The following is a 72089-nucleotide window of genomic DNA, read 5'->3' on the forward strand; positions in this document are numbered from 1 at the left end:
CCGTCCTGACGATTGTTCAAGATATCGTCATCATGTGTCTGCAATGGATCAAAGGAAATAACAACATCGTTCCAAACTCATTTACATTTACTGAAATAAATTGATGTCATGGACTTTGTTTCACTCAGTGAAAGTAGTGTTGCTCTTGACTATAGTAGGGCCCAACTTGAAATCAGGTAACTACCTCTCTTACTCGTCTAGCTATACACCATAAGTTGACTTTCGACTGTCCAAATGGAACCCACATAAAATGGGAGTCATCTCTGACCCTTGTTCACCCCGGTGATGCATGAAAATTCAAAGAAGAGCTACTTGGTTGCAACTACCCTCTCAGTGAGTTTTTCCTTCTTAAATTGAAGCCAACTTCATTTTCTTTCAATTAAAGCTAAACTCAACAATTCGATTATGCGTCAAAACATTCTCATTCAATCTTCACATTATCCCCTATCAAGAAGAAACTAGTTGGCTGAGTTTTCTCCTCATTGTAACATTCTTAGTGGATGGTCCTTCAACTTAGTATATGTGTTTCTTTTTAAAAAAGCACAATACAAAGAAACACAATACACACATTTTATATATTCCTTCCATTCTTTCTTGTTGTATGAAATTTCATCTCTATAGTCAATCGAATAATTGTGATTTCATTTTGGTTGCAGCCTAAAACATGGGGTTATGAATTCCAATTCCATGTTTAGGTCCCCAGGAAAAGTTTCTCAGCTCTATAGTGTTTCCAAATATCAACAACTTCTCCTTAGAAGGTTTCCAAATTAATTACAACTTGGTGTTCAGATTACAAAAGATTTTAGATTACAACTTGATGTTCATGTCCAGGAGCTCGTAAATGTAGTGGAATCCCCACACATAGAGGAAATGGCCATATTTGAAAAACTATTGTATGTTGCAAGAATCATAGAGAAAAATGTACTGTGTAGCAGTAGGAGGGCCATTTGGTGTTCACAAGGAGACATTTCCTTTAGACGAAATGTGGTGGCCCACTCGATATTTGCAATAGAATTGGGTCTGGTTACCTAGTGAACACAAACAAACTATCATGGAATCCATACTAGCAATAGGAATAAGATGCCCTTGCTTTTCATCACTCGACTAACTTTTTTGAGAATCAATATGGAATTTTTTTTGTCAATCCTTTCAAGATTATAATAAATATTTGGATGATGTAGAGGATTTAAAGCTTTGCAACCTGGTTATTGTTAAATGAATTTCTCCAATATTTGAACATTACCAGTGAGCTCATGAGTTACATGAACACCCCAGTTCAACAAAAAAATGTTGTAAATACAGATGCCAATGGGTAATTTACATCTATGTACAATGTATTGAATAATTGAGGAAATCATGCCACATGTAAAAGATTGGGACATGAGCCTAATAGGAGGTCCACCCAACCTCATATACCCCCGACTTGAAGCAGTCAGATGGTCAACAACCTAATAAAGAAAATTTGTTGACCTGGAGCATTCCGACGATCAACAACCTAATAAAGAAAATTTGTTGAGCAGACTGGCCGACTCCAACTAGTAGGAGGTCGGACCCTAGGCTCATTGATAACATTAGGAGCAGGTAACAAAACTGACTCCCAATCACTAGTGGACCCTGCAAAAACGTTTAGAGGTTTGTTGTCGAAACAGGAAGTGGAGTGATGCTGCATTTGGTCTTAGACTGCCTGATGGTACAAGGCTCCAAGCAAGACAGTCAGGGTTCAATGTCTACACAATAACTTGTATGCACATATCACAGGCTCCAAACTTAATAGTTACAAGAATTTATACACAAGTTGCTTACACGAGTCTTCATTTAGTTAATATGGGAGCATCCATCCCCTCTCATCCATATAGTTGGTGGCATATCACAATAGATTGGGGTCAGACTTGGGTCAATGTCGGGGTTTCAGGACCTTATACTATTTGTGGATTGGTCACACATGAGAACACTATTGGTATTCCTATAGGTCGAGGTCGGAATTGAAATAAGTTTGTACTTATTTTTTGGTGTCAATTTTAAATGAGAAAGTATGTTTCACATGCAATGAGGATTGACAAAATGAATTTAATCACAATAAGACCCCAACTTTTATTTAAATATATGATTCCAATATTTATTACTTCCTTATATTGTTTTTTTTTTAAGGTAAAAAAATTTCAAATTTAATTAGATTTGAAATCTTTATATAGAATACATAAAATTTATAAGTTTTGAAAAAAAAAATATTAAAGTTATAAAATATTAGATTTTATAAAATTTATGAACCATTATTTTTTATTTTAATTTCATTTCACAAGTAATGGCATTGGTATTTGGTAGTCTACTCTCAAATTATTTGTAATATTACTCAAATAAATATTAAAAAAAAATATCTAGAAGAATTTTTCCTTATATACATTTCAATGTACTTTTTGCATAAGCTTTGATATACTTTTGTTGTTATCTAAAATCAATTATTTTAAAGCTATGGACACTTTCAAAATAAAAAATATAATCGAAATTTTAAATATATAAATTTTCAATGAATTTTTTTTTTTTCAAATAATGATATGTTCACATATATCATTTCAACTAAATAAACTAGATGCACACAATTCATGTATGCAAATAAGATGTGATATGCCACCATGTGGCTCTTGTTATTTTATATTCATTTTAAATTATTATTAATGAGACTGGAAATAATAGTTTATTTTGAAACATAAAATAATTCATTAAAAAAAAAAAAAAAAAAAAACCAAGTCAATCACAATCATGGAAATAAATTTGAAAGGTAAACAACAATATCTACAACATCTACCAACAATTGTATGGGAAATACTACATGCAATATCATACAACTTGCATGCTCCATGATTGCCATGTTCATCCTTTTTGATTATATGGTTATATGTAGGATTGAAATGTTTGATATAGTATGTTTTTTTTCTCCCAAGTGACCATTTCCTCATGCTTTCTTCAATTTTCCTTGCACATACTTTTCTATTTCCCCTTTGTTATTTGGACATTCCCTTATACTAATACCCCACTTATTTATCCATTTGACATTTTGTTTCATCCATGCACTCTTCTTTCTATCTAATTTATTTCTAGCTACCATTTTTGGCCAACGCGTCTCCATGTTATCTAATCTTCTTAGATAACTTAATAACCGAAGCATAGTTGATGCTTCAATGAGGAAATCCCTCACTTCTGCCAAGACAATCTCATATGGATTAGTTGATTTAATCTTGAGGCTATTTGTGATTAAATGTTTGTAGTCTCTCTATCTATCTTCACTTTATCACTGAAGTGTTGCTACCCCATACTTCACATCCATATAGTAACATTAAAACCACTAGAAGCTCAAAAAGAGTATTCTTAGTCTTCTAAATCCCATACTTTAGCTCTCATCCATCTATTTTGCAATGAGTATTGAGCTCTCCAACCCCTTTGTATCATTTTTTCTCTACATGTTTCCCAACTGAGTTTGTTGTGGACATTAAGGTCGTGGTACTTATATTCATTGACAACCTATAAGGGGTTGTCTTCAAAAACAAATTCCCTATGAACCTTGTTTCTCTTCTGGGTAAAAATCATGACCTTACTTTTGTTGGTGTTCACTTGCATTCCCAACTCATGACAAAATGACTCTAGAGATTTTAAGTGTTCTTTCAAATATTGTGTTGTTTTTTCCATTAAAATAAGATCATCATCATAAAGAAGCAAATTTATAAGATAATTGGTCAAGCGAACCCCCTCACCACGGAACTTGTCTATCCACTCCTCTAATTTGTCAATGTATATCCTAAATAAGGCGGGGGATAATGGGCATCTTGCTTGACCCCAATATCACTTCCAAAACACTCTAAAAGTATTTTCTTGGTTAAAATTTTGGCCCATACTTTCTCATACGACATATGGATAGAAACCCCGTATTGTTTTGGAATTTCCAATTCTTCTATTCTACTCCACAATTTTCTTCTAGGAACTTGATAGGATTTTTTCTCATCATAGGGAATTTTGACCATAAAATATGTTTAAAAATTTTACATAATCACTTCTCATGATGTGTTTTGATGATTTTTTTTGGAAAACATCATTAGTACCTATCATAAGTTTCTGAAAAGCACTGCCACCTAGGGACATTCCATCTGGGTTGGGGGCTTGTCCTAGTGTCACCGATTCACAATTCCTAAATGTTCATTTATCTTTTATAAAAGGGAAGCATGTTCCTTAGTTTTGCATAGTTTTCTATTACAAAATTTTCTATTAATATATATTTTAGTACATTAAATTGTGAAGGACCCCCTATTGCAAAGGGAGCATTGAGTGCTAGGTAGCTTACGATCCCTTCATAGAATAAACATTATGAGGTGAGTGTTCTTATTGTGGAAGTGTATAAAGGGTGGGTGATGATATATACATGATTTAAATAGAAATATAGAGTGACAACAATATATTGTGTGTGGATTGTTGTTATAGACATTTTTGTGCCTTACAGCTCTAAGCATGAAATGTCCATAAACCAAGGGCTCCTAAGTCCCTAAAAGTGTTTTTCTAACTCCTAAAGGAACAAGGTCAACAAATTACAGCTTCTCCCGGAAGTTCTCCACCAGAAACTGCTCAGAGTTAGTCAAATCAGGATCATTTCAGCTGCTCCACTAGCCAAGTGCGTTGCATAACACCTAAGTCCACTAGCTAGGTGCGTTGCAACGCACCTAAATGCACTACCAGGGTGTGTTGAGCGGGAAATGACAAGTGGCAGAGTCATTCCACGAGGTGGAGAGACAATGGAAACTTCCAGAATCTTCTCCAATGACACTTGCCTCACTGAATTCGACCAAGGATGAGTAAGAGGCTCTCAGTCTCCAAGTGGAAGCAAGAACTGATAGAGAGAAGCCACTAATCAATTCATGAGCTGACTCATCCTCCTTGCATACATCTATACATGGATCCCTCATCCCAGAGATCCAGAGGCTGGAATTTTGCACATTGTAAGGAATTGCTATTGGTTTTGAGATACATATCAGAGAATTGGGTGATCTATGCTTTGTTGGGGTTGAAGAAGGGATTTCTTTGCTGGGAGGTTGATGCTGGGTCAGGAATCATTGGTTGTAACTCCTCCTAGATCTTCTTGTATATCAATAAAACTATTTGAGTTTCTTCTCCATGCTTGTGTTTCATTGATGCTTGTACATTTGTATGGTTAACTTAAATCTGATCCTAAGTTATTTATGAATATAAACCCATGTCTTTGTATAGTTTCTTTCTTCTGTGATCTTACAGGCACTTGGTGAAGCTGGGCAAGTGAGAGAGCAAGTAGCTGGAAGCTGTAAAAGAGGAGAGAGATTGGATCGAAGGACTAGCGCAAGACACAGGTTGGTTCATCCAATTCCTCTTTGTTTATAGTTCATAAAGAAGAATACAAAAGTAGTTTTCTCTGTTTGTTTCTAAGGTAGCTGTCACACCTTAGTGGGATAGAGTAGATCTGAATGGACACTTTTCCCGATAAAAAAATGGCGACTCCACTGGGGATCGTGTCTAGTTAGTTTGTTTGTGTTTCTCTTATTGTTTATTTCATAAGCTTAGAAGCAGCAATCGAACTGCATTTTCCATTAACAAATGCAAAGTAGACATCTATTGCTTCAATCCATTCACTGGATTTGTTTATGATTTGAACAGCTGATTCATAAACTAACTGATTACCCTTGTGATAGCTCTTAGAACCATCCTTAGATCTACCTCTGATTGTGCATTACTGATTGCTTTTACTCGGCCAAAAACCATAGATTAAACTGCAAACCGTGACCCAGAACCCGGATAGAATTCTCGTTTCTGCCCCAGCGCAGGCTCTGTGAAGAGGTTCTGCATTTCAACGCACTTCCCGAGAGGGCTACCTGCGCTGCAATGCAGTTTCTCTATGTAACAGGTGCGATGATCAGCCTAGCCTTGTGCAGCTGAGGTTCTTTGCTTCATTTTTCCAGTTTTGTCTCTGATTTTTGCAGCCTCTAATCAGTATTTCACTGTTTCAAACCCCTTTTCCTTACTGATATTCTGCCTCAGTTGTACAAAAGAAACTGTAGATGTTTTTATGTGTTTGTTGCGTCGTTTACAGTTTTCCATTGCAAAAGTAGAATAGTCGTGCTGTCATCCTTTGATTTAGATCTGTCGCAAGTGTCGATTTTGATCATAGGAGAAAGTTTATTTGATGTTGATAGTCGATTATGCTTTTACTTTTGTCTTTTGGTTTGAATTTGTGACTTTCTAGTGTCGAAACGAGTATTTATTTCAAAATCATAAAGTGTCGTAATCGTCTCTACCTTTTGATTTCGAAAAGAAGCTTGTTTGTGTTTGTCACTTGAAAGCAAATTCAGATTTGTACAACAACTTTCTTTTTAGGCATCAATATTAAGAAAGTGAAAAGCAAAACACATGCATGTGCATTTGCATATTGGCAGTCTGTTTGGCTTGATTTAGGAAAGTGCATTTACAGTGTGCTCTTTGCTCTTTGCGAAAAGATTGTGTCTTTCTTTTCCCCTAGTAGCTAGGATTTTCATTGCTGAAAAGAGATAAAAAATTTGTTTATCATCTTTAGATTGCATTTTAGGAATTACATCTACATCTCGTGGTGATCCAAAAAGGCAAACTTCATAAGAAAGATCAACTTAAAATAAATCCAATGAACTTAACAATGCTTTGGAACTTAACGCACAACATTTAGAGGTCTAGGCTAGAGACGTATTCCGGCGTCGTAAAGCTTGGTAACTGTTGTCCTCACTGATGGTTGGGTGATTCCTCCACTTTGAGATGATAAGTGCCAGTACGGACTTGTGCTCCCACGTACCGTCGAGTATATATTGGGAGACCCCTATAGGCTTAAATCCTTTTATCCATTGGAAGCCGTGTCGGCCGCCCTACTGATCACAATGCACCGAACACAACATTCGGGAAGATTGACTGCCATACCGTAAAAGGTATTCTGCAGTTTTGCGATTGGTTTGGTACTCCCTCTACCTAGACCTCCAGAGCAGTCCCTTTCGTTCCTTTTCATACTCCTTAACGGAAAAGGTCCATCTGAGCACTTGTCACTTCAGGCTCATTAAAAATCGAAGAAGACTAGAGTCATCTTTTGTTTTTTCTCAACTCTTAAAAACTGAAAAAACAAGTTGTGTCAAAGCGTGTTAAAATTTATTTTAAACGGAATATTCATACCCTTTTCCTACATTGATCTTGGGTTGAGAAAATGGAGCCTACCAACCAAGGAATTCCCCTTGGTGGAAATCCTAGTCCCTTCTCCTCTTGGGGAGATGTTGGTGCGCCCCATATGGCCACATTGTCACTTCCAGGACTGACAATTGGCTTGCCAGTATGGCTCTTCTCAACCAATGTCGTTTAGAACACCACCATTCCTGAACAATCGAATCAACAATTAGACGAGTCCAGAGTTGCCCACCAGCCTTCTACTTCCTCTAATTCTTCCTCTCCTCCTTCCTCTTCGCTTGATGGAACTGGTAAAGCTAAAAGCCAAGTTCCTAAGGAGAATAAAGAAAAGAAGAAGAAAGAGAAAAAGAAGAAGGAGCCAAAGGCGAATGGGGGAAACGAGTGTCGTCTAACGAAAATCCACACACTGCACCGACCAGGCCTAAATCGCCATGTGTCATTTGCAAAGGAGACCACTTTCACAGAGATTGTCCTTGCATCCCCCAGATACTAAGGGACTAGTCTCCTCGTTTGCACAATCCGGTGTCATCAAACTCTGGTGATCATGTTGAAAGCACACCGTCAGCTAGTGAAAGTGAAGCCCCAGGACAAAAAGGGAAATCTAGATTTCTTTGTAAACTGTGCGAAGGAAATCATGCCCTCCACCATTGTCCCTTCTTAGATGAAGCTAAAAGAGTTTTGGATGATCGTCCGGTTTCACCGTTACGACTTCCTCCTGGATATAAAAAACTCTTGCCGAGTCCATCACTAGTTGAGAATCCAGCTGGCCCGCTCAGGTGGTCGGCTGAAGCGCCTATCATTGAAGATAAACCAACTGAATCCATACCAGACGAAAGTCAAAAGGTCAAGGTGGTAGTTGACCCGGTCTTGCCTTCAGAGGTTTTATCTTCGGATGATACAGTCACTGAAGAGAACAAGGATGACACCGTCCAAATTCTCTTCATCAACACAGACTCCGACGAACATGGGGGCAATCTACCCATTCCTTTACCGCAGGAAGGAAGTTCGTTAGAGCCATACCCGGCCGTCTACTCGGTCCCACCTCCAAGAAACCTAGTTGTCTCCTTCGACTGGAATCAACTAGGCAAACCCCATTTACCAGCAAGCATACCATTCCGAATTATCGTTCAAATATATAGAATGGTCATGGCTGGTACCATCATAGATGAGGGGGCTTCTGTGAGTATCCTTTCCTCTACTGCTTGGAAAGCGCTTGGCTCGCCATCGCTTTTGCCTGAGATGAGAAATCTGACAGGCTTTGATAAAGGAACCAGTCGACCTTTAAGGATCCTTCCCGATGTGCCCATAACATTGAGAGGGAAGACAGTTCACATGAACGTAATGGTAGTTCAAGGACCCTTGGATTATAACCTACTCCTTGGACGAGACTATATTTATTGCATGGGAGCCATCGTCTCCTCACTCTTTAGAGTAATGTGTTTTCCGCACGAAGGAAGAGTGGTCAAGCTCGTGGACAAACTTTCATTTCCTGGATCAGGCATAGCAAATAGTCATATACCATCCCTAAATGGTCTTTTCACACAAGAAATGTCTCAATCCCCAGTCCGTCCTCCCGATAAGCGCGAGTAATTTGGAGGGATATGACTGAAACCCAAGGGGCATGTGTCCTAGTCTGCTTCGGCAGGAAAACTTCGGGTATAGGGTAGGTTTCCGCGGGAGAATATGACTAGTCTGTACCCCGTCCATCAGTGGAAGAGGGGTTATTCTGGAATAAGATTCTCTTTTCAAAGTTATGTGAGTTGGCGGGCATTGTCACTCACCTTTGTTTATTTCAAGCAACATCGCCGAAGAAGTGTTTTGTTTACGCCGTAAATAGAACAATCTTTGGGTAACTTGTAAGAGGTAGGCCTCTCCCGATAGAACAAGTGTTTTGTCTGCAAATTGAGAGGTAACCTTGAAACTCTGTTTTATACCTGGGGGCATGCAAACCTTTTGGAGTGCAAGCAAAGAGAAATTATTTATCTTTTTTTTGGATTAGTCGTTTCCTAACTTGCATAAAGAAAGGATGTGAGGCAACACTCGAAAGATTGCCGTTTATATGAGACATTCTTATCATATGACTAGATTAATCGAGCAGTTTTAGCACATAGTTCAAGCTCGTTTAAAAATAAACATAAGACATGAGCAAATGTTTCCACCCGCGTTTAAGCTCGTTAAAAAATGAACTATTCCCCGGTAAATAACCACCATGAATGAAGCATTTCAGCCATTAAAGCCTTGGTCGTGTTCGCACCGTCACCTCCACTTTTCCATTGGCCGATCATTCACCTCCATTTGATTGTTTACCCATTTTTAGGAACAGCTACGAAGAGTGATTTCACTAGCCATCCTTGTAACACTACCGTGATTGGAAAATTCCAAACCTTACCTGGAATCAGCTGCTACCCATTTTATCACTCGTTCCTCAAAAGATGAGTCTTCTTTAAGCTCTTTTCAATTGACTCGTAAAATATGAAAAGATTGCCGAGTTTTGGCCTTCCAGCTCGTTAAAGCGACAGGAAGTGCTATCCCTCCTCTAGATTTTAATCTTTTTGGACCTGAGGGATTATTGCACAAAAAGATCGAGCGCTTGTTTTGTTCGGCTCGTTAAAGCGATCGAAAATTCATCCCTTTTGTATTATTTTATACTTTTTCGGACTTAAGGGATTAGATGACGAAAAAGGAATTTTGGAGTTACCTTTATGTACCTTTTCAGACTCTCTAAAAATGAAAAGGACCGAGTTATCTTTGTCGTTAGAATCGTAAAAATATTAATAGCGACAAACTTGTCTTTAGACGAGAACGAGTTTCACTATCGCTAGACTCGTTAAAACATAGTGATGGGTTTGCCCGAAGGGAAAATTATAGAACAAGCATATGTTATCCTCCTCAAGCTTGACAAAAATAAAGAGGTACTGGTCAGCAATGACTGGGGAAAAATTGGGAAGAAAACTCAAAGAATCTTTATTGGTAGCAAGTCGCTCTTGAACATGACACTTCCACTTCGTGCCCGAGTTGGGTTGGGTTGTTTCATTCACCGGTCACATCGCCATGGTCTCGCCATACCATCCGCATTTGGAGTTAATGCTACCAATCCATCACATAAGTGTCGCCGACATGTTCAAGAGAAGTCATCTAGAAAGGCCACCTGTGTCCCGCCCACTACCATACATTATACTCCATTCTTTCATGACCGCCACCCTGAACCATATATCATCAGATCATTTTCACCTCCATCAAAATCATTTGCTCCGTTCCATGTCATTGATGTGGGATTCATTAAGGCCCTCCTATGACGGATCACTTCTTGTCGACATCAGCTCATTATCCAAGAAGTTGATCTAGGAACACCCCGTTCAATACTTTGAAGCTTGCATGCCTCAATGGCAAGTTTCTCACTTCCGGCAACAGGTATACATCAATGACCTTCGACCGAAAGATTTTGCGTGGTGTTCGACGCCAAGTCCTTTATTCACACCACGTGAATTGTACTGCAGTACCTTGAGGGTCATTATCATTATCAGTGATTCCTCTCGCGCTTGTTAACAGTTTACATCATTGACTGGTAATCAAGCGATGTCTTTCCATGTTCGACTTCAAAACATTTCTCACATGGATCGACTTGTACTTCGAGTGAATATTGGACGAGACTGAAGACCCCGGATCTAGTTTCATCCATCCAGGCTGCGATATATATTCAGGAAAATAAAGACATTGAAGTGTACAGCATTTCAGTACAGATAATCATCCTACCAAAAGGATGATGGCTCTATCAAAATCATCAGTCTACCATCAGACAATTGTTTGTCCTATGTACATGAAAATAAATTTATAAAGCTAAGCATGGGAATGCTCGCCTCAGCTAGATCATGAAAGCAGTATGAAGATAATGTATTGTATTGTATCTTATTATAGGTCTCCTCCCAGCATTGAAAGAACTTCGGATCCTCCTAATAAAGCATTTCACCCGATAAACGGCCTCATACTTTAGGGGGCAACTGTTATAGACATTTTTGTGCCTTACAGCTCTAAGCATGAAATGTCCATAAACCAAGGGCTCCTAAGTCCCTAAAAGTGTTGTTCTAACTCCTAAAGGAACAAGGTCAACAAATTACAGCTTCTCCCATAAGTTCTCCACCAGAAACTGCTCAGAGTTAGTCAAATCAGGATCATTTCAGCTACTCCACTAGCCAAGTGCGTCGCATAGCACCTAAGTCCACTAGCTAGGTGCGTTGCAACGCACCTAAATGCACTACCAGGGTGCGTTGAGCGGGAAATGACAAGTGGCAGAGTCATTCCATGAGGTGGAGAGACAATAGAAACTTCCAGAATCTTCTCCAATGACACTTGCCTCACTGAATTCGACCAAGGATGAGTAAGAGGCTCTCAGTCTCCAAGTGGAAGCAATAACTGACAGAGAGAAGCCACTAATCAATTCATGAGCTGACTCATCCTCCTTGCATACATCTATATATGGATCCCTCATCCCAGAGATCCAGAGGCTGGAATTTTGCACATTGTAAGGAATTGCTGTTGGTTTTGAGATACATATCAGAGAATTGGGTGATCTATGCTTTGTTGGGGTTGAAGAAGGGATTTCTTTGCTGGGAGGTTGATGCTGGGTCAGGAATCATCAGTTGTAACTCCTCCTGGATCTTCTTGTATATCAATAAAACTATTTGAGTTTCTTCTCCATGCTTGTGTTTCATTGATGCTTGTACATTTGTATGGTTAACTTAAAACTGATCCTAAGTTATTTATGAATATAAACCCATGTCTTTGTATAGTTTCTTTCTTCTGTGATCTTACAGGTACTTGGTGAAGCTGGGCAAGTGAGAGAGCAAGTAGCTGGAAGCTGTAAAAGAGGAGAGAGATTGGATCGAAGGACTAGCGCAAGACACATGTTGGTTCATCCAATTCCTCTTTGTTTATAGTTCATAAAGAAGAATACAAAAGTAGTTTTCTCTGTTTGTTTCTAAGGTAGCTGTCACACCTTAGTGGGATAGACTAGATCTGAATGGACACTTTTCTCGATAACAACTGTGGTGAATATACATTGAGTATATCCCATAACCCATGAAATGAAACAAGCTAGTCTGGAGTAAATTAATCATTGGAGTGTGGCAATGAGTGTAATGTTATCAGTGGCCTCATTTTTCTAATTCTTTGTGGCTTGTCCTCTTGCTCAGGTATTTGTGTGTATATTATTCACCTTATTTTCTTGTTGTGTATGTATGGAAAAAAATGGGATTAGTATATAGTTATAAGCTTATTATGCATTTATCTACAGAACTTGCCTATAGGTATTTGGTTGTTTTCATAATTTAGCAATATAGGTTTTTATGTTGGGGTTGCTTTGTTTCTTTTATTTTGGGTTTTAGTGGGATTTTTATGTTTGTTTAGTAGGTTTTGGGAAGCAAAAGCTATATAGTAATAACATGAGAAATGATACCAACTTGGAAGTTGAGGAAGTGAGTTTTTTTTTGGGAAACAATTCATCTACACCAACTCCTTCGACAAGCACATGGACCACTTGGTGTATGGCTAAGAACAATTTCAATTACAACATATTGTAGGTGGCAATGGACTATCCTTGTGGTCTCAGAGGCATAGTTTGACTTTGATAATGTGTAGGTCTGTGCTTCCCACACCTTCAACAACTACTACATTAAGAATGGGATGTTACCTGACACTTGTGACTACAATGGGAGTACAACTATTACTACCCTTAATCCAAGTGAGTTTTAAATATATTTAAGCATCTTAACATGAATATATGTTTATGACTATAAAAATATGTGTTTTTATTAATTTAGTATTGCAAGGACCTCCCTTTAAGTTGTAAGCTCTAGAAAACCATTTTCCTCTTACCCAAAAAGGTGCAACTTATTTTTATAAGTTCTTTTTTATTCTTTGTTTTTCTTAAGAAGCCTCTGCTACAAATTTCTCACCTCTCTTAATCAACATATCTTGCACAAATTTTCCCAAGTATCTTCATGAATCCATGTCCAAATTACTTTCAAATTTCTATTAATATATCCTTTTTATTTTTGTTTCATTGCATTAAAAATCAATTGCGCTAGAAAATTTTAATCATAACGATCATAAATGTAAGTGGAAATAAATAAAGACCAGTTACATGAAAGGTTTGAAAACAAGGTTTTACATTTTTTATAAGTCTCTCTAATACTTATGTTTGATCCACTAGCAGTAGAATTAGATGCCACTACCCTTGTTTTCAAGAGTTTGACTTATTACTCAATAATGGTATTTCATCATAAAGTTCAATTTCCTAAATTCCTAGATACTATAATAGTGAAGCTACTATGGTGAGTTTGGTTGGTTTGTTCACACATGGTGGTGGTGGTATTTGCTCACCAAGTTGAATTTCCCATATATTGAAATACTAAGGCCGGTATGGTCATTCAAGAACACTTGGATTTTGACTTGTTAGCTAACATGAAATGGTGGTATATTTTCTAACCAAGTTTAGTTTTAGTGGATGGTGAAATGATAAGGTTGTTATAGTCATTTAGGACCATTCTGAGTTTGATTGGTTCATCCAATGGTGGTATTTCTTCATCGAGTTCAATTTGCTAGATAATGAAATAGTGATGTTGTTACGGTCATTTTAGGCCACTAAGGAGTTCAACTAGTTAGCATACAACCAATGGTGGTGGTTGTATTTCCTCACCATGTTAAATTTCCTAGATAGAGAAGTAATGGACCCGAAAGTGGCTATGTCATAATTTTTTTTTTGCTAAACTTCATTTCACTTTTTATTAAAATCTTGGTGCTTGAGGGTCATTAAAACGAATCCCTATTTAAAATAAAATAAATCGTGTGAAAATTCGCTTGCATAGGCATGTGTTTGTATTTTGTAAATGCACAGTGGGTGCTAAAAATAATATTTCTTGTCAAAATTCACATCCATAGGCATATGTTTGTCTCTTCTAAATGGGTAGTGGGCACCATATATAATTACTAAGTACTGAGATTTTGAAACAAGTACATAGATGGAGCATAGATGGAGCACAAAGTTTGATGAAGACTGGACTAGAGCTTGCCAACATGATGTTAGAAAATACTAAAGCGGGGGGGGGGGGTGAATCGGTATTCCTTAGCAATTAGCACTTTTAAATCTTTTCAGAGCATTAGTTAATCTTCAATTATTATTAACGTTTATGCAGTAATAACAGTAAATAAAAGAACCCAAGAGGCACAAATATTTTAGGTGGAAAACCCCCTATGATTCAAAACCACCGAACGCTTTTCTAATAAATTCTTTAATATTTAGCCCCAACTAAAAATGAAAGCAACAACTTCCTAGAATTCTAGAAAAGCATTCTTCTCCAGCTCCCACTGGATGGACACTCCAACACTCGAGATCCTTCAGTAGTCAACTGAACGGATGCCCCAACACCCAATGAGCTACAAATCACCCTAGCACCACCCTACCACCCTATAAAAAAAATGAAGAAGAATGGACTCCCGTACCAAGGAAAATTGTCCACGTTACAATGATATAGAATGATGTAGAAGAAGAAGATACACGAGACCATAACCCCAACTATGACACAACCACCTAATGATGATCCTAGACCTCCTAACACTGCCTCTTCAACTCTTGGCAGATAGACACTTGTACAACTTTTACAATGATGCTTTTAAAATGACTCTATACAATGATACTTTTACAATGATTGTATGCAGTGCTTCCCACTTTAAAACTTCATGTGGTGAACTTCTTGCTATTGTTCTACACCTTGATTGTTGTTCTTATCATGCTACCCTTTCTCACTCTTCAGAACATTAGATTATGCATTGAGTCTTCTCTTGATAAATATATAATACTTGGAAAAAGTCTTCAAAGAAATACCCATGACATGATAATAGCAAAACTTACCTCATCTTGCAGAACATATGTTAGTGCTAAACAAAAATAATAAATTAGAATACAAAGAAACTAATGCAATTAAGAGATGAACATGCATATACAGAAGATACTTACATGTATCTTATTGTTACTACAACATTTTGCTGCACCTTACTCTTTGCTGCCCTACAAAGTCTGGTCCTTCGCACCCCTTGACAACACTTGATATAGTTTTTCTTGCCTTCTAGGAGCACGAACTTTAATCTGATGTATCTCTGCGATTTTAGATCCTCAACACATGATATTTGTTCTTGTAGAATCCCTATGAGTCTTATTTCCAATGCCATAGGTTTGACCCGATTTGGACTCTTCAAGGAAAATTTATGCCCAATCTCTCACAATGACCTAATTATGGACTAGTTCAGTAGAGCAAATTGGTACGACGTACCACGTGTCAATGTTTCCTCCTTCAGCTTTGAAATTGATACAAAGAATGCTACAATCCATGCACTATCCACCACTTTTTACATAATTCCAATCCTCTTATTTGAGAGAGAGTTATGACGATTTTCCCAAGGTCACTTCTTTGAGATGAAATTGGGTAGCCCGCCAAAACCCTAACTTCCACAGATCATATCTCTGAAAATATCGGAAACCAAGATCTGAAATTTTGTCACAACGTTCATCAGTATTGTGAATCAAATAGGTTTTAATTTCATAATCTAAGACTTCTCAAAAATGAAGTTATAGCAAAAATTCCATGATCACGACTTTTGGAGGATATCTGAGATTTCTTTTTATAGAGTTGAGAGGGGCTTCTATAGAGAATGTTGGAAAAAATGATCAATTATTGACTATTTAATGACCAAAACCAATTATGAGTTCCATGCCACAACCCCATAGGGTTTTATCCCACTAACTGGGGTTACTAACTTCAAAAATGAATATCTCTCAAATCATAAAGAATTACTTGGCGTGTCATATATCAACGAAAATATCTCGATGAGTAGAATCCATATAGAAGATCCTTGACTTAAAATAGAGTAAGTTGTTAAGTCAAAATTCCCTTGCAAGATCAGGGTAGCCCCCAGTGCTACTTGGGTTGACATCAATAACAACCTCAGATCATCTTTAGATCAACAATCTCCCCCTTTGGCTTTAATGGCAAGACAAGTACTCCCCCTGCGATTAGGGCACCTCTTCCTACTGCCTTCTCTCCCCCTTTGACATCAATGGAAAAGGTTAAATCCCCTTGACACAACCACCCTGCAAAACTTTACACACTTCCATTCCCCCTTTATTTTATGAATAAGGAAAATCTAATGAGAACATGGGAGAATAACAAGCTTTTGGTGGAGATATTGAAATGCTTCATGAGGTAAAGGTTTAGTGAAGATATCAGCGATATTTTCTTTTGTACCAAAATTTTCAAGCTTGATATTGTTTTCGGCGACCTGCTCTCTAACGAAAAGATATTTAATGGGAATGTGCTTCATTTTGGAATCCATCATAGGATTCTTGGAGATACTAATGGCACTGGTGTTATTGCAAAATATGGGAATAGGCTCATCAAACTTGACCTGAAGATATTGAAAAGTTTTCTTCATCCAGAGAAATTGAGTATAAGAAGTTGTTGTCGCGATATATTATACTTCTGTTGTGAATAACAAGATTGAGGATTGCTTTTTTTCTCAACCATGATACGTGACAACCACCTAGATAGAATGCTGCTCCACTAGTACTCTTATGACCATCAATGCTTCCTACCCAATCTACATCTGTAAAGGCTTGAATAATGAGATTGTTGCCCTTGGGATACCACAAGCCATATTCTATTGTGCCCTTTAGATATAGAAGAAATCTTTTGTCGGCAATAATATGTGATTATTTTGGTGCTTTTTGGAATCTGGCTACTTGTTCAACTGCTTGCATAACATCTAGCCGGGACACTGTTACATATAGAAGACTACCAATCATAGATCTGTACAACCTCTGATCCACATCCTTAGATGAGTCATTTATGCTCAATTTGCAACCTGTTATCGTCGAATTAAGGATGCATCTGCAATCTTCCATTTTGAATTTCTTGAGCATTTCTTTGATGTACTTGGCTTGACATATAAATATTCCTTTCTCTTGCCGAGATATTTGAAGCCCTAATAAGTATGTTAACTCACCAAGTAAAGACATCTCAAACTCACTTTTAATCTTTGTAGCAAAGTTCTTACTTATTCGATCATCATTGCTACCAAATATTATGTCATCCACATATACATCAACAATTATTAAATTATATTTATCTATTTGTATGTAAAGATTGCTACCAGCAATACCTTTCATGAACCCTTGTTGATGTAGGTATCCGTCAAGATGAGAATACCATGCTATTGGAGCCTGCTTGAGACCATACAGAGCCTTCTTTAACATGCAAACATAGTCTTCCTTTTCTAATAGTAGAAAACCGTCAGGTTGTCCGATGTAAACTTCTTCTTCTAATTCTCCATTCAGGAATGTTGAATTAACATCCATTTGGTAGACTTTTATTTTTCTTGAACATGCATAGGTGAGAAACATCCGGATGGCTTCCATTCTGCAACTGGTGCAAATGTTTCATCCAAATCAATTCCTCCCACTTGTGCATATCCTTTGCAGACTAATCTTGTCTTATTCCTGGTAACCTATAATCCTTCAACTCTTTTTCTCCCCGTGAACCTTTAATGAAAATACCATCTTGTTCAAACTACCTTCCTGTCAACCGTAGACTTGTGCCATATACTGTTGCATATACTCCTCTTGTACCAACGTTAAGGAGTCAACAAGCCAGATTGTTCAAAATAGTGAGTCACCTAGTGGGTCATCTTGACTTGAGTCATTATTTGAATCAACTACTAATTCCTCATGACCATTTGCTTTTACGAATCCTGAAAGCATAACTACTGAAACCTTGTTATATTCTTTGTCTTCTTGCACCTGTTTCCTTTTCCAGACCTTCTTATTCCTGCAATCTCGGGACATGTTCCCATAGTTATGACACTTGAATCATTCAATGTTGTCCATAGGTGATTCCATCCAATAGATGCAAACACGAGCGCTATGGCCATAGTTATGGAATTTGAAACATTCAATATTTGGCCCATCTAGCGCGTATTCTCTTATGACAAAATCATCGTGGAATCTGTCTCGTGATCCTGCAAAATTGCTTCTAGGGTTTTGCAGATAATGATTGTACCTATTGTTAGCGCTTGAAATTTCACCTCAGGCTGAAAAAGGTAAACTCCAAGGCAACATCAAACCACTTAGCCTCGTAGCTAGCCCTACGGGGCAGGAGAGGGCTCTCTCCGGTCTATCTCGGCAAAGATCTTCAACGGGCAGAGATAACCAATAAAGAACATTGATTTTAGGCTAGTAAACTGATAAAAAGGTTTGATTTGGGATTTTTAGGGTTTTGGTGGAAAATCGGGAAAAGGCAATTTTGGGTGCGGGGATTGGACACAGTTTTTGCAGGGGGTTCTTTGGGGCAAGGTAGGAGACTGTATTGATGCCTTTGAATTAAGTGAATGGATAGAAATGACCGGTGAGGAGCTAAAGAGAGCAAGAAACCTTCAAGAGTTCTCTTTAGACAGATGAAAACATAAATATTAAGGAAACTTAAAAGCAGAGCATGACAATCATGAATTCTACTTTAACACTTCATTTGCCTATTTGCAGAAGGAAAAGTAAGAATATGATTCACATAAAAAACTTACAAGTACAAAGAGAAACACACCATCAATACATGTAACCACAGGAATCCCAAAAAGGACTGCAAAACCCTGGTCTTTCTTCCTTTGCCAAAATTGCAGAGATACAATGAGTAATACAATAGAAGCTTTCTCCCTCAAGATTCCAACCCTGAAAATGACCAAGAAAGTACATAATATAGGAAATCTAATATATTTCCTTGCCTCTAGGGGTCGATCTCACTATCCTAGGAGCTGTTTCAACCAATTCTAAACTGAGCACTGAAAACTAGGCAGTCAAAACAACTTGCCTCTATAAGTTAGGAAACCAATTCATTCATTAAATTTTTGCCTATCTCATGAATGAATATTATAGAAGAGATAAATAAGTGTCAAAATATCATAAAATTACATCATTTACAACAAGGAAGATCAAAATCTACTCCAAAAAGTCAAATCCAGTCAAAACTACGTTTTGCTGAGCTGTAGGTGAATTTCTGTGAAAATTGCCCAACACGTCGCGCCCTGATCCTGAACGCGTCGCGCGCCTTTGGAGCTGCTTTTGAGGCACTTCCAGGTGTCCAAATGAGGAAAAAGTGGGCTTGTTGGACAGTTCTGGATGTCGACTTTCCAAACCAAGTGGAATTTCTGAATTTGGTGGCCATTTGCCCCTCCAAAATTGCAATCTCCCAAGACTGCTTCCTGTGTGTCAAAAAGGTGGCAGAAAGTCATTTTTTGCTTGTTTTTTGACTTTCTGGGGGCCCAAAACTTGGTGAAATTTCTTGGCAATTGCTGAGCAAGTGTATCTTTGCATGAAAATTCCAAAAATGCTGAGTTTTCTTGAAAAGGAGTTTCCCATCGAAAGGGTCGCGCACGGCGCGCGACGTGTTGGTGAAGAAAACCTGTGTTTGGCACAAAAAATTCACAATTGACAAAATTTTCTCCAAATTTCTTGAAATTTGGGCTGGGAGTCCCCAATCAAGTACCATGCTCAGTCAAAGAGGCTTTGGCCAAAATTTGGAGTGGATCGGGCCTTTTCCGTCATTTTAGTGCCTTGGCCAACCTCCTTGGATCTGGCGATAATTTTTAACATTTCTTTAAAACCATGACACCTGTGCAAAAAGTGAAGGAGGTTTTTCTTCCTTGGCCTGTTGTGGACAAAAAAATCTCTCAGTTTTCCCAAATTCATTTTTGATTGCTCAGAAACATCATGTGAGTAAAACCTATCCCGATGTGTGAAACAAGGGATTTTGTCGAAATGAAGCGAAATGAAGCGGATAAGAGGCTTCTAAATTCTTTGGGAAATTTTTGGAAGTAGGGAGGGATGTTAGGGAGCAGGGGAAAGTGGAATCACGGAGATCGAGTGAGGGGAAGGGGTCCAAAAGGGCAAAACACAGGCCAAACCTAGAAAATTGCCAGGTTGTAGCTAGAAACTAGGGTTTGTGCAAAAATGAGGAATTTGGGGGATCTCAGTGATCGAAAGTGTTTGATAAGGTACATGAAGGATAGGGGAAGGTGTATGAACATCTGGATAGAAGTTTTGCCGATGATTTGACCGTCCAAGAGAAATTGCCTTCAAAACCCTAGGAGAGGGAAATGACCTTACCTAGGCGCAACTGAAGCATGAACAAGGTGTAAAATGACTCATTAGACACTGAGATGATAATGACAACCCTATGAATGATGATAGACTCAGCTGAATAGTGACATAGATTGGCATTTGGGCAACTTTGAAAAGAGTGAGAGCAAACCCTAGACCTAATGCCTAGTGACCAAATTTTGCTTGAAGACTCACTGAGATGACAAAATTTGACCTTGACACTTCAAAATCAATTTGTAAGAGCACGTTTGATCACTGGAGGAAGGCTGGAAAGACTGACACTAACACCTATCAAAAACTTCACAATCCCTAGCCATATGTCCATAGTTAGCACATAAAAAGCAATAACCATTAAATAAACGAACATACCTGGAAGATTTTTCATTCTTCTTTGGAGGCGATGTTGTAGTTTCTTGTGGTCCTTTGTTCTTGATTTCTTTGGTCTTGTTCTTTGGAGTTGCAACATTCTTCTTTGGCTTTTCACTTTGATCAACTTCCTTCTTAGAATCATCCTGCGAAGCTGTGGAGCTTGTACTTTCATCAACTGGAGCTTTACCATCTTTAATTGCCTTTATTTTCACTTCTTCATCTGTCTTATCTTGTAAGTATTCTTTTTGTGATCCCTTGAGTTTGTTGATCTAATCATGAGTTGCATCAAGTTCTTCTTTCTTTTGAGCAAGATCTTCTTGAAACCATGTTTTCAATATCTTCCTTCTTTTTTTGCCTCCTTAACCTATAGCTTGAGAAGAGTGGTCTTCTCTACTTCTCTGTTGAGAACCTGTATCTGTTCCTTTTGCTTCTCATTTTCAATCTTGAGGCTACTTATTTCTATTGAAGATGTTTCTAATTCCTTTTTCTTTTGGTCAATGACAGACATGTATCTTTGATCAGATTCCTTCCTTTCAATTTCTGCTTCCTTGCATCTGTTGTGTGATCCTACTAATCTCTGAAAATGATGTGTGGAGTTCTTGTTGCTTCTGTTGGAAGTCTCTCTTGAGGTCTCATGTCGTTGTATTATTGATTTCTTCCAACTTCTTTTGAAGTGACTCTTCAATACATTTGTGTTCTTCATCTTCAATTTTGAGACCTTGAACTTGTTCTTCAAGAGTATGAATCTTCTTAGCCTTGAGATCTTTTATAAGCTTGATTGCCTCCTTAGAAAATTCTTCTATGGTCAACCCTTCTTCATCATACTTAGAAGGATCCAAGTTTTCAATAACATCTTGACCTGATTGCTTTGTTGAATAGATATTATGAAGCTTTTCCCAAAAAGCTTTAGCTGTTGAACATTGACCAACTTTTGTTTTCACAGAATTTGGCAAAACATCCAAAATTACATTCATGGCCATTGAATTGTACCTTTTAGCTTCGTTAGTAGATGTGTCTCCAGAAACAATTGATTCCCATACTCCATGTGCCTGCAAAGATACTTCCATCCTATATTCCCATATCCAGTAATTATTTGCATCAAGATTAGGGGTTGGTACACAATACTCACTTTCTTGAGACTTTGTTGTACTTGTACCTTCCTTTGAAATCCTTGTAACTAGCTTCTTTGACTTTCCCATCTCTATGCTTTGAAAACTGACTTCCAGGAGTTAAGCTATTACTGAAGGAACCAACCTCTGAAACCGATTGTTGGAAAATATTGAGAGTGGGGTGAATTAGTATTCCTTAGCAATTATCACTTTTAAATATTTATAGAGTATTAGTTAATCTTCAATTATTATTAATGTTTATGCAGTAATAACAATAAATAAAAGAACCGAGGAGGCACAAATATTTTAGGTGGAAAACCCCCTTCGGGTCAAAAACCACCGAACAATTTTCTAATAAATTCTTTAATCTTTAGACACAACTTCCTAGAATTCTATAAAAGCATTCTTCTCCATCTCCCACTAGATGGACGCTCCAACGCCCGAGATTCTTCAGTAGTCAACTGAATGGATGCCCCAACACCCAATGAGATACAACTCACCCTTGCACCACCCTACCACCCTAAAGTTTTCATTGGCTTGAACCTATTGGTGACTTGATGCACCAGCCTAGCACCACCCTATCACCCTATAGAAGAATAAAATAAGAATGGATTCCTGTACCAATGGAAAATGGTGCACTTTACAATGATATAGAATGATGTAGAAGAAGAAGATACACTAGACCATAACCCCAACTATGACACAACCACCTAATGATGATCCTAGACCTCCCGACACTGCCTCTTCAACTCTTGGTAGATAGACACTTGTACAACTTTTACAATGATTCTTTTACAATGACTCTGCACAATGATACTTTTACAATAATTGTATGCAGTGCTTCCCACTTGAAGACTTCATGTGGTGAAATTTTTGTTGTTGTTCTACACCTTGATTGATATTATTTTCATTCTACCCTTTCTAACTCTTCAGAACATTATATTATCCATTGAGTCTTCTCTTGATGAATAGATAATACCTGCAAAATGTCTTCAAAGAAATACCCATGACATGATAATAGCAAAACTTACCTCATCCTGCAGAACATGTGTCAGTGCTAAAAAAAAACAACAAATTAGAATACAAATAAAATAATGCAATTAAGAGATGAACATGCATATACAGAAGATACTTGCCTGTATCTTACCTCTACTGCATCATTTTGCTACACCTTGCTCTTTGCTGCCCTAGAAAGTCTGGTCCTTTGCACCCCTCGACAACACTTGATCTAGTTTTTCTTGCCTTCTAGGAGCAAGATATTTTCTCTGATGTATCTCTACGATTTCAGATCCCTGACATGTGATCTTTAGTCTTATAAAAGCCCTCTAAGTCTTCTTTCCAATGCCATAGGTCTGACTCGATTTGGACTCTTCAAGGCAAAGTTATGCCCAATCTCTCACAATGACCTAATTATGGACTAGTTTAGTAGAGCAAACTTTTATGATGTACCACATGTCACTGTTTCCTCCTCTGTCTCTGAAATTGATACCAATAAAAATAATTTTTGTGCACTATTCGCCACTTTTTACAGAATTCCAATCCTCTTCTCTGAGAGAGAGTTATGACGATTTTCCCAAGGTCACTTCTTTTAAATGAAATTCGGCAGCCTGCAAAAACCCTAACTTCCACAGATCATATCGCCGAACATATAGCGAACCAAGATCTACAATTTGGTGATGATGTTCATTAGGATTTCAAATCAAATGGGTTTTAATTTCAGAATCTAAGACTTCACAGAAATAAAGCTATAGCGAAAATTCCATGGTCACTACGTTTGGAGGATATATGAGATTTCTTTTTATAGAGTTGAGAGGGGCTTATATAGAGAATGTTGGAGGGATTTTAGGAGCTTAAAAAATTATTAATTATTGACTATTCAATGACCAAAACCAATTATGAGTGCCATGCCACAACCCCATATGGTTTTAGCCCACTAACCGGGGTTACTAACTTCAAACATGAATATCTCTCAAACCGTGAAGAATTACTTGGCATTCCATATATCAACGGAAACATCTCGATGAGTAGAATACATCTAGAAGATATTTGACTCAAAATAGAGTAAGTTGTATAGACAAAATTCCCTTGCAAGATCAGGGTAGCCCCTGGTTCTGCTTGGGTTGACATCAATAACAACCTCACATCATCTTTAGATCAACACATGATGGGATGGTCACATGATGGTGTTGGGAGATATTTTATTTTTTTTATAAGAAATTATAGATATTTTCATTAGGATGTGAGTTCTGTTTTTAAAATAAGTTAGAGAAAATATTTTCTAATTTAAATGTAATTCCATTTTCCCATATTTTATGATGAGGGGAAACATATCATCATTTGTGATGCTTGGTTATCCCATGTAGCATTCTTTTTAGAGAGGATGAGTGTTTGAGAAGAAGTGTGTATGAAACAGAGGAGAAGTGCAGTGGAAGAAGAGAGGAGAAGCTCCTACTCTAGGAGAAGATGCAAAGGATGAGAGGCCGAGGCTGCACATGCCCACGTTGTAAATTTGGCCAGTTTAATGTATGTTTGGATTTGATTAATGAAAAAATTGTTTAATGCCTCTATAAATGTTTATTTCTATGTTTGTATAACGTTAACTTGATTTATTGAGGGTTGCACTTGTTGCATCAATTTACAGTAAGAATCTAAATGTTTCATGGTTGTGTGCCTTTATGTCAAAGAGATTCTTTGGTTTAAGTTCAATCTTTGGGATGGACATGTTATCCATGTACATATGAAGTTGTAACTTCATATTGTGGTTGCAGTTGTTGTTGATGTGTTTAGGATACATTGCTGGTTTGAATATCGATGTGTGTTATTGTTGTTGGTACATGGTAGCACCACATATGCATTGTAGATGCTATGTGTTGCTGGTATATAATTTTGAGACGTTGTAATTCATGGAATCGATTGATATTATACCCTCTGACTTTAATTGTCATGTGCATTAGTCATGAAACCTTGGGTATTGTGTTGTAGTTATGTCCAAACTGGTGGAGAATTCCCTTTATTTTTTGACTTAGTGGTTGTATGAGAATTACAATGACTAAGTGCTATTAGAGTAGAAACATAGTACCTTGTGTTAATGCCTCTTTGACTATTTCTATTGGTGGAGTGTATGGTGAGATTGCCCGTTTACCTTTGTGGGATTCCTATTGTAATGTATGTAAAAGGATCTTTGTTGATGCCTAGAATCGTGGCTGTGTGTTTTTGTTGGTAAATAATATGTTGTTGCAACAAAAAATTCGAGGACCCTATTTTGAATGTTGTTAAGGCCATTTCAGATATGTTATGTCTGGTTAGTTTGAGTGAGAGTGTAATTTGGGCAAAGAAAGGTGTATGAACTTGTCCCTTGTGTCAAGGACCCATTCAAGCTAGTGTAGAAGTGATTAGGAACCAAATTGATTAGTTTCAATTTCCTGTAATACGAAAAGAGAGAGTTTCTACAAAAATATTTTGTAGCACCTACAATATATTTTCAACGTTGCAAAAATATTTTGTAGCGCCTACAACAAGGCATTTTCAAGGTTAAGTATGACATTTCTAGAGGCTGTTTCAACCTTCCTACTGTGCCATGTGATAATTGAACCCCATTTATGTTGGGTTAGGTCAGAAAAAGGATTAGAAAGGGAGAGTCTCTCTCTCATGGAACTTGTGAAGCTAAATCAAGAATCTCTTTTGATTGCATACATTTAGTTAATTTTTGAATTTCCAGAATTGTTTTAAAGTAGAGCGGTTGTTGTTTGTGTTGGAGTATCCTAGGTTATGGGTAGTTGGGGAAACCCGACCTTTCCCCATCAACTGGTAATAGAGCTCAGGTATGCTTTTGAAGAATTTTAGAGCCACAGAAAGCTTTCAACTTTACAGCTCTTGGAAAAAGATATAAGAAGCTCTTGGAGGAAGTAGAGTTTACAACAACTTGAGGTAAGTCTCCATTGAATTGAGATTTGTTGAGTGTGAGGTGTTGTGCAGACATAGTGGAGATTATCTACCTTGAAGTAGAACTGATTTCTCTCTGGTGATGCAGTCATAATAGTAGAGATTAGATAGAGGAGATGCTTGCATGTTTGAAGGCAGCTTGACAATGAAAAGAGGTTGAAGGAAAAATAACCTTACAACTATAAGTGAGTAGATTGTAGGGAAGTGAAGAGATGATATGCCCTTAAGAAAGAATAAGTGCATTGGTTGGAGAGTAATTGGTTCAACAAGCAATGGAAGATGAGATCTTTTTATAGATATTATAAAATTGAATGTAATGTTTTGGTCATTAAAATAATTGTGTTTGTAGGACTGAAGTGGTAGCAGTTGCCATAGAAATTAAGCTGTGTCAAAGGAGAAGGAGAAAGAAAATCACTTGGATGAAGAAACAATGACGAAATCCAACAACAAAACTAAGAAGAGTGAGAGGTTAAAGATGCAACAACCAACAACTTTGAAAGTTGAGGAGCGAGCGTGCTCAATAAGAGGGTCTATTGTAGAGAACCTAGAGAAGAGAACATACCAAGAGGATGACTTGGTATGAGTGAAAAGTAGAAGACTTGTTACAGAGGAAGGAAGGGCTTGTTGCAACTCACTAGTAGATAAGGAGAGTTCATAAGAAGAAGAGACGAAGCTGACTGTTATTGGTCATAGTAGGGGTTCAAAGGAAAGTCACAAGAAAAAGAAGAAAAAGTGCCAAAGTAGTGAGGTGAGAAGGAGATGGTTGAGTTAGGGAAGAACTCAATCACGTGGAATAGTTTCTAAAAGAAATTCAAGATGACCAGAGTTATGACCGAAAAGAATGGTGTTGAATAGGGAGGCCCACAACAACAGAGAGATGAAAACAATAACGAGAATTCTGCAGCAGCAATTGTGTGAATATTGAACAAGGGGGTAATGGTATTTTTTTTCAGTTAATTGTGGAATAGTTGTTTATTACAAGTAGCAATGATGAATGTTGGTAGTTGAGGATAATGGAAATGAGTATTGTGGTAGAAAGTGAGGAAGAACAATAAATTTCTCAAAGGAAGAGGGTGAGTCAATTGCATACAGAATCCAGAAGAACAAAGAGTGGTCAGATGAAGATTCCAGAGGAAGGAGTTAGCAGAAATACTGAGAGAATACTAGGCTTGGAGGAGCTTGGTATGATATTTAAAAATAGGTTGTTGGAGTTAGCTTATTGCAGTGGCTTGTGTGCAATTCAGTGTGAGTAGCAAGAAGCTTATTGAAGAAGGAAATTTGTGACTACTGAGAGTCATAATAATGCCTCATAGAGAATCCATGTTGGATCAAGTTAGGACAAACTTGATGGAGAAGTAACTGAAGTCAAATTATAGTTAGAGAAGATGAGAGGACTGCTACAAAAAGATGAGGAAGACCAGGATTACAAATGAAGTTTCTGGAAGAGAGAAAAATGGAATTTGTTGCAGGTGAAGATGAGATATAGATCAAATGCTTAGTTTGAGGAAATATCGGGGGAGTTGAGTTGCAGTCATGGAAGAGCAACCTAAGGGTGATGAACACATGTGTGGATGAAAATGAAAATGACATTATAGTGGATGAAGCAAATGAATATTTGATGAGTAGCCTAGAGACAATAAATTTCATCCAAGCACTGAGTTAGAGAATGAAATTGACAAAAAGAAAGCAAGAAGGTATAGCTGGTTGCATGAAGAGGTAACCTATGATGATGAGGAAGTTTTGATCAATGTATTGGCAAGTTTGAAAAGTTTGGCAACAAGTAAAGTTCAATGTTCGCAGTAGAAGCCGTAAAAGAAGGTGCAAGTTGAGTTAAGGATCTGGTAAGGTAATTTTTTCATTGTGAAGGTGACAATGGAGGAAGATGAGTAGATTTGTAGCAGCCTAGAGCAAGGAGCGCTCGCAGGGTTCCAGAGAAGAGAACCAAAAAGATGCCAAAATCCAAAACTCAGGAGAAATTTTGGTGAGGTATTGTGTAGCAAGGTGGAGGATTGTTACTATAGAGGCCTGTTGCAAATCTCAAGTTGAAGTTGTTAGAGAAGACCAGATTCATGTGACCAGGAGGTCATATATTTTTGTACCTTGGTAGTTTGATGCAGGTGCATATATGGAGTGCAAAGTTTGATGAAGATTGGAGCATAGATTGCGAACATGATGGGATGGTAATATGATGATGATAGGAGAGATTTTAAATGTTCTCTAAGAATTATAGATATTTGCATTAGGATGTGAGTTTTATTTTTAGAATAAGTTGGAGGGAATATGTCCTAATGTAAACGTAATTCCAGTGTCCCATATTTTATTAAAAAGGGAAACAAATGATATTTCGTTTCTCTTGGTTATCCCACGTAGCTTTGTTTTTAGAGAGGATGAGTGTTTAAGAAGAAGTGTGTGTTCAATAGAGGAGAAGTGTAGTGTAAGAAGAGAGGAGAATATCTAGTGCTAGGAGAAGAGGCAAAGGAACAGAGGCCTGGGCTACACATGCCCACATTGTAAATTTGGCAAGTTTAATGTATGTCTGGATTTGATTAATGAAAAACTTGCTTAATACCTTTGTACATGTTTATTTGTCTGTTTGTATAATGTTAACTTTATTTGTTGAAGGATGCATTTGTTGAGTCAATTTACAATAAGAATTTGAATTTTCATGGCTGTATTCCTTTCCGTCAAAGCAATGCTTTGCTTTAAGTGCAATCTGGGGGTTGGACATTCTATCCTTGTGAATATGAATTTGTAACTTCATATTGTGGTTGTAGTTATTGTTGACGTGTTTGGGATATGATGTTGGTCTAAATATCAATGTGTGTTATTATTGTTGGTACATGGTAACACCACGTACATGCTGTAGATGATATGTGTTGTCGGTATATAGTTTTGAGATTCCGTAATCCATGGAGTCGATTGATATTATACCCTATGACTTTAACTTTTGTGTGTCTTAGTCATGCAACCTTGAGTATTGTGTTGTAGTTGTGTTCAAACCCGCAGGGAAATTCCCTTTATGTTTTGTTGTAGTGGTTGTATGATATTTACATCGACTAAGTGTTGTTAGAGTAGAAACATAATACCTTGTGTTAATGCCTCTTTGATTATTTCGATTGGTGGAGTGAATGGTGAGATTTCCCATTTACCTTTGTGGGATTCCTATTGTAAAGTTCATAGAAGTATGTTTGTTTGTGCTTGGAATAGTTGATGCATGTTTCTGTTGGTAATTAATGTGTTGTTGCAACAAAAATCTAGAGGAACCTATTTTCAATGTTGTTAAGACCATTTCATATTTGCTATGTCTGGTTAGTTTTATTGAGAGTGTAATTTGGGCAAAGAAAGGTGTATGAACTCATCCCTTGTGTCAAGTACCCATTCAAACCCTTGTAGAAATGATTAGGAAACAAACTGAGCAGTTTTGGCTTCCTCTAATATGAAAAGACAGAGTTTTGGGCCGCTATGAAAATATTTTGTAGTGCCTACAATATTTTTTCAGCACAGCAAAAATATTTTGCAACGCCTACAACAAGGAGTTTTCAAGGTTGTGTATGCGGTTTTGAGAGGCTTTTTCAACCTGCCTATTGTGTCATTTGATAAGTGAACCCCATGTAAGATGGGTGAGGTCAAAAAAGGGATTAGAAGGGGAGAGATTATCTTTCATGGAACCTGTGAAGTTAAATCCATACTCTCTTTTAACTGTGTATGTTTAACTAATTTCTGAATTTCTAGAATTGGCTTAAAGAAGAGCTATGGGTGTTTGGATTATCCTGGGTTATGGGAAGCTAGGGAAACCCAACCTTTCTTCATCAAGTGGTATCAGAGCTCAGCCATGTTTTAAGAGAATGTCAGAGGCACATAAATCTTCCATTTTTACAACTCTTGGAGAAAGATACATGAATCTATTGGAGGAAGCAAAGTTTATAACAACTTGAGGTAAGTCTCTATTAAATTGAGATTTTCCGAGTGTGAGGTGTTGTGCTGACATAACAGGGAGTATCTACCGTGAAGTAGAACCAATTTCTCTTTGGTGATGCAGTCAAAATAACAAATATTGAATAGTGGATATGCTTGCATGTTTGAAGGCAAATTGACAATGAAAAGGGGTTGAGGGAAAAATAAACTTACAATAGTAAGAGAGTTGATTGTAGGGAAGTGAAGAGTTGATATGTTGTTGAGAAAGAATAAGTGCATTGGGTTGAGACAAATTGTTTTAACAAGTAGTGGAAGATGAGATGTTGTTATAGATCTTATAAAATTGAATGTGATGTTTTGGTCATTAAAAGAATTGTGTTTGTAGGACTTAATTGGTATAAGTTGCCATAGAAAGTAAGCTATGTCAAAGGAGGAGGAGCAATAAAAGCACTTGGATGAAGAAACTGTTATGAAACCTAACAAAAAAACTAAGAAGAGTGAGCAGTTAAAAATTCAACAACCAACAAATTTGATAGTTGGGGAAAAAGCATGTTCAAGAAGAGATTCTACTATAAATAACTTAGAGAAGAGAAGAAACCAAGAGGATGACTTTGTATGGGTGACAAGTAGTAGAATTTTTATAGAGAAAAGAAGGGTTTGTTGCAACTCACTAGTAGACAAGGAGAGTTAACAAGAGGAAGAGATGAAGATAAATGTTATTGGTCATAACAGGGGTTCAGAGGAAAGTCACAAGAAAAAGAAGAAAAAGTGCCAAAGCAGTGAAGTGAGAAGGAGATGGTTGAGTTAGGGCAGAACTCAATCATGTGGAATATTTTTTATAAGAAAATCAAGATGACCAGAGTTATGAGCAAAAACAATGGTGTTGAACAGGGAGACCTACAATAGCAAAGGGATAACAACAGTAAGGAGAATTATGTAGCAATGCTAGTGTGAATATTGAACAAGGGGGTAATGGTCTTTTGTTTTCAGCTAATTGTGGATTAATTGATGATTACAGGTAGCAACGATGAATGTTTGCAGTTGAGGATGATGGCAATGAACCTTGTGGTAGAAAGTGAGGAAGAACAACAAAGTTCTTAGAGGAAGAAGGTGAGCCAATTGCATGCAGAATCCAGAAGAGTAGAGAGTGCTCAGATGGAGATTCTAGAGGAAGGAATAAACAAAATATCATGAGAAGACTAGGATTGTAAGCGCTTGGTATGGCATTTACAAACAGGAAGATGGAGTTAGCTTGTTGCAATGGCTTGTGTCTAGTTCACATTGAGGAAGAAGAAGCTCATGGAAGAAGGAAATTTGTGAATACTAAGAGTCATAGTAAAGGTTTAGAGAGAATAAAAAGTGGATTAAGTCAGGAAAAACTTGGTGGAGAAGTAGCTGAAGTCAAATTACAACTAGATATTATGATAGGACTGCTACATAAAGATGAGGAATACCAAGGTTACAAATAATGTCTCTCGAAGAGAGTAAAATGGAATTTGTTGTAGGTGAAGTTGAGACATAGCTCAAATTTTCAGTTGGAGGAATGATCAAGGGATTTGAGTTGCATCCATGGAAGAACAACCTACGGGTGATGAACACATGTGTGTGGATGATAATGAAGATGTTGTTATAGTGGATGAAGTATATGAATATTTGATGAGTAGCTTGGAGACAGTAAATTTCAGCCAAGGATTGAGTTAGAGGATGAAATTAACAAAAGGAGAGAAACAAGGTATAGTGGGTTGCATGAAGAGACAACCTATGATGCTGAGGAAGTTTTGAGCAATATATTGACAAGTTTGAACAATTCAACCACAAGTAAAGTTCAAAGTTCGCAGCAGAAGCGGTAAAAGAAGGTAGAATTTGAGTTAAGGATCTGGTAAGAGTTTAGTTTCACTGTGTAGGTGACAGTGGAGGAAGGTGAATAGATTTGCAGCAACCTAGAGAAATGAGTGCTCGCAGGGTTCCAAAGAAGCGAACCAAGAATATGCCAAAAGCCCAAACTCAGGAGAAAGTTTTGTGAGGTATCGTGTAGTAAGGTGGAGGCTTGATACTGCAAAGGTACATTGCAAATCATGATTTGAAGTTGTTCGAGAAGAACAGATGCATATGACAAAGAGGTCATAAATTTTTGTACCTTGGGAGTCTAATGCAGGTGCATAGATGGAGCACAAAGTTCGATGAAGATTGGACCAGAGCTTGCCAACATGATGGGATGGTCACATGATGATGCTGGGAGAGATTTTAAATGTTTTGTAAGAAATTATAGATATTTGCATTAGGATGTGAGTTTTGTTTTTAGAATAAGTTGGAGGAAATATTTCTTAATGTAAATTTAATTTTAGTTTCCCATATTTTGTGAGAAGGGGAAACGAATCATCACTTGTGACTCTTAGTTATTCTATGTATCTTTAATTTTAGAGAGGATGAACGTTTGAGAAGAAGTGTGTGTGAAACAAAGGAGAAGTGCAGTGGAAGAAGAGAAGAAGCTCCAACTATAGGAGAAGAGGTAGAGGATGAGAGGCCTGGGTTGCACATGCCCACATTGTAAATTTGGCTAGTTTAATGTATTTCTGGATTTTATTAGTGAACAATTTGTTTAATGACTTTGGACATGTTTATTTCTCTATTTGTATAATGTTAACTTGATTTGTTGAGGGTTGCACTTATTGAGTCAATTTATAGTAAGCATTTGAATGTGTCATGGTTGTATGCCTTTATGTCAAAGTGATGCTTTGGTTGAAGTCCAATCTGGGGGCTGGACATTTTATTCCTGTGCATATGAAGTTGTAACTTCATATTGTGGATCTAGTTGTTGTTGACGTGTTTATGATATTCTACTGGTCTAAATATCAATGTGTGTAGTTGTTTCTGGTACATGGTAGCACCACATACTCATTATATATGCTATGTGTTTCTGGTATACAGTTTTGAGACCCTATAATTCATGGAATTGATTGATATTATACCCTGTAACTTTAACTGTTGTGTACATTTGTCGTGTAACCTTGGGTATTGTGTTGTATTTATGTCCAAACCCATGGGGGAATGCCTTTTATGTTATAACGTAGTGGTTGTATGAGATTTACAACGACTAAGTGTTGTTAGAGTAGAAACATAGTACCCTGTGTTAATGCCTCTTTCTTTGTTTTTATTGATGGAGTGTATGGTGAGATTGCCCATTTACCTTTATGGGATTCCTATTGTAAAGTGCGTAGAAGCATATGTGTTTGTTCCTGGAATAGTGGTTGCATGTTTCTGCTGGTAATTAATGTGTTATTGCAACAGAAAACTAGAGGACCCTGTTTTGAATGTTGTCAGGACTATTTCGTATTTTTTTTCTCTGGTTAGTTTGCGTGAGAGTGTAATATAGGTAAAGAAAGGTGTATGAACGTGTCCCTTATTCCAAGGACCCATTAAAACCTATGTAGAAGTGATTAGGAACCAAATTGAGTAGTATCGGTTTCCCAGAATATGAAAAGGCAGAGTTTGGGGGCACTACAAAAATATTTTGCAATGCCTACAAGATTTTTTCAGCGTTGCAATTTTTTTTTGCAATGCCTATAACAAGGAGTTTTTAGGGCTACGTATGAGTTTATAAGAGTTTGTTTTGGCCTCCCTATTATGTTATTTGATAAGTGAACCCCATGCAATTTGGGTGAGGTCAGAAAAAGGATTAGAAGGGGAGAGACTCTCTCACATGGTACTTGTAAAGCTAAATCTAGACTCTCTTTTGATTGTGTATGCTTAATTAATTTTTGAATTTCCAGAATTGGTTTAAAATAGAGTTTTGGGTGTTTGTGCTAGAGTATCCTAGGCTATGGGCAACTGAGGAAACCTAACCTATCCCCATCAGATTTAGATTTTTAATTTTGACTAAGTTTTTTTTTTTATTATTTTAATTAATTTGGTTTAGTTAGAGTTTGGCATTGTTAAATTAGGAATATGTTTGGTTTACATCAATGTCAGGTGAGAGTGCTACACAAATGTTTTTTAGTTTTTATTTAAGGCTTTTGCAATGACATTGAGTATGAATCCTATACCTTGTGTGAAATCAATGTGCTCTAATAAGTTTTTGAAAATTCGGTATGAAAATTTTAATTTTTCATCTCAAATATAAAATACACAATATTAAAAATTGGGTATGAATTTTTTTTTCCCTCAAATAAAAAATACATAATACTAAGGTAAATACATAATGGATAGAAAAGGATCATAATTGATTCTGACATAATTTAAGTTGAATTGATAAATGGTAATTAGAAGTAGTACTTTATTATAATAGTATTCTTTTGAAAATGGTTTTCTTTTTAAAAGATTTGTTTATTTGTGTGAATTTTTCTTTTAATAAGCTAAGTAAAAAGGTTTTGTTCATTTGTGAGATGTTTTCTTTTACTAAGATAAATTTAATCTAGGCTTAGATAAATTTTAAGTTTGGATGGAAGAATTAAAGAAGATTGTCTCCTTTAAACATGTTTTTCTTTTATTTCTACGAACTATATATTTATTCATTTATTTTTGGTTTTATGTTGAGCCTAGGCAAGGTGTTGAAGCGCAAAATTGTCTCTTTTTTACCACCGTCTTACACTCCGTCCTCCTTATTTTTTACTCTAGTAACATTAATTGAGCATCAGTCTACAAGGTTCTTGGAAATAACAGGTACTTAACATCTTTTATTTCATATGTTTCATTGTTATTTATTATATAACTTAATATTTGTATGAGCTACTAAATTGCACCAATTCTAAAGCTAATGACTAATTCTCTAACAAAGTCAAAGGTTTGATAGGTTCTAAAACTGCAGCCAAGGAACAAGACATATGAGAAGGTGGCTAATATTTGGCACAAAAATGTTTTCCTATCTTCATGGTTTGGATCGATGATGAGAACACCACATAGGCCCAGTCAACGCAGAAGTCAATCGATGAAGAAGGTGCCAGAGGTGAACTAGGCGAGCAAGGAAATTAATTGAAGCATATATTTAGCCTCATGATTTGCTTCTTCGATAGCAAATCATGAGGAAATCACGAGATCTTATCTTTCTATGATATTTTTAGTCTATGTCGATTAGGATAGGCTCATAAATCGCTAAATAGATATTTGATGGAGATTATAAATCTACCTCTTGGCATGACAAAGATAATCTTGCATATTGTTTGAAAAAATTAATTTTACAAGCTATAAAACTCTGCTTTATTTTATGTCCTTGCTGTGTGTTGCTTCTATGCATATATAGTCCTTTGAAGAGTCTTGTTTTTGCCTACATCTTGCAGGAGGCCCCCCTAGAGTTGTAAGGTTTTATTGTTTACAATTAGCATTTTGATTCTGCATTTTATATTGTGTTTAATTCATCTATCTAATTGTCCAATTTGATTTCTAGTGAATTCTTTTGACAATGATTACATATTATGTTCTATTTAACCATTTTGTTGTAGGATAAATGAGTGAAGTTGAGATCTCTTTGTAGGTTTTAACCCTGTACAAAAATTACCTGCATACGTCTTCTAAAACATAGAAAATAAACAATGCGAGAGCATAACACATAAAACACATATACAGAAAGATTTTCCCTTGGATCCCAAAACCGGGACCACCATTGATTTTTCATTATGTTCCTTTAAACATTACAATACATATTTATACATGCCGAAGCATCCAATACCATGGACCGAAAACCATCGCGTCCAAAACCATGGACCGAAAACCATCGCATCCAAAACCATGTGCGAAAATCATGCACAAAACCACAGGTAGGTCCACCCAACCTAATATAGGGTCCAAAACCATAGAATAGGGTTACCTGCACCCCTAAAACCCCCTGTGACTCCTCCCACTATGTAATCGACGCAACAAAGTGGGGGCTCTGCCCCCCTTCTAACTCCCCGATTAACTATGTGGGCTAGTTGTGGAAAGAATATAACATAACCTAACATTCTCCCACTTGTTTTTTTCTTTGCACTGGGGGCCACAAGAGAGCTTCGTCATTTGTCCAGCCCTGTAATGCCCATTATTTCTCTACACCAAGAGAACTTCTCAGAGCTCAAAGATTTTTTCAATGCATCTTTAGTATTCTTCAAAGTGTCCACCTTTACCAGCAACAACTTTTTGTCTTCTATAATATGCCTCACAAAGTGATACTGAACATCAATGTGCTTTGTCTTTGAATGATATGTAGGGTTCTTTGCCAAGAAAATTGCACTTTAGCTGTCACAGTCTAGCCTTATAGCTCCCTGTACTAACCCCATACTTGAACACAATCTCTGCAACCAAACTAATTCCTTGCTTGCATGAGTGGCTGCCATGTATTCTGCCTCTATAGTTGATAGTGCCACTACAGATTGTTTCTTACTCATCCAACTGACTACACCTCCAAATAGGTTAAACACATACCCACTTGTATATCTTCTCTGATCCAGATCTCCAGCCCAGTCTGCATCAACAAAGCCACGAATATACAACACTCTATCCAATCCTAGTCTTCCTTGGTAGCACAAACCAAAATCATTAGTTCCACGCAAATACCTGAAAACCCGCTTCACTGCTATCCAGTGCTCCTTCCCTGGTTTTGACATAACCCTACTCAATAGTCCCATTACATGTGCAATGGCTAGTACAGTATATACCATCGCATACATCAAGCTACTGACTACACTTGCATATGGAATATGGGACATTTCCTCTTCCTCTTCTTGTGTATTGGGACACTGTTCAACAGATAACTTTACACCTACAGGAATAGAAACCTTCACCGGTTTACTATCCTGCATATTAAGCCTCTGCAATATTGTCTCGACATACTTCCTCTGGTTTAACCAGAGCTTCCTCTTTGTCTAATCTCTTTTAATTTCCATGCCCAAAATATAGTTTGCAGCACCAAGAACTTTCATGTCAAATTTGGAGGACAAATGGGTCTTCAAATCTTGGATAATTTCTTTGTCATTTCCAACTGACAACATATCATCCACATACAAGACTAGATAAATAACACGGTCACCAATTAATTTAAAATAAACACAATGATCTACTTTGCTTTTAGTGAAGCCAATTCCCCATATAAATGTATCAAATTTCTGATACCACATCCTTGGTGACTGTTTTAACCCATACAAAGACTTCCTTAACTTACATACCAGTTCTTTCTTACCCTTCACTGCAAAGCCTTTAGGTTGCTTCATGTAGATATCTTCTTCCAGATCCACATGAAGAAGTGCTATCTTCACATCCATCTGTTCTACCTCAAAATCAAAAGCAGCAGCAACAGATAAAAGTAATCTAATAGAAGCTACCTTGGCAACATGAGAAAAAATATCACCAAAATCAATTCTTGGCACCTGGGAATAACCTTTTTCTACCAACTGAGCTTTGTATTTCTCCACCTTTCCTTCTGCATTTGTCTTCTTCTTGAACACTCATTTGCTGCCAATGGGTTTCCTTCCAGCCAGAAACTCCACTAGATCCCAAGCCTCATTTTTGTGCAAAGATGCCATTTCATCAACCATGGCCTCTTTCCAGAGTTTTCCATCCTCTGAATCTACTACTTTCTTCACAGTTCTGGGATCATCATCAGTAATAGATAAAGAAAATTTTGAATAGAAAGCAGATGGACTATACCTTTCTGTCTGCCTTCTTTCTCGAACTGATCTTCTCACACCCAGAGTTTGTGGCTCTTCATCTTCTGATTCCTCCTCTGTTGTAGAGTCTGATTCTTCCTCCTTTAGCTCAAACTCTATCTTCTCAGGTTCCTTTGGTTGGACTTCATCTTTAATAACATCTTTTACCTCTCTGAACACCATATCTCAGCTGTAAAAAACCTTCCTTGTTACTAGGTTCTAAAGCTTATAACTCTTTAAACCATCCTTATACCCAATAAAGATGCACTTTCAGATTTACTATCCAACTTGGTTCGTTTCTCCTTTGGAACGTGTACATATGCATCACATCCAAATATGCTCAGATGTGAAAGAGAGGGTTTCTTACCAGTTGTTGTGGGGGAAAGTATCCAACTCGGAATGACCCTAACCCACTCTAAGGGTGACAGTTCCTTAGCAACAGCTGAAAGCAAAGCTATCTAAAGTTTCTTCTTTATGACATGCAAGAGATAAAAGGAAGAGATCCACTTACCGATGTCTTGTGCAAATGGTCGATCCAAGCTTCTCTATTTGCCGCTTGCTCCCAGCTCCAAGTCTTTTCACGGGCCCAGCTACACGAGATCCTGCAAACAAGACAAAGAAAGGAAACTACAAGAAGCATGCATTCATAACTGATTCAAGGATTAGCATAAATCAAAGACGCAAGTAAGAGAATACACCATTGAAACACATGCGAATAGAAGAACCTCAAATGCTTTATTAATATATGGAAGTAAGGTTCAGGCGGTGATACAACCATGAGAGGTCCAATCCAGCATCACCTTCCCGACGGAGAGAAATCTCTTCTTCACCTCCCTCAAGCAATCACCCAATGCTCACAACTGTAAACCAACAACAATTCTTTGCACAAAATTTCGCCCTCTCAGATCCCATGGGATGAGATCCTTATATAGAGTTTTGGAGTGAAGATAAGTTAGCTTGATGTGTGACTTGTTGTCCTCTTCAACTCCAGTTGTTCTTCAGTTCTTCACTTGGAGTTTTTGTCTTCCACTTGGAGTTTTAGAAGCTCTTAACTCATCATTAGGCGAATCTTATGATCAAGTGTCTTTTTGGAAGCTTCCTGGGCACTGGCACATTGAGAAAAAGATTCCTCCACATGTCCAAGTACGCCCAACGCAGGTAGCCTTTGTTGCACTTGCTATGCAGCGCAGGTAGCCCTTGTTGCACTTGCTATGTAGCGCAGGTAGCCTTTGGAGCAGCTGCTTTGATCCAAAATTGACCTGTTTTTGAGTGTTTTTCAGTGGAGAACTGATTTGCAGTGCTGTGGTTTGCTGACCTTGTTCCTCTAAGGGTAAGAACAACATGTTTAGGGACTTTGGATCCCTTAGATTATTGACATTTCATGCTCTATGCTGTAAGGCACAAAAATGTCTATAACAGTTGCCCCCTAAAGTATGAGGTCGTTTATCGGGTGAAATGCTTTATTAGGAGGATCCGAAGTTCATTCAATCGTCGGGAGGTGACCTGTAACAAAATACAATACAATACATTATCTTTTCATGCTTTCTTTTCATGATCTAGCTGATGCAGGCATTTCCCATGCTCAGCTTTATAAATACATTTGCTGTACATAAACAGACGATCGTCTGATAATAGACTGATAATTCTCTGCTTTCAATTATCATCCTTTCAGTAGGATGATCATCTGCTGCACATGTCTATGTTTTTATCTCCTGAATATATATCGCAGCCCGGATGGATGAAACTAGATCCGGGGTCTTCAAACTTGTCCGATCTTCACTCTAGTACAAGTCGATCCATGTGAGAATTTCTTGAAGTCGAACATGGAAAGACATCGCTTGATTACCAGTCAATAATGTAAACTGTTAACAAGCGCGAGAGGAATCACCGATAATGATGATGACCCTCAAGGTACTGCAGCACAATTCACGTGGTGTGAATATAGGATCTGACGTCGAACACCACGCAAAGTCTCCTGGTCAAAGGTCATTAATGTATACCTATCGCTGGGAGTGAGAAACTTGCCATTGAGGCATGCAAGCTTCAAAGTACTGAGGGGGTGTTCCTAGATCAACTTCTTGGATAATGAGCTGATGTCGACAAGAAGTGATCCGTCAAAGGAGGGCCTTAATGAATCCCACATCAGTGACACGGAACAGAGCTAGTGATGATGGTGAAAACGATCTGTGAAATATGATTCAGGGTGGCGGTCATGGAAGGATGAAAGATGATGTACGGTAGTGGATGGGACCCGGTTGACACTTTCTGAATGACATCTTTTGAACATATAACAACACTGATGTGATGGATCGGTAGCATTAACCCATGTATGGATGGTATGGCGAGACCATGGTGAAGGGACCGGTGAATGATAATAACCCAACCCGATATTTACGGAGGCAAAAGTGTCATGTTCAAGAGCGACTTGCTACCATTAAGCTTTGAGGTTCTTCCCAATTTTCCCCAGTCATTTCTGACCAGTACCTCTTTATTTTTGTCAAGCTTGAGGAGGATAACATATGCTTGTTCTATAACCTGCCCTTCGGGCAAGCCCATCGCTATGTTTTAACGAGCCTAGCGATAGGGAAACTCGTTCTCGTCTAAAGACAAGTTTGTCGCTATCTAATATTTTTAACGAGCCCAGCGACAAAGACAACTCGGTCCTTTTCATTTTTAGAGAGTCTGAAAAGGGTACATAAAGTGGACTCCAGGGGTCCTTTTTCGTCATTTAATCCCTTAAGTCCGAAAAAGTATAAAACAATACAGAAGGGATGAATGTTCGATATCTTTATCGAGCCGAACTAGACAAGCGCTCGATCTTTTTGTGCAATAATCCCTCAGGTCCAAAAAGATTAAAATCTAGAGGAGGGATAGCTCTTCCGGTCCTTTTAACGAGCTGGAAGGCCAAAACTCGGCAAACTTTTCATTTTTTACGAGTCAGTGAAAAGAGCTCAAAGAAGACTCGTATTTTGAGGAACGAGTGATAAACAGGGATAGCAGCAGATTCCAGGCACAGGTTGGAATTTTCCAATCACGGCAGTATTACAAGGATGGCTAGGTGGGATCACTCTTCGCAGCTGTTCCTCAAAATAGGTAAACAATCAAGTGGATGTGAATGATCGGCCAAATGAAAAGTGGAGGTGACGGTGCACAAACACGACCAAGGCTTTTATCGCTGATGAATTTACGGTCTCAAATGGTCATTTACCGGTTCATTTTTTCTGGATGAGCTTGAACACTGGGGGAAGCCTGCTCACAAGCTTATGTTTATTTTTTAACGAGCATGAATTTCCGCATTAAAACTGCTCGGATCTTGCGTTTATTTTTTAACGAGCATGAACTTTGCCAAAACTGCTCGTTTTTACCAGTCATAAAGTAGTAAGGTCTCATGGAAGATTCCTATTTTTTAAGGAGCTTCATCTCCCTACGCTTTGCTCCATATCCTCTCTTCATGCAAGCTGGGTATCGGCCTATCCTATGGGTTAGAGGGGTTAGTCCTACCTAAAACTAAAAGCCGCCCGCGCTTGCATTCCAAGAGGTTTGCATGCCCCCAGGTGTAAGTCTAATTTCAAGGCCGCCCCTACTTTTTCCATCAAAACCTTTGTTTTCAACAGGTGAGGCTTACCTCTTTCAGGTTACCCAAAGATTGTTCTGCTAATTCTTTCAAACAGAAACTTTCTTCGGCGATGTCTATCATTAGGTTACACAAAGATGGTTACAATTTGTTGCAGCAATTGAATCCCTTTCTTTGGAGGCTTCCCCTACTTATCCTCTAAAACATTTGTTTTAATGGGTGAGGCTTGCCTTTAATCCAAAGATGGTTACTACTTGCTGCCGCAAACAGATCCCCTTCTTTGGCAGAGCCTACTTATTTAGACAAAGGTGAATGACGACGCTCCGCCACACACTTAAATTTAACAAAAGAATCTTTTTCCAGAACAACCCCATTCCTAACAGCCCCTTCTTCCGCATGAGATCTCTTCTCGGCTCTTCTATTTTACGAAGAAGAAGGAGGGGACGGGGTATGGACTAGTCATATTCTCCCGCGGAAATTCTACTCTACACCCAAGGTTTTTTCTGCCTCCAGAGCAGACCAGGATGCATGCCCCCTGGGTTCCGGCCTTCCTTTCCCGAATTACTCGCACTCATCAGGAAGAAGAACCGGAGGTAGAGACCTTTCTTGATCAAATAGACCATTGAGGATAGGTACGTGACTACTTGCGATGCGTGATCCCGGAAGTGAAAGTTGGTCTACGAGCTTGACCATCCTTCCTTCGTATGGAAAACACATTATTCGAAAGAGCGAGGAGACTATTTCTTCCATGCAATATATGTAGTCTCGTCCAAGGAGTAGGTTATAATCCAAGGGTCCTTGGATGACCATCAAATTCATCTTGACAGCCTTCCCTTTCAGTGTAATAGGCACATTAGGTAGAATCCCTAATGGTCGACTGGTTCCTTTGTCAAAACCCGAGAGATGCCTTGTCTCGGGCAAAAGCGCCGGGCAACCCAGTGCTTTCCAAGCAATAGAGGACAGGATACTCACAGATGCCCCTTCATCAATGATAGTTCCAGCCATCACCATTTTGTATATTTGGACTATAATTCTAAATGGTATACTGGCTGGTAACCGGGGTCTGCCTGGTTGGTTCCAATCAAAGGACACAACTAGGTTGCTTGGTGGTGGGACCGAATATACGGCCGGATATGATCCTGACGACGCTCCTTCCTGCGATAAAGGAGTGGGCACATTACCCTGATGTTCATCAGAATCGGTGTTGATGAAGAGAACTTGGACGGTGTCATCCTTACTCTCTTCGGTGAGGGTGTCAACTGAAGATGAATCCTCAGTGACTGTGGTATTTGAAGATGAAACTTCTGAAGGGAGAACCGGGTCAACTGCCGTTTCGACCTTTGGACTTTCGTCCGGTCCGGATTCAGTAGGTTCACTTTCAGCGACTGACACTTCAGCTGGCCCTGTGAGCGGGGCAGTTGTATTTTCGACCAACGAAGGACTTGGCGCGAGTTTTTGGTATCCAGGAGGAAGTAGCAACGATGCAATCCGTTGATCTTCCAAAACTCTCTTTGCTTCGTCTAAAAAGGGACAACGGCGAAGAGTGTGATTGCCTTCACACAGTTCGCAGGGAGATCTCATTCCCCTTCGTCGTCTAGGACCTTCACTTTCGTTGGTCAACGGTAAGCATTCGACCTGGTTGTCAGAGGTTGACGCTTCCGAACTGTGCAAACGAGGGGACCAGTCCCTTAGTATCCGGGGAATACTGGGACAATCACGGTGGAGGTGGTCTCCTCTACATATGACACATGGCGATTTGGGCCCGGTCCATGCTGTGTGTGGGTTTTCGTTAGATACCTTTTGCTTGCCCCCAGGCGCCTTTGGCTCCTTCTGCTTCTTTTCTTTCTTCTTCTTTTCCTTCTTCTTTTCTATGGGAGCTCCGCTTTTGGTGGCTTGACCTTTCGAAGAAGAAGGATCAGAGGAAGGTTTATAAGAAGTGGAAGGCTGGAGGGTAGGGCTAGACTGGTCTAACTGTTGACTCGACTGTTCAGGAACCGTGGTGGTCTGAACTACAGCGGTTGAGAATAGCCAAACTGGCAGGCCAATTGTCAGTCCTGGAAGCGACAATGTGGCTATGTGGGGCGCACCAGCTTCTCCCCAAGAGGAGAAAGGGCTAGGGGTCCCACCATGTGGAATCCCTTGGTTGGTGCGTTCCATGTTCTCAACCTAAAGATTAACGTAGGAATAAAGGGGTGATTATGTTCCGTTTAGAATGAATTTTATATGACGACGCTTTTAGACACAACTTGCTTTTTCACTTTTTAAGAGTCGAGAAAAAGCTAAAGATGACTCTAGTCTCCTTCGATGTATTAACGAGCCCGAAGTGACAAATGCTCGGATGGACTTTTTCAGTTATAGAGTTTGAAAAAGGCCAAAAGAAACTACTCTGGAGTTCTAGGCAGAGGGTGTGCCAAACCTTTCGCGAAACCACAGAATACGTTTTACGGTACGAGTGGTCGATCTTCGTGAATGCTGTGTTCACTGCATCGCGATCAGTAGGGCAGCCGACACGGCTTCCTATGGATAAAGGCTTTGTTCCTATAGGGGTCCCCCAATATACGCGACGGTACGCGGGGGCACAAGTCCGTATTAGTGCTATCGTCCCTCAGGAGGAATCACCCACCTTCGTAGAGATCGACAGTCACTATGTTTAACGACGCCGGTTCACGTCTCTACCTAGACCTCTACTGTGTTTCGTTATGTTTCAAAGCGTTGTTAGATAAATTCAGTTCTTTTTAGGTTGATCTTGCTTAGCAGTTTGCATTTATGGATCACCACGTGATGTATGATACAACTCCTAAATGCAGTCTAAGAATGATAAGCAAGCTTTTTCAATTCTTTCAACTTATGAAAACCTTAACTACTGAAGGAAAAGAAAGACATCATCTTTTCAAACAGATCATAGAGCACACACTGATGCACTTTTCCTAAATCGACATGCAAAATGTCAAAATGCACATGCACAATGCAAGTATTTCTTTTCTTCTTCCTTAATGTTGATGTATTACAAAAATAAAGCTGTTGTATAATTTCGAATTCAACTTCAAGCGAAAGCAAACAAGTGTTGTCCAATAATCAAAAGAGCACCTTAAGATTCACTCGTTTCAACACAAGAAATACTGAAATTCGAACCATATAACGAAAGCAAATGCTCAAGCAGCTATGAACAGCAATAAACTAGCTCTTAGAATCACAACGACACTTTCTCACAGGTGTAGATCCAAGAGGTCATAGCAAGACTAGTTCACTTTCACTATGGGAAACTGTGAATGACAACAAGAAATACAATAAGAACAATCACGGTTTCTTCATACAACTGAGGCAGAATGAAGGCAAAGAGAAATGGTTTCAGCTGGGTATACAGGTTGACAACAGGCTGCAAAACAATACTGAAAACTGGGCAACAGACAGTGGGGAACCCCAGTTGCACAAGGCAAAACTGGATCAGCGCAGGTGCTGCACTGTCAATCTGAGATGCAGCGCAGGTAGCCCCTTCGGGACCTGCGTTGCAGTGCAGGTAGCCTTTGTTGCAGCTGCACTGAAGAGACAACTCTCGTCTCTCTCAGATTCCGGCTCATAGTTTGCTCAAAAATCAATGGTTTTTGGCCAAATCAGAGGCTGTCAGTCAAGTATACACTAGAGGATGATTAAAGGAAGATGAACACTATCACAAAGAGCTAAAAAGAGTCCTTGTGGATCAGATCTTCAAATCATAAACATGCCCAGCACTGGGCTAGAGTAGCTGCCCTCTACTTTGCATTCGAAGGACTCGAATGCAGTTCGATTCGGTACTCTCTTTGTTCAAGAAATGAATAGCAAGAAACACAAGCTACCAACAAGACACGATCCCCAGCGGAGTCGCCAGTCTATTGTGGGGGAAAGTATCCAACTCGGAATGACCCTAACCCACTCTAAGGGTGACAGTTCCTTAGCAACAGCTGAAAGCAAAGCTATCTAAAGTTTCTTCTTTATGACATGCAAGAGATAAAAGGAAGAGATCCACTTACCGATGTCTTGCGCAAATGGTCGATCCAAGCTTCTCTATTTGCTGCTTGCTCCCAGCTCCAAGTCTTTTCACGGGCCCAGCTACACGAGATCCTGCAAACAAGACAAAGAAAGGAAACTACAAGAAGCATGCATTCATAACTGATTCAAGGATTAGCATAAATCAAAGATGCAAGTAAGACAATACACCATTGAAACACATGCGAATAGAAGAACCTCAAATGCTTTATTAATATATGGAAGTAAGGTTCAGGCGGTGATACAACCATGAGAGGTCCAATCCAGCATCACCTTCCCGACGGAGAGAAATCTCTTCTTCACCTCCCTCAAGCAATCACCCAATGCTCACAACTGTAAACCAACAGCAATTCTTTGCACAAAATTCCGCCCTCTCAGATCCCATGGGATGAGATCCTTATATAGAGTTTTGGAGTGAAGATAAGTCAGCTTGATGTGTGACTTGTTGTCCTCTTCAACTCCAGTTGTTCTTCAGTTCTTCACTTGGAGTTTCTGTCTTCCACTTGGAGTTTTAGAAGCTCTTAACTCATCATTAGGCGAATCTTATGATCAAGTGTCTTTTTGGAAGCTTCCTGGGCACTGGCACATTGAGAAAAAGATTCCTCCACATGTCCAAGTACGCCCAACGCAGGTAGCCTTTGTTGCACTTGCTATGCAGCGCAGGTAGCCCTTGTTGCACTTGCTATGCAGCGCAGGTAGCCTTTGGAGTAGCTGCTTTGATCCAAAATTGACCTGTTTTTGAGTGTTTTTCAGTGGAGAACTGATTTGCAGTGCTGTGGTTTGCTGACCTTGTTCCTCTAAGGGTAAGAACAACATGTTTAGGGACTTCGGATCCCTTAGATTATTGACATTTCATGCTCTATGCTGTAAGGCACAAAAATGTCTATAACACCAGTCCATACCTCTTGTGGAGTCTTATCCTCCAACACTGATGAAGGTGATATGTTGACCAGGTAACATGCTGTCTCCACCGCCTCTGCCCAAAATTCATGTCCTAACCCAACACCACTGAGCATGCTTCTTTCCCTTTCCATCAACATCTTGTTCATTCTTTCTGCAACTCTATTTTTCTTAGGTGTGTATGGAGTAGTCTTCTGCTATGCTATACCACACTTCTTACAGAATTATTCAAATTCCTTACTGCAAAACTCTCCACCGTTATCTGTCCTCAACACCATTATCTTATTCTCTATCTAGTTTTCCACTAGAACCTTAAATTCTTTAAACCTGTCAAAGACTTTAGATTTCTTCTTAGGGAAATATATCCATGTATTCCTTGAGAAGTCATCTATAAAGGATACATAGTGCACAAACTTACCCAGTAATGGAACCTTCACAGGTCCAAACACATCACTGTGCACAAGCTCTAATATCTATTTCGCCCTCTTACCACTAGAGGGGAAACTCACCCGATTCTGCTTCCCATATACACAACTTTCACAGAAATCAAAATCGAGAGAGCTATTACTCATACCTTCTACCATACCTTTACCATGAAGTATTTGAAGGCCCTTATCTCCAATATGTCCAAGTCTTTGATGCCACAGCATGGTCTTCTCTCTAGAGACCACTAGATTTTCTACTCCACTTTCAAGAACCACAGAACTATCACACCCATCAACAACAGTGCTACCTTGTAGCGTTGTTACAGGGAAAAGTGTCTATGCAGAACTGCTAATCCCACTAAGGCGGGTAGCTACCTTAGAAACAAACAAAGTAAAACTACTTTCGTTTTCCTTTATGAAAGATAGATGAGAGAAGAATAAAGGAGACCAACCTCTGTCTTGCGCTTGGTTCCTTGTTCGATTCCTCTCTCTTCTGATAGTCCTTTGCTACTTGCTTTCTTGTATACCCAGCTTCACAGAGTACCTATAGAATCAAAGCAGCATAGCACTATACGAGAACATGAATCTATTATCATAAACAATCTAGGATCAGATGTAAATTGACCATACAAATGCACAAAACATAAATTACACAAGAGTATGGAGGAAAACTTGAATAGCTTTATTGATAATCAAGAAAGAGCCAAGAGAGTTACAACCAGTTGTTCTGACCCAACATCATCCTCTCAGCAAGTAAGCCCTTATTCACCTCATGCAAAGCTTAGATCACCCAACACTATGATGTTGCCTCAAGAAACCAACAACAATTCCTTACAAGATGCAAAATTCTAGCCTCTGGATCTTTGGGATGAGGGATCCATATATAGATGTCTGCAAGGGAGATGAGTTAGCTTGTGATTTGATTAGTGTCTTCCCTCTGATATTTCTTTCTTCCACTTGGAGATTGATGATCTCTTACTCATCCCTGGTCGAATTCAGAGAGGCAAGTGTCACAGGAGAAGTTTCTGGAAGATTCCATGCTTCTCAACCTCGCGGATTGACACTGCCATTTGTCTTTTCTCGCCCATCGCACCCTATAGAAGGGCTTTTTGAAATGAAACACACCCACTGTGTGTATTTAGGTGAGATGCAATGCACTTTGCCTATGGAGTAGGTGAAATGATCCAGTTTTGACCAGTTCTGAGTAGTTTTTCATGGAGAACTTCTAGGAGAAGCTGTAATCATTTGACCTTGTTCCTTTAGGGGTGGGAACAACAATTTTAGGGACTTAGGAGCCCTTGGTTTATGGACATTTTATGCTTGGGGTTGCTGTGCCCAAAAATGTCTATAACAGTTGCCCCCTAAAGCATGAGGTCGTTAATCTTTTTTGATGTTGGGTGAAATGCTTTATCATGAGGATTCAAAGTTCTTTCAAGCTGGAAGGAGACCTGTAATAAGATACAATACAATACATTATCTTCATAATATTTTCATGATCTAGTTGAGGCAGACATTCCCATGCTCAGCTTTATAAATTCATTTTCATGTACATAGGACAGACAATCGTCTGAGTGTAGACTGATGATTATGGAGGAGCCATCATCCCATAGATTGGATGATTATTTGTGCAGCAATGATGTACATTTGATGTCTTTATTTTCCTGAATATATATCGCAGCTTGGATGGATGAAACTAGATCCAGGGTCTTCAATCTCGTTCGATCTTCACTCAAAGTACAAGTTGATCCATGTGAGAGATGTTCTGGAGTCGAACATGGAAAGACAACGCCTGATTACCAGCCAATGATGTAAGTTTTCAACAGACGCGAGAGGAATCACTGATAATGATAATGATCCTCAAGGTACTACAGTACAATTCACGTGGTGTGAATAAGGGACTTGTCGTCAACACCACGCAAAATCTTTCGGTCGAAGGCCATTGGCGTAAACCTGTCGCCGGAAGTGAGAAACTTGCCATTGAGGCATGCAAGCTTCAAAGTACTGAAATGGGTGTTCCTAGATCGACTTCTTGGATAATGAGATGATGTCGGAAGGAAGTGATCCATCATAGGAGGGCCTTAATGAATCCCACATCAATGACACAGAACGGAGCAAATGATTTTAATGGAGATGAAAACGATCTGGTGATATAAGGTTCAGGGTGGCGGTCATGAAAGAATGGAGTGTAAATGTATTACAGTGGGTGAGACACAGGTGAATTCTCAGAGTGACTTCTCTTGAACATACCGGCGACACTGACATGATGGATTGGTAGCATTAACCCCAAATGTGGATGGTGTGATGTGACCATGGTGATGTGACCGGTGAATGAAACAACCCAACCCGACTTGGATGCGGAGTGAAAGTGTCATGTTCAAGAGCGACTTGCTACCAACAAAGTTTCCTCAAGTTTTCTTCCCAATTTTTCCCCAGTCATTGCTGACCAGTACCTCTTTATCTTTGTCAAGCTTGAGGAGGATAACATATGCTTGTTCTATAATTTTCCCTTCGGGCAAACCCATCACTATGTTTTAACGAGTCTAGCAATAGTGAAACTCGTTCTCGTCTAAAGACAAGTTTGTCGCTATTGATATTTTTAAAGAGTCTAACGACAAAGATAACTCGGTCCTTTTCATTTTTAGAGAGTTTGAAAAGGGACGTAAAGGAAACTCCAAAAATCCTTTTTCGTCATCTAATCCCTTAAGTCCGAAAAAGTATAAAACAATACAGAAGGGATGAATTTTTGATACTTTTAACGAGCCAAACAAAACAAGCACTCGATCTTTTTGTGTGATAATCCCTCAGGTCCAAAAAGATTAAAATCTAAAGGAGGGATAGCACTTCCGGTCCCTTTAATGAGTTGGAGAGGCTAATGGCTCGGTAATATTTTCATATTTTACGTGTCAGTTGAAAAGAGCTTAAAGGAGACTCGTCTTTGAGGAACGAGTGATAAATTTGGGTAGTAGTTGATTCTAGGTAAGGCTTGGAATTTCCCAATCACGACAGTGTTACAAGGATGGCTAACAAGATCACTCTTCGCAGCTGTTCCTCAAAAGGGGTAAACAATCAAATGGAGGTGAATGATCGGCCAATACAGAGTGGAGGTGATGATGCGAACACGACCAAGGCTTTAAAGGCTGAAGTACTACATTCACGACGGTTATTTACCGGAAATTGGTTCATTTTTTAGTGAGCTTAAACACTGGGGGAAACATTTGCTCATTGCTTATGTTTATTTTTTAACGAGCATGAAGTTCGCGTTAAAACTGCTCGATTAATCCAGACGTATAATAAGAATGTCTCATATATAAAAACGACAAATTTTCAAATCTTTGCCCCACATGCTTTCTTTATGCAAGTTAGGAAATGACCAATCCTACGAGTTTAAAGGGTTAGAGGACCTACAAATTTAAAAAAATAAATGGTCGCTCTTCGCTTGCACGCTAAAAGGTTTGCATGCCCCCAGGTATAAATAGAGTTTCAAGGTCACCTCTTTTAGGTTACCAAAGATTGTTCTATCTGCACCGCAAACAAAACACTTCTTCGGCGATGCCTACCAGAAGAGACAAAGGTGAATGGTGCAGACGCCTCCACCCACATAAATTTGACAAGGGAATCTTATTCCAGTCTAACTCCCTTTTCCAATCACGTACGGGAGTGTTAGACTAGTCATATATCTCTCGCGGAAACCTACCCTATACCTGAAGTTTTCCTGTCGAAGCAGACCAGGGTGCATGCCCCCTGGGTTTTAGTCATGTCCCCCAAATCACTCGTGCTCATCAGGTGGACGGACTGGGGGTTGATGATACATTTCTTGCGTGAAAATACCATTCAGGGATGGTATATGACTATTTGCCATGTGTGAACCAGGAAATGAAAGTTGGTCTACGAGCTTGACCACTCTTCCTTCATGCGGAAAACACATTACTCTAAAGAGTGATGAGACAATGGCTCCCATGCAATAAATATAGTCTCGTCCAAGGAGTAGATTATAATCTAGGGGTCCTTGGACTACCATTACGTTCATTTGAACAGTTTTCCCTCTCAATGTTACGGGCACATTGGGAAGGATCCCTAACGGTTGACTGGTTCCTTTGTCAAAGCCTGTTAGATTTCTCATCTCAGGAAAAAGCGATGGCGAACCAAGTGCTTTCCAAGCAGTGGAGGAAAGGATATTCACAAAAGCCCCTTCATCTATGATGGTACCGGCCATAACCATTCTATATACTTGAGCAATGATTCGGAATGGTACACTAGCTGGTAAACGGGGTTTGCCTAGCTGATTCCAGTCGAAGGAAACAACTAGGTTGCTTGGAGGTGGGATCGAATAGACGGCTGGGTACGACTCTGACGAACTTCCTTCCTGCAGTAAAGGAATGGGTAAATTGCCCCCATGTTCATTGGAGTCTGTGTTTACGAAAAGAATTTGGACGGTGTCATCCTTGTTCTCTTCGGTGACTGTATCATCTGAAGATGGAACCTCTGAAGGCAAGACCAGGTCAACTGCCACCTCGAACTTTTGACTTTCGTCTGGTATGGGTTCAGATGGTTTGTCTTCAATGATAGATGCTTCGGCCGACCACCTGGGCGAGTCAGCCGGATTCTCAACTAGTGACGGACTCGGCAAGAGTTTCTTATATCCAGGAGGAAGTCGTAACGGTGAAACTGGACGATCATCTAAAACTCTTTTAGCCTCATCTAAGAAGGGACAACAGTGGACGTCATGATCGCCTTCACATAGTTTACAAGGAAATTTGCTTTTTCCTTTTTGTCCAGGGGCTTCACTTTCACTAGTCGACGGTGTGTTTTCAACATGATCATCAGAGGTTGACGACACCGGGTTGTGCAAACGAGGAGACCAGTCCCTTAAGATCTGTGGGATGCAAGGACAATCTCTATGATAGTGGTCTCCTTTGCAAATGACACATGGTGATTTAGGCCTGGTCGGTGCAGTGTGTGGGTTTTCGCTAGACGACGCTTGGTTGCCCCTTTTTGCCTTTGGCTCCTTCTTCTTCTTCTCTTTCTTCTTCTTTTCCTTCTTCTTCTCAGGTACTTGATTTTTGGCTTTACCAGCCTCATCAAGTGAAGAGGAAGGAGGAGAGCAAGAATTGGACGAAGTAGAAGGTTGGGGGTAACTCTGGAATTGTCTAGTTGCTGACTTGATTGTGCAGGAATTTCGGTGTTCTGAACGACGGAGGTTGAGAAAAGCCATACGAGCAAGCCAATTGTCAATCCTGGAAGGGACAATATGGCCATATGGGGTGCACCAACATCTCCCCAAGAGGAGAAGGGACTAGGATTTCCTCCAAGGGGAACTCGGTTGGTGGACTCCATTTTCTCAACCTAAGACCAACGTAGGAAAGGTGATTATTATTCCGTTTAAAATAAATTTTAGACGCTTTGACACAACTTGTTTTTTCAATTTTTAAGAGTCAAGAAAAAAAAAAGATGACTCTAGTCGCCTTCAATTTTTAATGAGCTTTAAGTGACAAGTGCTCAGATGGACCTTTTCCATTAAGGAGTCTGAAAAGGAACGAAAGGGACTGCTCTGGAAATCTAGACAGAGGGATTACCAAACCAATCGTAAAACTGCATAATACTTTTTACGGTACGGCAGTCAATCTTTCCGAATGCTGTGTTCAGTGCATTGCGATCGATAGGGCGGCAGACACGGCTTCCTATGGATAAAGGATTAAGCCTACTGTGGTCTCCCAAAATATACTCAACGGTACGTGGGATTACAAGTCCGTACTGGCACTTATCGTCTCAAAGTGGAGGAATCACCCAACCAACAGTGAGAACAACAGTTACCAGGCTTTATGACACCGGAATACGTCTCTAGCCTAGACTTCTAGATGTTGTGCGTTAGGTTCCAAAGCGTTGTTAGATTCATTAAATTTATTTTATAGTTGATCTTGCTTAAGAAATTTGCCTTTCAGGTTCACCACGTGATGTAGATGTACAATTCCTAAAATGCAATCTAAGATGATAAATAGTCGTTTTATCTTCTTTGTGCAATGAAAATCCTAGCTACTAAGGAAAGAGAGACAGTATTCTTTCAGCAAAGAGCATAGAGCACACACTATATGCACTGTCCTAAATCAAACCAATCAAACCGTCTAAATGTAAACGCACATGCATGTATTTTTTTTCAGCCTTCTTAATATGTGAATGATAAAAAGAAAGCTAATGCGCAAATCTGAATTATTCTTCAAAGCGACAATTACTAACAAGTTTCTTTTCAAAATCAAAATGAAGGCAATGACAACACTTTGCGATTTGGAAATGAAAACTTGCTTTCGACACTAGAAAAAACTACTAATCCAGATCAAATACAATAGTAACATGGTAATTGACTATCAAGAGCAATCAGACTCTCTTCTATGACTGAAAACGACACTTGTGACACTTTCAAATCAAGAAACGACAGTACAATTACGTTACTTCCTTGTAAAGGAGAACTAAAAATGACTCAACAAATACATAAAACATTTACAATTCTTTGCACAATGGAGGCAGAATAACAGCAAGGAAAGGGGTTTCAAACTGAGGTGTACTGACTACAGGCAGCAAAACTCCTGAATAGATCTAAAAAGAGTGAACAAAGAAACCAAAATTTAGGAACAATGCCTAGTCTGATCAGCGCACCTGTAACACAGTGAATTTGAAATGTAGCGCACCTACTACACTCGGGAAGTGCGCTGAATTTGAGATTCACAAAACAGACAGTGCGCTGGACCAAGGACGAGACTTTGATTGGGTTCCAGGTCACAGTGTGCAGCTCAGTTCAGGGATTTTGGCCGAGCAAGTGGTAATCAGTAAATCAATCACAGGGGTAGATCCAAGGAGGTTACTAGAGCCACCACAAGGGCAATTAGAGAGTTTGTAAATCAGTTGTTTAATTCATAAACAAAACCCGGAGATTGACTGAAGCGACATTTATCTACTTTGCATTTGCATAGCAAATGTAGTTCGAAGGCTACCTGGCTCAACTTCAAGCTCCGTCTTAAGTTTATAAAGTAAACAAATGTAGATAAACAAACAACCTAGCCATTCCCCAGTGGAGTTGCCATTTTGTTACAGGGAAAAGTGTCTATGCAGAACTGCTAATCCCACTAAGGCGGGTAGCTACCTTAGAAACAAACAAAGTAAACCTACTTTCGTTTTCCTTTATGAAAGATAGATGAGAGAAGAATAAAGGAGACCAACCTCTATCTTGCGCTTGGTTCCTTGTTCAATTCCTTTCTCTTCTGATAGTCCTTTGCTACTTGCTTTCTTGTATACCCAGCTTCACAAAGTACCTATAGAATCAAAGCAGCATAGCACTATACGAGAACATGGATCTATTATCATAAACAATCTAGGATCAGATGTAAATTGACCATACAAATGCACAAAACATAAATTACGCAAGAGTATGGAGGAAAACTTGAATAGCTTTTTTGATAATCAAGAAAGAGCCAAGAGAGTTACAACCAGTTGTTCTGACCCAGCATCATCCTCTCAGCAAGTAAGCCCTTATTCACCTCATGCAAAGCTTAGATCACCCAACACTATGATGTTGCCTCAAGAAACCAACAACAATTCCTTACAAGATGCAAAATTCCAGCCTCTGGATCTCTGGGATGAGGGATCCATATATAGATGTCTGCAAGGGAGATGAGTAAGCTTGTGATTTGATTAGTGTCTTCCCTCTAATAGTTCTTGCTTCCATTTGGAGATTGATGATCTCTTACTCATCCCTGGTCGAATTCATAGAGGCAAGTGTCACAGGAGAAGTTTATGGAAGATTCCATGCTTCTCCACCTCGCGGATTGACACTGCCATTTGTCTCTTCTCGCCCATCGCACCCCATAGAAGGGATTTTTGAAATGCAATGCACCCACTGTGTGTATTTAGGTGAGATACAATGCACTTTGCCTATGGAGCAGGTGAAATGATCCAGTTTTGACCAGTTCTGAGTAGTTTTTCATGGAGAACTTCTGGGAGAAGCTGTAATCAGTTGACCTTGTTCCTTTAGGGGTGGGAACAACACTTTTAGGGACTTAGGAGCGCTTGGTTTATGGACATTTTATGCTTGGGGTTGCAGTGCCAAAAAATGTCTATAAAAAGCGTGTACATAGTTTAAATTCAATCTCCCCACATCAATACCAGTGCCCCTTGAACCATCTTGTAGGTATCCTTCTCAAACACTGTTTTTACCTACATCATCCAGCTTGCTTATAGAAATCATATTTCTGGCTAATGCAGGAATACGGAGAACACTTGGAAGTGTTCTAAACCTTCCACCTTGCAACTTTAACTTTACTTTTCCATGACCAATGATTCTAGCCTTCCTGTCATCCCCCAAGAAGACATCACCACCATCATATTTCTCATACTCGCAGAACCACTCTCTATGGGGAGTGAAGTGAAAGGATGCACCTGAGTCAATCAACCATGCCTCGTGATCTACATGTGTACCTGAAGAAGCCAAGTACACATCCCCACCTTTACCTGTGGTGGTTTTCACCTCTGTAGAAGGAGCATGATCAGATCCTTTTCCTTTAGCAAGAGATTTAGATTTACAGTCCCTCTTGTAGTGCCCTTCCTTTCTGCATTTCTAGAACACCACCTTTACAGGTTTTCCTAGAGATTTAGAATTCCCTCTAGATTTAGACCTCCAACTCGATGACTTATTTTTGTTTATGTTCTGGGACCGTCCTCGTAAAAACAAGGCATTACCATTCTGTCTCTCCATATTTTTCTGTCTCATTTCCTCCATCAGCAAGGATGAGACTATTTCATCAAACTGCAAGGCAGTTGCATTGCTACCTATTACAATAACTAGACTATCCCATGAATATGGTAGAGAACACAGCAAAATGATGCACTTATCTTCATCTGAAAGTTTAATATCAATAGATAATAACTGACTTACCACAGTATTAAATGCATTTAGATGCTCTATCACCGAGTCTCCATCTTTCATCCTCAGGTTATACAACTTTTTTCGTAGGAACAATTTATTCACCAGAGACTTAGATTGGTATAAAGTCCCTAACTTGTCCCACAAATCCTTCATCGTAGCTTCCCATAATACATTTAGCAATACTGAATCTGAGATAGACAATCATATTGTGCTCTTTGCCTTCCGGTCCAACTTCTTCCATTCTTCATCGGACACTCCCGTTGGTTTAGTACTTGGATCTACCATGATCCACTAATCTTTATCCACCAATAGATCCTCCATCTTGAGTTTCCATAACTCAAAACTCTAACCATTAAATTTCTCGATCACTATCTTTCCACTACTCGCCATCTTCTTTCACCACTAGAATTGATCCTGCAGATCTCCCACTGAATAGGGTCTACCAAAGGCTCGAGCAAAACCCCTCAGTAGTAAAGGAATCCCCTTGAAGCCAAAACAACTCTGATACGAAATGTAGGTTTTAATCCTGTACAGAAATTACCTGCATACAAATTCTAAAACACAGAAAATAAACAATGTGAAAGCATAACACATATCCACAGAGATTTTCCTCCGGATCCCAAAACCGAGACTACCAGCTTGATTTTTCATTATGTTCCTTTCAATGTTACAATACATATTTATACATGCCGAAGCATCCAATACCATGGACCAAAAACCATCGCGTCCAAAACCATGGACCAAAAACCATCACGTTCAAAACCATGTGTGAAAATCATGCACAAAACCATAGGTAGGTCCGCCCAACCTAATATAGGGTCCAAAACCAAAATTTTCCAAGGCATTGCCCCAGACCCCATAGACTGGGGTTACCTACACCCCTCAAACCCCTTGTGACTCCCCTTGCAACGCAATCGACACAACGAAGAGGGGGCTTCATCCCACTTCTAACCCCACGGTTAACTACGTGGGCTAGTTGTGGAAAGAATATAACATGACCCAACACTCTTGTGCACATGATAAGCAATACAACAGAGTGTGGACTGTTTTAAGATTTACAATATAGCTTGAATTTGGTGAGGAGGATTTCAATTTCCAATTAGTGTTAATTTCTCTTTTTCTGTCAGAGTGATTTAGATTTAGTTTCATTATCTAGTTGAGTAAGTGTGATATGTATTTTTGCAAAGTGTGATCTTTCTTTTGAGTAAGTTTGATAATCCTAGTTTAATATTTCTTTCAAGTAAGTGCGATTTTCCTTCCAAGCAAAGTGTGATATTTCATTTAAGAAAGTGTAATGATTTTGATTTAATTCTTTTAAAAGAAGATGAAAATATTGAATATGTTGTTGAAATATTTTCTTATAATGTAAGAAAGGTTAAAATGCATAATCTAGATGAAGAAACTTTGAAATCTCTCTTGCTAAAATCTATCAGAGATGAGTGGATAGATATTCTCAATTTTATGGGTAAAGGAGGTGTTTCTTAGTTATCATTTGGAGATATTTGTGAGTTATGAATACACATTTCAAGAGGAAATGCAAGAACTAGGAAAAATCGAAGAGATCCTGTTATGTATAGGATTAATAAATTTGCAGCCGGGATAGTAAGTAGGGCTGAAATAGGCAATTTTCTTGATAACTTTAAAACATATATTTTGGGGAGTCTTAGTGAACAAATATATACCCTTAAAGTACAAAACAAGAAAAAGGATAAAAATGTTGCATTATCTATATTTTGTCCAAAATGTAGAAAGAAGCATGCCTTGAGAGAATGCCTTCTTGACTTAAAAAATATAGAAACCTGTGTTATATGTGCAAAAAATCATGATACAAAGGAATTCCCTTCAATACTGGGTCTTAAAGTTGTCTATCAAGAGGAAGTAATGCCAAATCAAATAGAACCTCTTTGTTTTATTGCTAAGAGATGATGACAAAATCCACAATCGAATATGACTCAAGGTTTCAACACTCAAACATATGTGCAACCACCACAAAGTAATTGGAATGCACCGATGTCTTGGAAACCTTGGCCTCAACCTTGGGCACAAGGATGGAAAAATCCTTATGGAAAGTATCCTTAATATCCTCAACCTTGTCTTGATTTTCCACCACAATATTTTCCTCATCCTGTTGAACCCTCTCAAGTTCAAATTCCAAAGCCACAACTTTTACTACCATTTGCACAAAAGCAAAATCAACGGCCTACTCGTCCACTTCCAAATCTAAATAATAAAAATTCAAAGCCTATTTACAACATGGAAGGGAAGAATTTCCAAACTTGCATGATAACTCCACTAGATCTAAACAATTTCCAACTTAGATTTGGTAGAGTATTGGAAAGGAAATCACCATTCGTTGTTATACATGAGTCTAAAAAGGATGACCTATCTGAGAAAGAGATATCTCTTCATCAAGAGGAGAATCCTCAAAAACAAACTACCCCTGTACATTCTGATGATACTCTAATAAAATCAACTCCCATTATAGAACAACCTTCAATTTCTGGTGAGAATCCACCTTTTCCTCAAAGATTGAAAATTGACAAAGGGGGAGAAAAACATATTGTGTGTTGAAAATAGCAACAAGAAATGATAAAAATAGAATCCAGTGTATTCCAATTTAATTTGTCCTTGAATTAAATTGTGAATTAAAATTCAAATTTAGTCTCACTAGCTACTTGGAAATAATAGATTACTTCACTTTGAATTAATTAGTTGGAAAAATTCAATTTAGAAGTCTTTCTGAAGTTATGCAAGAGTTATTGCTTAAATTAAGGAAGTTATCCCTTAAATTAAGGAGATAAGGTTGAGGTATATTTGATTTGTAATTAGTTAACTTAGTTTACTGAGTTATGTCTAGTTAAATTAGTTCCAAACTATTTAAGGAACTAATGGATAGTTTACAGTTAGTTGATGCATGCATGCACTTAACCAGTGTATTCCAGTTAACTGAAGATTCACTCATCAGAAACTCATGCATGTATATTATGAGAAAGACCCAGTTGATGATTGTGTAGTTCTGACAGTGTGTGAGATCAAGAGATCATCCACTTGGTAAATGAGTTTTCCACTTGGTTGAAGGAGATCATCCCAGAGGAACTGCACAAGGAAATAGGAACTTGGAGGGCAGAGAGGAAGGCTTGAGAGAAGCATGGATTGCTTGTGAGAATATGTGAGGATTGTACTGAGAGCTGACTCACTGTGAGAGCTCAGACTTTGTATAATTCCTATGTATTTCCACCTTGTATGGTAATACAGATAGTGGGGTTTTTAGCTGAGGCTTTTCCCTGAGTATTTTCATGTGTATTGTGCATTGGTTCTTCTTCTTCTGGTTATATTGTTCAGCTCGATCTTTAATATTCTGCAAATTGATAGTAGAAGTAGGTTATAATATTCTGCTTTGATTTATATTGCACTATCGGGTTAACCTACCACAAATTTTCTACATGGTCTCAAGAGCGAGATTTGTAGAGAATTTTTACATGGTATTAGAGCTATGAATAGTATACTGAGAAGAGAATTCAAAGTTTGAAGTTCATGGTTGTAGGTGCAAATCGAATTCATATCATACTTCAAGGTTGGTCAATGGCTTTTTATGGCTTGAGACTCGAGTATGCCTTGGAAGGTAGCTCAAATTACAGAGCATGGAAAGATAGAATGGAGGATGTATCAGAAGACATTGGCTTGAAGGATTTCATTGATCAAGAAATCCCAAAGCCAGCTTCAACTAATGCACAAGAGTTGGCTGAGTGGAAGAAGTGTGTGGTGAAGGTGAGACGGATCATCCTCGAGGGAGTTCAAGGCCATGTTTTCTTGAGTCTCCATGGGAAGGATACTCCATTTTCAATGTGGAAGACATTGAAGGACCTCTACCAGAACAACATCGACCAAAGGAATTGGCGCTCAAGGATAAGCTTCGAAGAATCAATATGGAGAAGGGCAATACTATTTCCAAATATCTAAACAAGCTCACCACCTGTAGAGATGAGATTGGTAGTGTGGGAATAACTACTGTCGATGATGATATGGTGAGCCTCGCTCTCCTTGGCCTTCCAAAGAGTTGGAGTAGCTACTAGGACTTTGTGAATGGAAGGGAGAAACTGCCAGATTGGGAACGACTGTGGTTGGATCTTATGCAGGAGGTGATCAAGAGGAGGACACGAGATGGTTCTTCATCCAAGATTGATGATGAAGAAAATATGGCCTTAGCGAGTAAGGCAAGGAAAGGGAAGGGGAAGGCCTCGCATTACAAATCAAATTCTTCTCATGGAGGGAAGAAGGGTGACATATCTAAAGTAAGATGATTTAATTGTCATGAGATGGGACATTATGTGACTAATCGCCCATCAAAGAAGTCCAAGAAGGGATCCTCGAAAGGATCGGAAGGTGAGGCACTAGCCTGTCAGTTCGAAATGGAATTTACCCTCATCATAGGCATGGTGTCATCGATGATGGGTTGTGTTTGGTATCTTGACAGTGGAGCCTCATTCCACATGACCGGTGATAAAATTTTATTTAGTACCTTGGAGTAGAAAGACCTAAATATGCGCATAGATATGGGTGACGACGGAAGGTATAGTGTTTCAGGAGTGGGCACGATTACTTTTTAGAGGGAGCATGGAGCTCCTATCACCTTGACTGATGTGAAGTATGTGCCAGGATTGAAGAAGAACTTGGTATCGGTTACGATGTTAGAGGAAAAAGGCTATGATGTGTTTTTTAGTAAGGCAAAGGTTTTCCTTAGACATGTCACCATAAGACAGGTGAAATAGACCGGTTCACGGGTTGAGAACCTGTATGCTCTCGAGGTTCAAGATGCATGCAAATCCTTAAGGAGTAAGGAAAATGTTAAAGACTTGGTGGTTGTGAGGGAGAGTAAATTACCTCTCAACATGCAGCCCCAGAAGCAGCCTCAAAAGAAGTCTCAGAAAATTGTGGAGGAGCCACAGTTGGAGAAGCTGAGAGGAGACCGAGCAGAGGGATCACAAGCAGCCATACCTCCAGGTGTGAGGTGGGCCAATGTGAAGTGATAGTCCCAAGAAGGTGGAAATTAGGCAGGGTCCATTGAGAGGTTTTATCTCATGGATCGTACCTTGCTACGAGAGCCCAAAGTACATAGTAGCTGGAGGAATCGATGGGATTGATGAAGTCAGAGATCAAAATGACAGAGGTTAGAGTAGTCAGATACTGAAGGGCATAGAGAATGATTGACAACAGTGCAGAAAGGCAGAGTTAGCAGAAGCGAAAAGTTTTTAGTTGACAGAGGTAATAACAGTCAGAGACTTTGATGAGAAATGCATCATATTGATTCAGGTTGGATCTTTTTTTTGTTGTTTCTAGAGTTGTTGATGCACCAACACTAGAGAGAAGTGTTGCATGCATAAAATTCCAAAGGTACATGATTGAGATCAAGTTGAATTCCTTTCTTGTTGAGAAAGAGCATTGAAAATAACAACATGAAATGATAAAAATAGAATCCAGTATATTCCAATTTAATTTGTCCTTGAATTAAATTGTGAATTAAAATTTGAATTTAGTCTCACCAGCTACTTGGAAATAATTGATTAATTCATTTTGAATTAATTGGTTGGATAAATTCAAGTTAGAAGTCTTTCTAAAGTTATGCAAGAGTTATCCCTTAAATTAAGGAGATAAGGTTGAGTTATATTGGAGTTGTAATTAGTTAACTCAGTTTACTGAGTTAAGTCTAGTTAAATTAGTTCCAAATTGTTTGAGGAACTAATGGAGAGTTTACAATCAGTTGATGCATGCATGCACTCAACCAGTGTATTCCAATTAACTAAAGATTCACTCATCAGAAACTCATGCATGTCTATTATGAGAAAGACCCAATTGAGATTAAAGACAAGGACAATGTATTATCAGTTTCATGTGTTTTCCTATAAATAAAACTCATGCATCCAGTCAAGGCAATACACTTGAGGATTGCGCAGTTCTAACAGTGTGTGAGATCAGGAGATCATCTAATTGGTAAATGCGTTTTCTACTTGGTTGAAGGAGATCATTCCAAAGGAACTACACAAGGAAATAGGAGCTTGGAGGGAAGGGAGGAAGGCTTGAGATAATCCTGGATTGCCTGTGAGCATCTATGAGGATTGTACTGAGAGCTGGCTAGCTGTGAGAGCTAAGGCTTTGTATAATTCCTATGTATTTCCACCTTGTATGATAATACAGATAGTGGGGTTTTTAGCCGAGGCTTTCCCCTGAGTATTTTCATATGTATTGTGCATTGATTCTTCTTCTTCTAGTTATATTTTTTAGCTCGATCTTTAAGCTTCCGCAAATTGATAGTAGAAGTAGGTTATAATATTTTTCTTTGATTTATATTGCATTATCAGGTTAACCTACAACAGATTTTCTACATGGTCTCAAGAGCGGGATTTGTAGAGAATTTCTACATTGTGTTGCCTAATTATGACATGATAGATGAATTGAAGAATGTTTTTATAAAAATTCCTTTGTTACATGCTATCAAAGAAATACCAGTATTTTCAATGACAATCAGGGAGTTAAGTATTAAAAAACTAGGAAGAAAAGGGAAAGAAGTTAAAAGAATCCAATTAATTGGGAAAATTGTAGATATCATGATGGGAAAGGCAACAGTTCAAAAATATCTAGATCCAAGAAGTCCCATTGTGAAAACACACATTAATGGTGTTGAAATTCCAAATACATTGATTGATTTAGGAGTAGCCATAAATATCATGAGTAAACAAACTATGAATCAATTGAAACCTCCTAATCTTCAATATACACCTACACTATTGCAATTAATAGATAGATTTGTTATTAAACCTAATGGTTTGTTAGAAGATGTATTTGCACCCTTAGATTCTTGGGAATATCCTGTTGACTTCATGATCTTGATACCCAAGAATAATCTAGGAGGACACGCATTGATTCTAGGTAGATCATGGTTAGCTACAACTGATGCTTTTATAAGTTGTAGATATGGTGATATTTTTGTCTATGATGGAATTCGAAAAAAGAAATTCACATTATATCCTCCTGTAAAAACAATGATAGAGTTAGAAAGTGAAGCATGGATAAATGATGACAATGAAAACTTTTATATACGATCAATTTTTATTACTTCACAAATAGATGAAGAAGATCAGATTTTGAATTTAATGGAAAATAATGAATCTTCCCCATATTGTGAAGAAAATCAAAGTTTTCAAGAACAATGTAATATTGAATATTTATCATCTCATCAAATGGATTTACATTCTATGGAGAGATTTGGCAATTCTTTAATAGATTGTGTTAGCCTCCTGTTGCAACAGGTGTTCATATTTCATGATTGACAATTTTACATGCCAAATATGTCATCTTTCATGCTGTAAGGTTCCATATTTCCGAAAAAAGGCCAAAGAGTAGGTCATGAAAGTGTGCTAGTCTAAGTGCCACTGCTGGATTCCAATTTTGATGAGTTGTTTCATTTTTGAAGAGTTTTTCTGTTAAGGGAAGGCCAAACAGCTTAATCTTGGCCTCCCTAGGTTTCAATTTCTTGTTTTAGAATATAGAGAATGATATCTGTCCAAACAGTTTAATCTTGGCAGATTTGTAGATAGGTAGAGAATCAAAGGAGCCCAACTGTTCAATCTGGGCCCTTGGCAGAAATAAGTGTAGATTTAGATAGGAGGGTAGTCAAAAGAAAAATTGTGAAGCTGGGTCTGCAAGTCTAAGTGCACCCACCAAAAAGAAGAAAAAATGTTAGGAAGGTAGGCTGGGTAGGTAGCTGTGTAGTTGCAGAATCATGGCTTGTGATCCATTTCATGTTGTCAAGTGTCATATTTATTCAGATCACAAGTTGGAGGCAGTTTTCCATTTGGAGGAGCTCAAATTGGACATTACTAACTTCCCCTTCTTCTTCTTTCCCAAATTACTTACTACTTCCCTGAAGAGGTCAAGATCTGCTTGATTCCTCTTAGTTTCATCATTTTCCATTATATTTGCCTAAGTGAAGATCCTCTTTGCTTAGGAGTACTGTTGTTTCACTCTATGAGTCACTTTTTCCCCAAAATAGCCTAAGGTCCCATACTTAGCGCTTTCTGGTCATTTTCATATTAACTCCTAACTCTATTATCTAACTCCCTAGTCTATTCCCTTATCCCTTGTTATGCAAAATATATAAAATCCCAAAAATATTAAATACCCCCTCCCTGGCACTATAGCCATATAATATCAAGTTTGGGAAATGCTGAGTTCACCTGGAGCTTAGCATTAACCTTCCGTGTCCTAACCCTGGGATTAACTCGACATCTGGTTAAGTTAATAACCTATACCCACCCTTTACCCTGAAAACCTCACATTCCTACCCCTCCGTAGTCATTTTCCAAAGTTAATGTTTAAAAGTTTTATTAAACATTAAGTTGTTTTTACCCCCCGCTTAAAACTAACACAAAAACCCACATTTCCTAAGTTTTTAAACCCCCCCCCGCAGCGTTGTATTAATATGCGAATATTCGCGCGCCCGGTCCCTTATTCCTCCGCCGCCTTGTTTGTTCCGCCAGCCGTCCGATGCCTGATGCCCTAGATCTACGGTGGGCGGTGGTGGGCTCCAGTATTGTAACAATAATGCTACAACTCCTGGAACTCCCTTATTTAATTTTATCAACCCGGTAGTTCGTAACAAACTTGGAAGTGACAGTGTTGTATGCACAAGTACTAGCTCTTGTCGCAGCTGTCACTTGGTCAGCTGGCACAAGTCCACTAGGGGCTTAAGCCAACTTCTATGAGCTCTTAGAAGAAGCTTTTTAACTGATGGATGAAAGCTAACTCAAAGGAAGCTAATCTACTTGCGGAAAGAAACTGAAAGCCAAAAAGAAACGCAAACCCTAGAAAACCCTAATTCTACCAGCTAGTCCTACTGATGCAAAGATGAGAATGAAAACTACTGAAAGAGATGCCATTAATTCTAAGAAGGTAAGATACATGTGTCTAGACTACCTCTACCTGAAGAAAACATCTTTTTGTATTTTTGAATAAGTTATTAGAATTATCATGCATGTGCTTTTAACTGGCTTTTTGCTGTGCAGAGGTGGATCAAGGAGGAGAAATGCTTGGAAGAGGTCGGGAAGGTTCAGAGAGGGTCTAAGGGGTCCCTAACACCCTTCCAGAGAGTCTCACAAAGTTTGGCTGCCAAGAAACCGTGTTTATGAGCTTCTACAGGAAGTCTGCAGGGGTTCTACAGGATGTTCAGGATTTCTACAGGATGTTCTGTAATTCTTCTACAGGATGTTTCGAAATGGGATTTTGGAGCATGGATGGAGGGAGAAAGATGGAGGAATGAGTATGGAGGTGAAATAGGGGTGTGAAGAGGTCTAGGACTTGGTGGATGAGGCTAAGGAGCGATTGGATTTGTTCAAGGATGGAGGAAGCGATGATGCACAAGAATGTAGGAATTAGGGCAAGGTGGGGAAAGTATGGAAAATGAAGGGTACGAATCATGGACTAAGGGTTGGAGCAGATTATCTGATGGATTATGGGTAGATAGAGGAGGATAACAGGTGCTCTGCAAGTTATTTTTCGAATTTAACAAATGAAGACTTGGAAAATCAAGAACCTAATTACCTTGACCTAATCTGACCTAGATAATAACAAAAGAAATGGAACAGAAGTTTATTTGCACAAAATCAGATGAACTAACTATGCAACTAAGCAATCATAACCCTAAGCATGCAGTCAAAATCGATATCAAGTTTGACAACTAAGAATCCAACACTAATACTTGCATGGTGAAGCAAAACAACGTTTTTGTGGGCAGCAAGGCCACCTTTGTCCCAACTCACGATCCCACTGAGAGAGAGGTAAGATCAGAGGTGCTTGAGCCCCTTTTTCCAAGGATCCTTTATGTTATTAATCTATCCAAATAAATTTGAACATGAAAATCTACTTTAATCATCAAAAGAAACCTAAATAACACAACAAGTTTTAAATCTAAATAGCAGATTTTACTCTAAGAATGCAGCAAATACACATGAAAGTAAACAAAGGAGGTACTGGGCGCTTGAGATGGGCCCAACCCCAAGAGCTACAGCCTCCTAAGAGAGATTTAGAGCTGGTGCAAAGCTGGATTCATCTTTATTGATCAAGAAATGAAGAGTTACATCAAAACTGTCCACAAGGAGAACTTGAAAATGAGCTAACAGCAAAACTAATCTATTGCCTAAAAATCGAACTACAAAATGACTACAACAAGACTATGAAATGACTAACTACCGGCTAACCAAAATGAGGCCCTAAGCCTTCTTATTTATACAAATTGAGGACCCAACAGTCCTCCTAAACTTTAGGGACTCGGCTTCCCAAAACTTTTAGTTAACAACAATCCTACTTGACTTGCTTGGCTGCCCTTGTGCTTATTGATTTGGTGGCCCTTGAACTCCGAGCTGATGGTGGAGAATTCGAGGTAAGGGCCCATAAATGAAGGGGACACCTTCCTACAAATGCTCTCCCTTGTTCTCCCACGAATTTGGTTGCCAAGTGCTCATTAAAACCTTCAATTTTGTCTCTAAGTTGACCAAAAAGGCTACACAAAGCACACATTAGACTTGTTGGCATAATGACTAACCCAATTCACTCTATTAGCATAAATATAATCAAAAACATGCAATAAACTAATGAGAATGGTGGATTAAGTCGAATTAGGAGGTTGAATGAGCCCAAATAATCATCCATTTTTGGGGCTCATCATCTCCCCCCTACTGAAAGTGTTGCTCATCCTCTGAGCAACCAATTTATCTCCTCATCTTTGATGGCCCTGGTGGCCTCCCTATCATGCCAAGCTTCTGAAGTGATGCCCTCTTCTCAGTCATGAAACCATGCTTGTCTCTCTGCTTCTTCCCACTGCCTGCTCCTTTTCCTAGAGAGTTCTCAGCCTTGGTATGATTGTGCAAGTATATTCAATTATATGAAAGGAGATGAAACCAGTGGAGGATGGAAGAAAAGAGTGGTTGCATGCCTCTTCAACAGACTTCAAGCTTCAAATCCTTCTTCATAATCGATTCTGGCCTGCCCTACGGCTCTACAGGATGTTTCTGGTAAAAATACAGAATTTCCTGTAGAAAGTCATGTAGCTTCCTGTAGAAGGTTGAACCATGACTAAATTGTGCCCGAACCCTGAAAAAATGAGTGTTCATGGAGGGGATGGATGTGAGAATGCTTGGGAACTTAGTAGGGACCCTTATGCTTGTGTTGGGAGCCCCCCTTTCCGCTTTGTGTTCCTGCAACCTACAACAGTTTCCAGGGATTAAACTATTGTTTCTTCCAACACTTATTTTTCGGATGGACAGTTCAGTATCAGAGTTTCCAAGATGATGAGCATTTTAGTGGCAGAATTCTTCAAGTGCATGATTGGGTCCTGTTACCCCTCAAAATGCAGATGTGTTTTGATCTTTGTAGAGGCATTCTTTCCAGCACACAATAACTTCATATACAGGGTGATATTGGAAAATGAAGTAGCAGTATTCCCGAGTAGCAAATGGACACAATAAGATAAATCCAATGTTTTTATAAGTCCATATGGCTGAGATGTTTTGTTCAGCATAGGAAGGCACCTTGAAGATTCTGGGAGATATTTCAGATTTGGAAAAGTTCAAATCAGATTTTGAACAGGGTGCAGAATTATACCAGCTTACAGAGGAGCACTTCCATGAGACTTTTGACTTTTTTTCCCTTTTTTTTTGTTGTTTTTGAATCAAAGTCAGAGTCTAAACCAACACATATATTTCAATATGTATGGTGCAAGCTTCTGCAAACAAATCAGCAGTGATGGAGGATTATAATACATGTAGAAAACACAAATATGAGCATTTCCTTTTATCGGAGCTGTTCTTGTATGATTGGGCAGATTTGAAGTTGAAGAGACATTGTTTTGAGAGAAGTGAATGCTGTTTTCCCATCAGTTCCAGATCAAAAAAATGAAAGGCATTTTTTTGTTGGTCTATGTAGCCCCTGATTTCACATGTCTAGGTGCAGTTCTTTAGCCAATTTATATGGTATTTGAGTGCTGTTTGAAGAGGAGCATATGAGGCGCTTTCTGGAAGACCAAGCACAATATCTACTCCAGGAGATGGGGCATGTTTGTGATAGGAGTTATAACCAGCAGCCTAGGCACATTTTCCAGGGTTGTTACGTGCCTTAGTTACAGCATAAAAGGAAGCATTCTTAACCATTGTTTCTGATGCCTGCTGACTGGGTAGAGGGAGCGCACTACTTTAGATCTGCTTTACCCATTTGCTTTCTCGGGACTCCAATTTTGTCGAAGAAAAATCCACTTTCTCTGCTTTTGAAAGCTGTGTCGTACTTCCTGGAGAACTTCTTCTTGTAGAATGCTGATAAGCAGGAGGGTATTTAAAAGAAAAATGGCCAAAAAAGCTTGGTTTGTTGCTATGGAGCTTGTTGTAGCTGCAAGGACGATGATAAACTAGAAACAATAGCTGTGAGAGTTCGATTGGCTGTTTATGAAGATTTTCGTTGATGAAGGGTGAGATGGCCAACTACACGTTGGCCCCATGCAGACTGTTGGTCACCACTGCAGTGTTTAACTATTTTTTCTTTGCCTGTAATCATGTCCATCAATCATGTTGAAGTTTAAACGGTCACCACTGCTTGTTTCCAGATTTCCCCATGAGATGGCTGAGCACACGTGTCATATCCACCCACCGAGCGCTGTTGAACTAGATGAGGGTGGCCAGTTGGCTGGCCACTGATTCTTTTAACCACAACCATCTCATTGTTGACAAACAGTTTTCAAATTACATTCATGCAATCAAAGGAACGAGTTTAGTCACGTACCTGGAAGTCGTGCGTGGCTGTTGTGAAGTGCTGAGGTCTCTCATTTGCTGCATGCACTGGTTTCTTTGGTTGCATGAGGGCTTGGCTGATGATTTTTGGTTGCTTTTTCTTGTGCAAGTGTCCTCTGACCAAATCTAAGCTGCAGGCATTTGTTTCCACGTTCAAATCTGCACCTTCAAGCTGCTGCTGCTGCATTTTCACCGGACTAGAACTTGTTTTCGCCATTGCTTCCGAACGGTGAACCGGATTGATCTGAAACTTGCTGAGCGTGTTCCTATCATCATGATGCACCTACCATAGCAAAATCGTGATCAATGGATGCACAAATTTCGAGAAAAATGGAAAATGGCTGAATATTTCAGAGATCAATTTCTCAGAAACCGTGCATCGGAATTGGCTGAAACTTCTTGGGTAGTCTACTATCATCCATGTGCATCTCCCCATGAAACAAGTTTTGAAACGGATGCACGGATATGGAGAAAATGCAAAAATGGCTGATGGTGATGGAGGCTAATTTCTTGGAAACCGTGCACCGGAATTGGTTGAAACTGCTCAGGCATGTTGCCATCACCCCTGTACAATTCCCCATAAAATGGTTTTTGAAATGGATGCATGGTTTTCAAGTTATGGAAGAAACAAATTCTGTTCTATGTGTTTTTTCTTCAAGGCATTTTGCAGTTTTGTTGCATGGTAAGAAAACTGAGCTTGGGTTGTGATGCAGGCATGGAGATGATGGAGGAGGAGTTTGAAAAGTGCAAGAGGACTTCTAAACCCTTGAGGAAGCTACCATGTTCGCCAAACCACCTTTTTGAAATCCATTTCTAGCTTCCTACAATTTCTACAGGAACTTCCTGTAGAAGCACAATGAGGTGGAAAATATGATGGAAAAGGGTGAAGAATGGGAACATGGATGCTTGCAGGCATAACCAATGGATTCCAAGCTTTAGATCCCCTTCCAAAATCGAATCTGGCTCGCTTGAAGGTTCTACAGGATGTTTCCTGTAGAAATATAGAACTTCCTCTAGAAGGCACAAAAACTCCTTTGTCTTTGTTTTGAGTGATCCTCCTGACCTCCAATGTCATTGCTGCAACCTGAAATTATTCAATGAAAATTAGATTTATTTTTATTTTTCTTTTTCTCTTCTTTTTTTGAAAAACAACTAGGGCGCCTCATGGAGGTTTTCACCCTAATTGCCTGCCCTGGGCGCCTCCAAGAGAGGTTTTCACCCAGAGATCTTATTCTCTTTTCTCTTTTTTTTTTCCCAACACATTGACCGCCTCATGGAGGTTTTCAATCAATGAGCCAATCTAAGGCGCCTCCAAGGAGGTTTTCACCTTAGATTTCTATTTTCCTCTTTTTTCATTTTTTTCTTTTTCTTTTTTCTCTTTTTTTTTTCTTTTTTTTTTCTACCCTACCCTACTTGAAAAACAAAATCATTCTCAAGTATAAGAATACTTCCAATGGAGCCATGTGCACATCGAGATTAGAGATAAACTGATGTGGAGGCTTGAAATGCATGCTTTGACAGCTATCCGGATCTCAGAGACCAAATGATTTGACTTTGAAGGGATCAAACATAGCTGAAGAAGAGAGTACTGCTGCAACTTAGTGACCTTCTGAAACCATATCTCAATATAGCTCTGATATCCTTGGTTCTTTTGCTGATCTGGATCATGTTTCATGTCACCCTCTAACATGACTTTCTCATCTTCCTCTTTTTGCTGATCTTTCTCTTGAATACATGGAATATTTGATGGTAACCATGAGGGATATTTCTTTATCTCTGCTTCTGATGTCTTCTCTTCATCAAGTAAAGCCCATGGTTCTTTGATTTCCTCTTCTGAATCTTCTTTTGCCTGATGTGGTCCTTCAATGCTTTCAATATAGTCTCTTTTTTGCAATACTCTTCCTGAGCTATGGTGAAGATCATTGAGCTCAAGAGGAGTCATTTGGACATGTTGTGTCCCAGCATTGCAATTGTGTTGAGCTACTCCAATGGACAGGTTTGGAAATGGTGGTATGGGTAGCTGAGTGGGGGCGTAGATTTGAGATGGATGTGGATGGGGTTGTGGTTGGGTAGGCATTTGGGGTTGCCTTGGTGGAGGAGGAGGTGATGGTTGCGGTTGAGCAGGTGGTGGAGGAAAAGAAGTGGGAGGAGTGTTGTACTGGGGCCTCCACCCCTGATGAGGTGCATTCCACTGAGGCTGTGGCTGAGCATAAGAGTGAAACGAATGAGCAGCTGGTTGGGCATAATATGGATCTATGAAGGAACAAGGAGGAGGTGTGAACCAGGAAGGATGAGCAGGGGGACCCCAAGAAGGCATGAAAGTGGCTTGATAGGGGTCATAATAGGTCTCGGGTGTCCCTTGCAGTTCCTGCTGGTAAGATCTAGGTCCATGCAGACTCCTTTGGTTCATATAATAGAGTGGTTCAATGGCTCCTTTGGCTCTCTGATATGCAGCTTTGATTCTGGGTAAGGAAGGGCACTGATCTGTAGGATGGTATTCTTCACATACAAAACACACTTCTATGGAGTACAATGGACATTCGTTCCTAGGATGCTTTCTAGTGCACCTAGGACAAAGAATGGCCAAAGCCCTCTTGGCTTCTTCTTGCTTCTTTTGGATCCGCAAGGTATCCAGTTGCATGGCAAGAAACTGCCTCATATCACTCTTGAAATCTTCGATCTAATTTTCAAATTCGTTTTTGGATAAGGTACTGCTCCCAACATTTATGCTTGTAGCCATTTGCTCCAGAGGAATGTTTTCTTCTTCTTCTTCCCTTGAGGTTTTTCAAAAATGTCTTGCTATCCACCTAAGGGTTCTTTAATCAGAGCCATCGAAGAAGAGATAATGTTGGCTGTGTGAAGCAGTGGGGGTGTTGTGCAATCATTTTTCTAACTTATCTCTACTCCTACAAGGCATGAAATGAAATCTTTTTGGTTGATTTTTGCTTTTTTTTCTACTTCTGCTGCAAACCTGAAATAGATTGAACTGCAACTAACTATCTTGCTAAAATGAAAATGCGGAATTGAAATGAAAGCAGGAAATTACTAGTCTATTTTGCTCAAATGAAATTGCAGGAATGAAATGCTAGTCTACTCTTGCGGAATTGAAATGCTAATCTACGCTTGCAGAAATAAAATTGCGGAATTGAAATGCTAATCTATGAAAGCAAGAAATGCTAATCTACTTTTGCATAAACAAAATTGCATAATGGAAATGAAATAAACTACTTAGCAGAAGATTGTAGTGGAAAATAGAAGAAAAGCGGCAATCACCAATACTCTGACGCTTCCCCGGCAACAGCGCCAAAAAGATGGTGGGCTCCAGTATTGTAACAATAATGATACAACTCCTGGAACTCCCTTCTTTAATTTTATCAACCCGGTAGTTCGTAACAAACTTGGAAGCGACGGTGCTGTATGCATAAGTACTAGCTCTTGCCGCAACTGTCACTTGGTTAGCTGGCACAAGTCCGCTAGGGGCTTAAGCCAACTTCCATGAGCTCTTAGAAGAAGCTTTTTAACTGATGGATGAAAGATAACTCAAAGGAAGCTAATCTACTTGTGGAAAGAAACTGAAAGCCAAAAAGAAACGCAAACCCTAGAAAACCCTAATTCTACCAGCTAGTCCTACTGATGCAAAGATGAGAATGAAAACTACTGAAAGAGATGCCATTACTTCTATGAAGGTAAGATACATGTGTCTAGACTACCTCTACCGGAAGAAAACATCTTTTTGTATTTTTGAATAAGTTATTAGAATTATCATGCATGTGCTTTTAACTGGTTTTTTGCTGTGCAGAGGTGGATCAAGAAGGAGAAATGCTTGGAAGAGGTCGGGAAGGTTCAGAGAGGGTCTAAGGGGTCCCTAACACCCTTCCAGAGAGTCTCACAAAGTTTGGCTGCCAAGAAACGTTGTTTATGAGCTTCTACAGGAAGTCTGCAGGGGTTCTACAGGATGTTCTGTAATTCTTCTACAGGATGTTTCGAAATGGGATTTTGGAGCATGGATGGAGGGAGAAACATGGAGGAATGAGTATGGAGGTGAAATAGGGGTGTGAAGAGGTCTAGGACTTGGTGGATGAG

Source organism: Pinus tabuliformis, chromosome 8, assembly GCF_031772625.1.
Source record: "Pinus tabuliformis cultivar Carrire ecotype Pingquan chromosome 8, CPIR1, whole genome shotgun sequence".
NCBI classification, from domain to species: Eukaryota; Viridiplantae; Streptophyta; class Pinopsida; order Pinales; family Pinaceae; genus Pinus; species Pinus tabuliformis.